This window comes from Crotalus tigris, unplaced genomic scaffold, assembly GCF_016545835.1.
Source record: "Crotalus tigris isolate CLP2741 ecotype Arizona unplaced genomic scaffold, ASM1654583v1 scf7180000017740.2609645, whole genome shotgun sequence".
NCBI lineage: Eukaryota > Metazoa > Chordata > Lepidosauria > Squamata > Viperidae > Crotalus > Crotalus tigris.
This window is the reverse complement of record NW_024096606.1, coordinates 1,091,380-1,163,468: the sequence shown is the minus strand read 5'-3', so window position 1 is coordinate 1,163,468 and position 72,089 is coordinate 1,091,380. Positions and strand designations below refer to the sequence as shown.

General features: G+C 42.0%; 2 long non-coding RNA genes across 3 annotated transcripts; one reads left to right on the top strand and one right to left on the bottom strand.

The window, feature by feature from the left end:
- Nucleotides 1-36,578: 36,578 nt before the first annotated feature.
- Nucleotides 36,579-50,612, bottom strand: LOC120306500. 2 transcript variants are annotated; one of them, XR_005556325.1, is made up of 4 exons: nt 50,474-50,612; nt 50,011-50,121; nt 43,641-43,887; nt 36,579-36,967 (listed from the first exon to the last, which is right to left on the bottom strand). It is a non-coding gene; the product is annotated as an uncharacterized LOC120306500 (long non-coding RNA). The 2 variants fall into 2 exon arrangements; XR_005556324.1 differs by having other exon boundaries at nt 50,111-50,121; nt 50,474-50,605.
- A 214-nt stretch (nt 50,613-50,826) lies between these two features.
- On the top strand, nt 50,827-51,427 carry LOC120306501. The gene is made up of 2 exons (XR_005556326.1): nt 50,827-50,887; nt 51,163-51,427. It is a non-coding gene; the product is annotated as an uncharacterized LOC120306501 (long non-coding RNA).
- The last annotated feature ends 20,662 nt before the right edge of the window (nt 51,428-72,089 follow it).

Sequence of the window (72,089 nt, the reverse complement as noted above, 5' to 3'; positions counted from 1 at the left end):
TTCTCTTGAAAAAATTTGAAGGTCAGGTCTATTCCACCAAAAGAAATCAGAGGTTGCAATATTAGGTTTTCACCACTAGATGTCCTCAATAGATTAAAAAAAATATTTTCCAGACAACATGTTTTCCTCTTTTTTCCAATCTTTTAACATATAATGTGAAAAAAAAAATCTTCCAGCATAAAGTGATAGTACTGCTCTTAAAAAAGAGTTTTTTCTGTACCCCAAAAACAGATGAAATAAAATATAGTCTCTAAAATTTTATTTTATTCTTTTGTTCCACGCCTTTCTTCCCAAACATATAGAAGCTGCTTTTCCAAGACAGGGAAATAATTCTGACAAAACTCTTACAGGCAAAAAAAAAAAAAATAGCAAAGTAAAGTAAAGAGAGGATCCAAAGAAAAGTGTCATCCGGATTCACCACGGTGGTTCTCAATGCTTAGATGTTCTTTGACTTGCAGTTTGAAGCAGTTGGGTGATCAGCCATTTTACTGGCCAATCTTCTTTCTCCGTTGGCCCCCAGAGAAAGCTCGGACAGCTGGAGGAGCCACTGCTCCTCTGCAGCCGAGCAAAGCCCTGTCGACAGAAGTCGCACCCTCCAGGGCGACTTTCAACCCGCATAAAGGTCTACCGGCGGAGGGAAAACTAGCTGACGAGGAGAGAAGTCTCCCCGTGCAACTAGGGATGTCATGAATCGGAACCAGAAGTCAATCCACCGCTAATGTTCCCCAGCTGCCTGTTGTTCTTTCTTCCCAGCCACCATTAAGGACCACCTTCTTCCCCTGTTCAATTTCTCTGAGGCTTTCCTGTTGTCCGCACTCTCAACTGCCGCTGCGAGCTGCATTGCAGGGCGCCTCTTTCTTCCGGCTCCCCTCCAAGGAATCTGGGACTCCAAAGAATCCACCGATCGGGTGGAAAAAGCTATGTATTCGACTCTCGTAAATGGAGAGCCATTCCACACAGCCTTCCCTCTTGACAGTGACCCCGCCCCCACTACCTATTATTGCATTGAAGTTTCCCATTATACAAAAATTTCAATAATCCAATTCTAATATTCTATTAAGACAGCGGTTCTCAACCTGTGGGTCGTGACCCATTTGGGGGTCAAATGACCCTTTCATAGGGGTCGCCTAAGACCATTGGAAAACACATATTTCCAATGGTCTTAGGAACTGAGACACCACTCCGCATCCATCTCTGCATGGTCTCCTCCGCCATTTGCAGAGAGAGAGACAGAGAGGCACTTTCACTTCCCTTCTCTCTCTCAGGCAGACTTACCTCCTGCAGGGCTCCTGATTGGCCCTGCGCCCGGTTGCCCCACCCCCTGGGAGAAAGTCAGCCAGGGCCTTGTGGCTGGGGAGATGCCTGGGGAAGCCCCGGGATCCCTGCTGGGAGTGGTCCACTGGAGGGTCTGCTGATTGGGCCAGCACTCCCGCAAGCTGCAGCCAAAGGGAGACCAGTCCCTGTGATCCCCAGCCAGCCTGACCATTGGACCCGCTGGCTGGGAAGGCACGCCAGAGTCCAGGCCACTGGGAAGGAAAAAGGAGATGCAACAACAGTAGGAGAGGAGAGCCATCTCCTGGGGCCCAGCGCTGGTGGCAGCTTCCTTGCCCTCCTCTTCCTCCTCCCCTTCTTCCTCTTGCTGCCCCCAAGGCAGTTTGGGCAGGTGCTGGGGCAAGAGGGGTGCCTGGGGGGGAGAAGCGGATGGGCGGAAGGCAAGGCCGGGCAGTGCGGAGTCCTGGCTGGGGCGGCGGCGGTTTTATCACCCTTCTCCTCTCCTTCTTCCTCTTGCTGCCCCCAAGGTGGCTCAGGCGGGCACTGGGACAAGAGAGTTGCCTGGGGGGGAGCAGAGGAGCTGGCAGGGGAGGAGCTGTGCGACACCAGCCCCCACCATGGCTCCATCAGATGGGCGAAGGGCGAGGCCGGGCAGCATGGAGTCCTGGCTGGGGCAGCGGCAGTTTTCTTGCCCTTCTTCCTCCTGCTGCCCCCAAGATGGCTCGGGCAGGTACCAGGGCAAAAGGTACCTGGGAGGGAGCAGCCAGGCTGGCGGAGGGGCTGGCAGGGGCCACACGGCACCAGCCCCCACCGCCGCTCCATCGGATGGACGGAGGGCGAGGCTAGGCAGCGTGGAGTCCCGGCTGCGGTGATGGCGGTTTTCTCACCCTTCTCCTCTCCTTATTCCTCCTGCTGCCTCCAAGGTGGCTCGGGTGGGTCAGAAGGAAGAGGGGTGACTGGGGGGAGCAGCTGGGCTGGCAGAGGAGCTGGTGGGCCACGTGACACCAGCCCCCACCACGGCTCCATCGATGGATGGAGTATGAGGCCAGGAAGCGCGAAGTCCTGGTGAGGGCGGCGGCCAGGCCAGGGGCAGCAGGGACCCCTGACAATGCAGCAGTGTCTGCCGCTGCTGCCACAGCCACTGCTCCCCCTCCCCGTCTGTTCGGCTGAGGACATGGCAGAGGCTGGGCTGTGGGCAGCGGGGACCCCCGACGATGCTGCCGTAAGAGAGAGAGAGAAAGAGAGGAAAGAGAGAGAAACAAAGGAAAAGAGAGAGGAAAGAGAGAGGGAAAGAAAAAGAGAGGGGAAAGTTAGAGAAAGAGAAAGGGAGGAAACAGAGAGAGGGAGAGAGAGAGAGAGGAAAGAGAAAAATGGGGAGAGGAAAGAGAAAAAGAGGAAAGAGGGAAAGAGAGAGGAAAGAGAGAGAAGAGAGAGAGGAAAGAGAAAGAGAAGAGAGAGAGGAAAGAGAAAGAGAATAGAAAGAAGAAATAGAAACAGAAAGAGAGGAAAGAGAGGAAAGAGAAAGATGAAAGAGAAACAGGAAAAGAGGAAAAAGAGAAAGAGGGAGGAAAGAGAGAGAAAGAGAAAGAGGAAAGAGAGAGAGGAAAGAGAAAGTGGAAAAAAAGAGAGAGAAAAGAGAGAAAAGAGAGAAAGAGAGAGGAAAGAAAGAGAGAAAGAGGGAGAGGAATGGCGCTTCTCCAACCAGGCTGGGCAGAACCGGTGGAGCGGCCTTCCTGCCCTCCCTCCCCGGCCAGCTGGATGGGGGGTTGGGGGTCACCACAACATGAGGAACTGTATTAAAGTGTCGCGGCATTAGGAAGGTTGAGAACCACTGTATTAAGACAAACTCAGGATCCAAAAAGATCCAACTTGACCAATGGGCCCTATCCAACAAAATGAGATTTAATGTAGAGAAAAGCTGTCAGGACCCACTTCAACTAATCACCCAAGAAAGCAGAACTCTTGAAACAGGCATTGTCTCAAAAGGAATTTTTATTAGGTACTAGTGATAGCAGGCAGTGTAAGGTGAGATCTGAAGAAAAGCCCGTGTGAATGATATAATTAAAGCAAGCAATATGCCCCTTCCCACCAAAGTCATAACGTTTGAACTCCAGCCAATCCACAGGTGGCTTGATAGCTGGCTGACTGGTATGGTAGGCACACATCTCAAGGTCTTCTCCAGCTTTTATTTCCTTGCAACTGTCTCCTAGATAAGGAGATGCATTCCAGGCCAGACAAAGAAAGAGGAAAGTGAAAGTTACCAACATAATTCCCCATGCATTCCCTCCCCCAACAGAATGGCAAGCCCCAAAAGGATAGAAGGCAAAAGGAAATAGGGAGGGGTTTTGAGGTCTGTCAAAAGCAAAGTTTTACATTTAGGCAGGAAAAATCAAAGATATAAGTACAGATTAGGTGAGACCTGGCTCAAAAACAGTAACTGTGAGATGGACCTTGCACTTGTAGTGGACGATCACTTGACTATGAGCCAGCAATGTGAAACAGCAGCCAAAAAAGCTAATAAAATCCTGGGTTGTATAAACAGAGGCATATAATCAAGATCATGCAAAGTACAAAAAAGATGTTGAGACTTAGGAAAAAGTTCAAAGAAGAGCAAATAAGATGATCAAAGGCTTGGAGACTAAAACATATAAAAAAACGGCTGCTGGACTTGGGTTTGGCTAGTATAAAGAAAAGAAGAAATAGGGGTGACATGATAGCAATATTCCAGTATTTTTTTATAACAAGTTTTATTAATTTTTCAATTTTATATCCAAGTATTTAGGAAGCAGCGTGGTGATAGGGTAATTAATAGTCCAATAATAAAATTTCTCAGGTTGGGTCATTAGACGTTCCCTCTCTATTTTCCTTAATTATTATATCACATTCAAGTTAATACATTTCTAGTTATAGCTCAGACAGTCAATACATTTGTCAATATAATTTTACTTATACATATCCAAGTCCTGTTTTTAAGTTTTACTTAATTCCAATTACTGTGTTCCAATTTAGCCTTTAATAACCATAATATTTAAACTTCGGGTAACCCAAATTTCCCTAATTTCATTACAAAATAATTATTGTATCTAAAATACACATATTATTCGGAAAGTTACATTCTTACTTTGTTTCACAAGTATATTCTATTTTTCGTCCTAGTAGCTTCTCATTTACTAATAAAATATCTTTCATTGTCACAAACCCACTTCCATGTTACAATTCAAAACTATAATCTAATAGCTAATTTGCACTTCCTTTATAGGTCTAAGTCCTAAATAGTAAATCAATCAACATCTCTAAAAATCTCCTTAACCCATTAAGTAAGCTTTTCAGCAAAAAAGAGAAAAAAGTGCAAGAAAATCTCCTTTTAAATCTAACTCTAGCTTTCTTTTTGTGCCAAGCAGGCTTCCCTACCAGTGCCTTTAAATCCTCAGATGAGTCTCCCTTCATTCCTACACATGTTGTTTGAATCAAGAGAGAACATCAAGTTATCAATTTTTCTAAGGAACTGGCCCCTTTGTAGTTATTAGATTGTTGCCCTAATAGTTCAAATCTCCATGTTTGATTTAGGATATTTGTTATCAATCTGGTCTTTTTCTTCCAGTTTCATCTGGCTAGAATAAAAGGTCATGTCCGGTGTTGTAGTTGTTTGATTGTCTAGATTATCTAAGTTCTCAATATATTGTGTTTGTAGACCAGTTTCTGTTGCTTTTTGAGTTACAGGTACTTTAGTTAAAATCAGATTTTGATTATCAAAGTTCTCAGTAAATTGTGTAGAATCCTTTTTGATGTTAATTTGTTCCTCTTCTGTTGTTTTTTGGCTTGTAAGTTCATCAGTTGGAATCTGGGCTTCAATTTGTAATTTTAAGGTGACATCTTTATCTTTCACTCTGGAGTTCATTAGCTCAGTGGCTTCAAGGATTTTTTTTTTGAGTATAAGTTTGTATTTTAGTTGTGGGTAGGATTCCTCCATTTCTATGGTGATTAGAGATAGTCTTTTGGTGGAGGCTATGTTTAGTAAAAGTCAGCAAATGTCCACCTCCACCATTCCTAGAAGTTGTCTTCACCACCCAGCTGTTTCAGGTTATCTTTTTTAGATAGTTTGAAGGACAAATCTAGGGAGTTATTTAGTTGTTTAGATTAGTTATTTTTTTTTCAAAGCTTAGTTTCCCAAAGTAAGTAGATGCCGCTGTTTTAAAAGTGGGGAAGAAATTTCAGAAGGCTTTCACAGGAAGGTAGTTGGGGCAAAAGAAAAGTAAGGAAAGGTCTCACCCAAATCCTCCATGGTGCTTTCGTTGTGCTGGCACGGCTTAGTGATCGGCCATGTTGATGGCCAATCTTTTCTCCAATGGTCCAAAGGAGCTGCCTCAGATCAAACAGAAGGGCTACTGCCCTTCCACAATCTGTCGAGGGTCCTTCTCACGGTTGTTGCCCCTCCAAGGTGACTTACGACCCGTTTCAGTGTCACCCGACAAAGAGAAACCTGGCGGCGGAATGAGCACTCTCCCTGCGCATCCACCGATGCTGCGATCCTGCAGAATTCCAGTATTTGAGCAGCTGCCACAAAGAAGAGGGGGTCAAATTATTCTCCAAAGTACCAGAAGGCAGGAGAAGAAACAATGGTTGGAAACTGATTAAAGAGAGAAGCAACCTGGAATTAAGGAGAAACTTCCTAACAGTGAAGACAATTAAACAGTGGAATAGCTTGCCTTCAGAAATTGTGGCTGCTCCATCACTGGAGGTTTTTAAGAAGAGACTAGACAGTCAATTGTCTGGGATGGTATAGGTTCGCCTGCTTGAGTGGGGGGGCTGTACTAGAAGACATCTAAGATCCCTTCCAGCTTTATTCTATTCTAAGATCTGCAGGATATTGTTATGAAATAGTCAAAATGTTGACCATCATAGGTGCAACTCATACAACAAAGAAGCAGAGTGTCAGAACCCCTGTGCATTTTGCCTTTCTTTCCTATCCTTTCATTTCATTTTTCTGCCATTCTAATGGGGGGGAGGGTATTTGGCAGTGTATTTCCTTTCCTTTGTTCTATTATCTTTGAAGTATCGTTCTTTGAAGTATTGTTCTTGATGTGAAAATGGAATGTGCCTCCGGCCATTTACCTTATCTCAAGGTGGAGGGAAGAAGTCAAAGAGAAACCTGACAGTCTTGAGATTGGTACCTTATAGGTTCTTTCTCACAACAATTTGACACCTATGGATTGGCTCTGTTTGAACCAGCTGGATGGACAATTGGGGTGGGGTTTGAAAGGTTTCTTTTCATCTACCATTTCACACAGGATATCCTGTCCTACTATCTGACTATCAATACTTTCCAATAAAAGTTCCTGTTGAAACAATGCAAGTTTCAAGAGTTCTGTTTCTTGGGAGGCTTAATTAAGGTAGGCCCTTACATTAGGCAGGATCTGGAAAATTGTCAACCCGGAGGGAAGAAAACCCCTACCGTGGGGACTGTGTAAGTAATCATGGCAACAAGAAGGGAGAGAGCAAGCACTGGGTGGAGCCCCCCCTGAAGGTTTGCCTGAGTGACAGCAGCTCCAGCTCCTCCAGTTCTGCTGATGAGGTGGAGAGTGGGGAGAATCTCACAAAGTCGAGATGGTCGAAGATGGGGGAAGAAAGAAGACTGGGAAGGAAGATCCTAGAAAGTGACCCTCCATCATGGCAGTTACCAGCCAGGTTGGAAACATGAGATGGAATGGTTGCTCAACATCAGTGAGGAAGAAGATAAGAGACCGACCTGGTCCGACTGCTTACTTAAGCAAGCCATAAATTTGATGGTGGAAGCTTTCAAAAACCTCAAAAAGGAAGAAGCGGATTCCTGTTGGGGTTTGGTAGAAAAACAGCTGAAGGAGGAAGAGGAAAGGAGGGGAGAGTGAACCTGCCAACCCTGGCACCTCTGCCAGCACCACAGAAACTGCACAGGGTGTGATTGTAGCAGCGACCCCAGCTTGAGCCACCCTGGCTGGGGCCAATGTACATAGAACCAGAAGGAGGGGGAACCACCATTCCGATCAAAAAAACTCCCCCTTTGGGTGTGAAATACGATGGGGATCCCCAACAATTGGGCTTCTTCTTGGCTCAAATCCTGAGTTACATGCATGATTATGGCCAGGAGATCCCCAGCAAAAGCAGACCAGTCAGAATCGTAACCATGGCCCTGGAAGGTGCAGCGGCTCACTGGGTAATAACCCTACAAAATGCTGATGCTCCCAAACTTTGAAACTTCAACCAATTCATGGCTGCACTGAGGTGGAGATATGAGAATCCCTTAGCCATTTGGAAAGCTAGGGACCACATCAAACCTGTGAGGCAGGGCTGGTGCCCAGTGGGCAAATACACCAAGGAATTCCTAGACTTGGCTTGCCATTTCAACTGGCCAGAAGACATTTTGGTGAGTTGTTTCAAAGATGGGCTGAATGACAATCTCTACCATGCCTGCATCACCTGAGGAGCTCCTGCCTGCCTCCATGACTGGTGCATCCTTGCCAAGGAAGTAGAGATTGACCAAGCCCAAAATCAACACTGTTTTGGTCAGGCATGGAGATGCTCTCCATCGGAGAAGAAAAGAGGTGATGAAAACCCCTGCAGCAATGCCATGCTCAACTGACTGCTTTAAGTGTGGTAAAAAGGGCCATCGAGCTGTGGAATGTTGTTCAAAGACTCTGGAGAGATAAGGGGACTGCCCCGGGGGGGGGGGAACCAGGAAAAAATCCCAGTGCCCCAGGGAGATGGCAATGAAAAGTACCAAGGTCCTTGAGTTCCAATCCTCCCAAAAATTGGGAGGGGGAACTCCGACCAGAGAAGGGACCGGAGACATCCAACAGCAATTCCAATGATGAACCCTTGGTCAGTGAACCCATCACACCCCTCACCAGGCCCATAGAACTGCTGAGCCCAGGGATGGAGGAAAAGATAGCCCTGGAGACTTTATTGAATTCAGGCTGCACAAGATGTTTGATAAGCTAAACCCTAGTGGGAAATTTGGGAATCCCTGTGAGGAGACTGAAGAAGCCCATTTTGTTTGGCCAGCGAGATGGGTCCATTGCAGGGGGCCTCCCAGTCACTCTTGCCACGCAGCCAGTAGAACTTACCTTGGGGGGACTTCCGGTTTGCTGCGCGGCCACTATGGACACCTGGGAGATGAGTCTCATCTCCCCTGTCCAGTTTCACATTGCTGGGGGATCCTGAAAAAGGTCAAAAGTTGCCCCGTAGAGGCGACCAGCAAGGAGGGGCTTTCGCTGGATCGCGGGAGAGCAGTAGCTCTCCCACTGGAGCTGGCAATCCCTCCAAGCTGGTGGACCAAAGACTGGCCATAGAAATATGGCTCGTCACTAGGCTGCAGACAGCTGAAGTCACACTCACCATCTGGCAACTTCAAAGCAGTGTAAAAAGGACTGGGTGAGATCTACCTCTCTTAAATCCTAATTGCTTTCTGTACCTACACAAGCTGCTAAAGTACTTTTCCCCCTGTGGAGAGGGAAGGGAGATCTCAGCTCTTCCTCCAGACATAGCGGCGGCTGACTACCCAGGAGAGTTTAAAACATTGAAAAAAATAACTGATCCTAATTGTGAATCTATTTTTTAGAATTCGTGGATTAAAAGACTCTCTATTTTTTTATTTTATATTTCTCTTCAATTTTTATTCCCTATTTTTATGTAGATCTGGATTTTTTCTTTTAAGATAAGGGAAAAAACTGAAAAGATCAAAAAAGCTTTGGAGAGACATCTTGTAGCTAAACTCAATATTGCAATCTGTTATTCTGAAAAAGAGACTTGGCTGACAGCCCAGAAAGTAAATAAGATACATGTAACCTTGGAAAGCTCAACTGTGCTATTTATTGAGTGGACTTCTTGAATGTGAAGTCTTTTAGTTTAAAAATACTATTATGGAGGAAGATCAGGAATGGATATCCGTTATGGAAGAAGAGCAGAATAAAACTCTTTGTCTGTTAAGAGAGATTCTTCAAACCTTAATTACAATGTGATGAAATAAGAAGCTACAGCAAAAAAACAAGAAGACAGCCTGGACATGCAAAAACAAATTATGACTATAACTAAAGAATTATGTACGCAGGATGCTATAGAAAAAAATGGAACAATTGAATATCATGACAGAAGACTCAACTCCTCAACAAATGCAGACAATGGAAAATACAGAAAAGAAATTGACAAAAGGAAAAGAGGTAAAGATTTCTTATTTAAAGCAGAAGGAGCCTGAGGATCTAAAAGGAAAACAGATGGAAGAGAAGATAGCCCTCTTTTAAAAAAATGGCAACTGGATGGTTATTTCAATGTCAAATAATAGATATAACAACCCAAAGAGATCTGCTTGATGACCCCAAAGCAAGGAAATGGAAGATGATTTGGCAAAGAAAGAAAGAAAGCTAGAATAAGACTAAAAAAGAATGGGGTTTTGATTGATAGATGAGATTTAAAATAGAATACACTTAAATAAATAAGATTTTTAAGCAGATAAGATGGGTACTTTGAATATAAGATATTGTGATGAGTTGAGATAAAGAAATCTTTGATCAAAATTTAGAAATATGAAATACTAACAATTAAATTTGAATATTGATTTGTGTATAAAGGTCTTGTAAAGGTGATTAAGACATATACAAGCTAAAACTTCATTGATTAATGGAATAAAGATGCCTGTATGTTTTAAAATAGAATATACTCAAATGGATAAGACGTGTATTTTGAATATAAGATGTTGTTATGAGTTGAGATAAAGAAAATTTTGGTTATGTAAAACTCTGAAGTTAAAATATTAATAGGTTAATTGGAATATTGACTTTTGCATAAAGATTCTGTAAAGATGATTAAGATATATATAAGTTAAAACCTTATTGATGATAGTAACAAATATGTCTTTATGTAGCAGTAAGGGGAAAAACTTATTAGTTCTAAATATGAGGTAGTAGATATAAAGAGGAAGAGAGAGGAAGTATTAAATGTGGAAATAAGAGAAATTTTGGTTAATAAATTTAAGATTTTAAAGTACTTGAGAATTATCAGAAAATAAGAACAATATTATTGCATTATTAACTTGTTGATGTAGATGGTGAGAATCTGTATAGATAAGATGTATATTCTGAATATTAGACTTTGGGAGGAATGGTGATAAAGGAATTGGGGGTCATTTAAAGTGTGGAAATGATAATTATTAAATGTTAAATTTAAATACTAATGGAAAATTAAAAATGAGAAAAATTGATTAGGTCATTGATTGTCTAAAGACTGAAAGTTAAAACAACTAAGATATATGTTAACTAAAAATATTGATAAATGTTGGAAAGTTACTTTGTATTTGATTAACAGAACAAGAATTGTATTAGTTAAAATATGAGACAGTAGATATTAAGGGAGAAAGAGAGGGAATGGGGATTGTAACAGTTTGAGATCTGTACTAATGATATCTATGTGTAATAGAATTATTGTACCCAGCCGCCATGTTTGCTTTCAAATATTTAAATGTAATATTAGAAAATCAATAAAAATTTACAAAAAAAAAAACTTACCATGGGGGACCACACTGAGACTTTGACTTTTATAGTGGCTCCTGGCATGGAATGGCCTCTAATCTTAGAAATGACGTGGTTAAAAAGGTGGAACCCACGGGTGAATTGGAGGGCAGGAGAACTGAGGTTCCCAAAAGGGATACCCTATGTGCAAAATAGTCACCGCAGTGCTGGAGTGAAACGCAAATTTAAAGTGGTGGCAGCTGTTAGTGATCGGGGATAGGAAAATATACCTAGAGAGTACCAGGACTTAGCTGAAGTTTTTAGTGAAAAGCAGTTCGATGAATTGCCACTCCACCAACCCACAGACTGTGCCATCAAGATCATCCCAGGAACTAAGCTGTCCAAGCCCAAGCTCTACTTAATAACCCCCAAGAGTTAGAGGAATTGCGCAAGATTATAGATAAAAATTTAGCACAAGGTTTCATTCAACTGGCAAGACCAAAAATGGCTCTAGAGAAGGATGACTGGTTCCTTAGCCACAAAAATCTCTGTTCGATGAACAATGGACTGCCATGAGTAGGGAGAAAATTATGGGTCCCCACAACCCAGAGATTAAAATTCATGCAACTCTGCCATGACTCAAAGCTAGCTGGACACTTTGGGTTCATGAAAACCCTCCACCTAGTAAAGAAACAATTCTGGTGGCCATCCGTAAAGAAGGACATTGAAACCTATGTGGCCAGTTGCCACATTTGTCCAGCAGCTAAATGGAGACAAGGAAAAATGCCTGGCCTTTTACAGGCAGTGGACAGCCCTTCAGCACCCTGGAGAAAGATTTCTATGGATTTTATCCAGAGAGTGCTGGAAATACTGTCATTTGGATAGTGTCAGATTTATTATCTAAACAAGTCCACTTTGCCAAAAAATCCCAACTGCTAAAGCCTTGCTAAGATGTTTATGCAGCACACCTATTGACTGCATGGAGTCTCATAGCACATAATATCAGATATGGTGGTCCAGTTCGCCTCAGAGTTCTGGAGAACCTTTTTGGACCTGCTGGGTACAGATCAAGGTTGTCATCTGGGCATCATCCACAAATGAATGGGAGGACAGAACAAATGAACTCAGTACTAGAACTATACATGAGATGCTTTATGAACTACCAACAAGATAATTGGACTGACCTGTTACCTTTCATTGAGGCAGCCTATAACAATGCAGTGCATTGCAGTACTGGCTACACACCATTCCAGGTGGCTACAGGACAAAGTTTCAACCTGATGCCTGAATTGTCAGTCAACAAACCCACCATCCCTTCCCTGAAGGAGTGGATCACGCAATTGCAAAATATTTGGGCAGTAGTTAAAAAAGCCTTAGATGAGGCTAGAGAAGCTTATAAAGTGTAGGCAGAAAAGAAACAGGTGGAGCCAAAGCCTTTCAGGGTGGGGGACAGAGTATATCTCTCCACCAGATTTCTGAAGTCTCTACAACCTTCAAAGAAGTTAGGGCCAAAATTTGTAGGACACTTCCTATCAAAAGCATCATTAAACCAGACACAGTAGATCTTGAACTCTCCAAAACAATCAGACAAGTTCATCTGATGTTTCGTTGAAGTCTATTAAAGCCAAAAATGAGCTTGCCCTTAAGGCCAGCTGCATCTCCTCCACAACAGCCCATTATGGTGGAAGAGGAACAACATTTTGAAATTAAAGAAATTTTAGACTCCAGAAAACACCATGGGTCTACCCAATACCTGGTAGCATGGAAGGACCTCCCAACCTTTCAGAATGAGTGGGTACATAAAAAGCATGTGAGATCCCCTAGGTTGCTTAAACGGTTCCATGTCACTACCCCAAAAAACCTGACTAACCATTATGTTTCATTTTATCTCCGTTATTATTTTGTCTTTCTCCAAGTGGATTTTTCATTTTTAAGGGGGTCAGCATGTCGGAACCCCTATGCATTTTGCCTTTCTTTCCTATCCTTTCATTTCATTTTTCTGCCATTCTAATGGGGGGAGGGGGACATATGGGTATTCAGCAGTGTATTTCCTTTGCTTTGTTCTATTCTCTTTGAAGTATCATTTTGTAGGACATGGGAGAATGAAATGTGCCTCCAACCAAGAAGTCGCTGAGAGAACAGTCTTGAGACCGGCACCTTATAGGTTCTTTCTCACAACAATTTGACACTTATGGATTGGCTCTGTTTGAACCAGCGGGATGGACAGTTGGGGTGGGATTTGAAAGGTTTCTTTTAATCTACCATTTCATGCAGGAAATCCTCAGATCCTGCCTTACTATCCTGCTGTCAATACTTTCTAATAAAAGTTCCGGTTGAAACAATGCAAGTTTCAAGGCTTAATTGAGCAGGCCCTTCAATCACTAGTATGACTACTATCTTCACTTTTTTTTAAACTCCAGCCTGTGTACATCCTTGCACATGTGCATACAGGAAACTGCAGATTTTCATTTCTAAATCCAGTAATACTTTTTCTCATTGGAACATTTTATAACATGCCAGATGTATTGGCAAAAAAAAGGTAACTGTTGAACTTTCATGCAGTTTAACAGAGGCAAATCAATGACAGTTGAATATAGGCTATATTCATTTTGCTGCCTGAGTTGGAAAAGCAAACATCCTAACAACTACTCTTCCCTCCACAGTACAAAAAACCAAAATGTCACAACCATTATTACTTCTCTGAAACCATTATTACTTCTCTGAAACCATTATTATTTCTCTAAAAATAAATAACAATCAAATAAATACCTGTTTAGTGTTCTCATTTTCCTGCTATTTTATCATTATCGCCAGCCTTATGGGAATAACTGTAGTCTTTTTACAATAAATGGAAAACTAGTGCTTAATATTTGATTCAGAGGTAGATTAGCATGCAGTGATGATGGTGACAGTAACTTCAGGTGGAGAACTTGGTGCCATCCAAATGATATGGATCCATTCTCAAGATCTCCAGTCAGAAGAAATGGACATGTAAGTTTAAAACTTCTTTTTTTAACAAATATTTTATTGAGTTTTTTAAGGGTAACAAGGGAATAGGGTCAACAGAGGTAAAACAAAGGGAGATATACAAAAGGGTTAAACCAAAGGAAGGGGGTAAACACAAAAGTGGGATCAATCCCAAAAAATAACATCACTTCAGCAAATAAACCCATACATATTAAATCTTAATGATTACTCTAGTATTAAACAGCTTTCAATATAGTCATGTAAATAACAAGTTAATCAATATATCTCATTCATTTTACTAATTAACAATGCTTAATACTAATTAGTTGTAATAACTTTAAAATAATAATATATTACTTATTGGTTATAATTTACTATATATCACAAATATGAAAAAAAGAAAAAAACAGAAAAAGACAAGTTCATACAAATAATCATGAAATATAAGTACAAATTATCAAATATCTCTTTAAGTTTCATAATATTTTCTCATTCTATCATATTGCTAACCATTGGAAAAAAATTTCCCATGTTTTAAAATAAATTGTATCTTCTTTCTTTTTCATTTCTAAAGTTAATCTATCCATTTCTGCACATTCAAGTATTTTTGTTGTTATAATCTGATCAGATGGTAAATTTTCATTTTTCCAAAATTGGGCAAATGTTATTCTTGCAGCTGTTAACACATGTAATATTAAATACTCATTCTCTTTTCCATAATTCAAGCTTAATATTCCTAGCAAACAGAGTTCTGGTTTAAATTCTATCTGTATTTTAATCACATTTTCTAGCCACATATGAATCTTAAACCAAAATTTCTTAGCATTAGGGCATATCCACCAGAGATAGTAGTAAGTGCCTGGTTGTTTATATTTCCAACACATATTTGATACATTTTTAAACATCTTCTATAATCTAACTGGTGTCATGTGCCATCTATAAAACATTTTATATAAATTTTCCTTATATGCAGCTGCTTTAGTAAGTTTAATATTTCGGTCCCATAGTTTTTGCCAATCTTCTAAATCTATAGAATAACCAAAATTCTTTGCCCACACTATCATTGTTTCTTTCACTTGTTCTTCTTCCATCTTCCAGTTTAACAAAAATTTATAGAGTTTCTTAATCAAATTTTCATCTGTTTTCAAGAGTATTTTATCTAATGGTGTCTGTTTTTTGTAAAATCCCATTACTTTTACATCTTTTTCATATCTTGTTTCAATTTGCAAATATGACCACCATGTTAAATCAATACCATTTTGTTGAAGATCTTGTCTATCTTTAAGTTTTCCTTCTTTATCTAAATATCTTTATAGACCATAAGTTTATCATAGTTAATTAAGTTCGGATAGGCAAATGCTTCAATTGTTGAAAGCCACTCAGGTATTTTCATATAAATTTTATTTTTAATTCTCTCCCACTCTGAAAGTAATACATTCCTTATAGTGTGAGTTTGAAAGTATTTATGTACTTTATTTTTCTCATACCATAGGAAAGCATGCCAACCCAGTTGCAAATCATGTTCCTCTAAATAAAGAAGTTCTTTATTTCTCAATGTGATCCATTCTTTAAGCCACAACAAAATAGTGGCTTGGTAGTAGAGTCTCCAGTCTGGGAGCCCAAAGCCCAGTCTGTCTTTTGATTCTTGTAACAGTTTAATTTTAATTCTTGCTTTTTTCTCTTGCCGTATAAATCTCATTATTGTTGCATTTAAATCTCTGATCTTTTATCTCCAGCCCTTTGATCTCCACATCTTTTCTAATATTCCTGGCCAATACTTCCAATGTAAGAATAAATAACAAGGGAGACAATGGGCATCCCTGTCTTGTGCCTTTTTAAATATTGAAGTTATCTGTATAGTCTCCATTTAAGAGTATCTTTGCTGATTTGTTTATTGTAAATTGCTTGAATTGCATTTATAAAATTTTCACCAAAATCCATCACTTGCAGCTGATGAAACAGAAATTGCTAGTTAAGATTATCAAAGGCTTTTTGTGCATCCAAAAATATCAGTGCCATTTGTTTCCCCGGATGTTTTTCATAATATTCTAACACATTTAAAATAATTCTTAAATTATTCTTTTTTAGGCAGAAAACCATTTTGATCTGAATGGATAAATTTATTCAAAAATTTCTTCATTCTTTCCGCTATTATTGCTGTAAATATTTTATAGTCCACATTTAATAGTGATATTGGCCTATAGTTTTTAATTTGTGTGAGATCAGTATCATCTTTAGGTATAAGGGAAATATTGGCTTCTATCCAGGATTTTGGTATTTTCATCACCGAAAAAGTTTCATTACAAATATCTTTCAATATCGGGCTTATTATATCTTGTAATGCTACATAGAATTCCGCTGGGAGACCATCGAATCCTGGAGTTTTATCTTTCTTTTGTCTTTTTATAGCCTCTGTAATTTCCATCATTGTTATTTTCTCGTTCAACATATGTTGCATGTTCTCTGGTATCTTTGGGAGATTTGCTTTTCTTAGATATTCCTGTATTGCCTCCTTAGAAACCACCTCTGCTTTGTAAAGTGTCTCATAATAAGTTTTAACAATTTTTTTCAATGCGTCATTATGAAAATGTATTTCGCCTTTTGAATCTTATAATTTACCTATCAGGTTTTTTTCCTCTTTCTTTTTTCAGTCTGTATACAAGCCATCTTCTTGGTTTGTTGGCATTTTCAAAGATATTGTCAAAATCCAATTATATTTCATTTCTAGTTATCGACTATGGAAAACCCCATTTCTGCCCTCTCTGGATTCTGTCATACTACGAAGGGGAAGGGGGATGAGCAAAGGGGTCTTATGGCTCTCACTTCCTTCATTAAAACTTTAAAAGGACTGAATGTGGATCTCACCAAGAGGACTGACCATAACAATATAGCCATCATCTTTCATCTATTACTCTCTGAAGTCTCCCTTCTGCCAGCCATGAGGAAAAGAGGATAGAAATGTAATGCCTGGGATTTTCGCTGGAAGGACAGTGGGGTGACAGCTGCTTGGGAACACTTAAAACCTTGAATGGTAGGGGCTGGCCCCTCAGATCCTGTCTAGAATGCCTGCAACCATCTTCTCTTAATAAACATGCCTGTTGGAAGAGATATTCCAAGAGTTCTGTCTTCTTAAGATGTAAAGTGGGGTGGGTCCTTACATTAGACAGGATCTGCAGAATTAGTCCACCCAAAAGGGAGAACCTTGCCGGAGGACTTTGCAAAAATTACCATGTCAGACGACAGATCAGGGAAGGGAGAAATCTCCCCAGAAAGGGAGCCACTGCCCTAACTGAAATCCTGCCACATGTCAGGATCTGAGAGGTCAGATTCCTCAGGAGAAGAGGTGGTGGAGACACATGACCACAAATTTTGGTGGTCAATGGGCATATGAAAGAAAGGCGAGTGGGAAAAGAAATCAAGAAAGGTGACCCTGAGATGGGGGGCCAAGCAACCAGAATGGAAGCAGGAGATGGGGAAATCCCTGCACGCAAGTGAAGAGGAAGGGAGCTGGACACCGTACTCAGGCTGGATCCTAGAAAAAGCTATCGACCTGATGAAGAGAACCCTCAGCTCCCTAGGAGAGAATTCTGAGCCCTACGGCTGCACCAGCTCCTGGAGCCGCAACTGGAGAGACACTGAGGGGGAAGTGGAACCTGCAGCCCTGGGGACATCTGCTGATCCAGTAGTCCCCACTCCCTGCTGACCCGCAGATGGCGATCTGGATGGAAGATACTACCACCGACAATGAAGGCACCAATCCATTCAAAGACTCCTGCCTCTGGATGTGAGATTCAAGGGGGAGCCGACATGCTTGGGGTTTTTCCTAACCCAAGTTCTCAGCTACATGGAGGAATATGGGCGGCACATCCCCAGTGAAAAAGCCTGTGTCCGGATCCTGCAATCTGCTCTGGACGGGCCGGCCGCAGATTGGGTGGTGAACTTGCACAACTCTAATGCCCCAGAGCTCAACGACTTCAACCATTTCATGTCCTCTTTGAGAAGGCGATTTGAGGACTCCCTGGCTGATCGCAAAGCCCGCGAAAGGATAAAAACGATGAGGCAAGGCAAACGCGCGGTAGCCGAATATACGCAAGAATTCTGGACCATTGCCAGCAAACTGAACTGGCTGGAAGACATCCTCCTTAGCCATTTCAAAGACAGGCTGAACTATGACCTATATGATGCTTGGCTGCCCTGAGGGGACCCACACCAACTTGATGAATGGTACATCCTGGCAGAAGAAGCAGAGATCGACCTACTGAAGAGGCACTGCCAAGGAAAACAATGGAGCCGCTCACCGCCTGAGTTGACACGTGAACCAGTGAAACCATCGGCTATGGCCAAGAAGCAAATGAGGTGTTTCAAGTGCAGGAGAGAGGATCATCAGGCTGTAGAATGCCACTCAAAAGCCCCCCACCACAACCCAGACAGATCACCAGCCAGCAGATCCGGGAAGTCTCCAGCCACGCCAAAAGAACCTGCCATGAGAGAGATGGAGGCTGTGGAATCCCCTACCTCTGTCCATCATGGGGAAAGCACTCCAGCCTACACTGCTGGGCCAGTGGATGCCTCAGATGACAGCTCGGAGGGCGAACCCCTGGTAAGTGGACCCATTGCACCTATCCTCAAGACAGTGATTATATTAATTCCCCCCCCCCATGCCCGAAGCTGTGAAGGTGAAAGCCTTAATAGACTCTGGCTGCACCCGCTGCCTCATTAGCCCAACGCTAGTGGGGAATCTGGGCATTCCGTCAAGGAGACTGGAAAAACCAATCTCATTTGGCCAGTTTTGGACTACAGGGGGCCCCAGCTGTATTTATGCAGTTGATTAATGAGGTTCTACATGATCACTTGTACAAAGGGTTTTGGTGTATCTTGATGATACAGCACGAATATACAGCACGAATATGACTGATCACATAAAGTTGGTGAGAGAAGTGTTAAAGAAACTATTGAATGACAAGCTTTATACCAAATTGTCGAAATGTGAATTTTACCAAACTTGATTAGACTATCTTGGCTACAGAATTTCCAATGAGGGTATTGAAATGGATCCAGCCAAGGTGAAAGCTATAATCGAATGGCAGTCCCCAAAAACTCGCAAAAAGCTCCAGAGCTTTCTGGGTTTTGCCAACTTTTATCGTCTATTCATTCCCTCTTTTCCCATGATTGCCCTACCCCTTAAGAACTACTCAAAACAGGCAAAGGAGGAAGGAAGCCACGACCGGGCCAACCACTAGCATGGACAATGGGCTGTCAAACAGCTTTTGAGAATTTAAAGAGACTATTTGCTGCTGAACCGGTCCTAAAGCACCCCTGCCCAGGGGAACCCTTTGTGATTCAAGCCAATGCCAGTGATGTGGCAGTTGGAGCTGTGTTACTGCAAAAGAACAAAAGTGGGATCCTGCAACCCTGCACCTACACCTCTAAGAAATTTACTGACAGCGAGCAGAGATAGGCAATCTTGGAGAAAGAGGCCTTTGTGATTAGATGGGTGCTATTAAACTGGCGACACTATCTAGAAGGGAGCAAGGTGCCATTTGATGTATGATCAGATCACAAAAATCTAGAAGCACTGAAAACTCCTCGCAAATTGTCTCCAAAGCAAGTACGGTGGGCACAGTACTTTAACCGCTTCAACTTCACTCTAAAGTACATACCAGGAGGAAAGAACTTCCTAGCTGATGCACTATCCTGCTTACCCCAATACAAAAGTGAAAAGGAGGAGGTTAATGAGGTAATTATCCCCAATCCACAAACTGCCGCTCAACTTACACCTCGCAGGGTCCCCAATCCTGATGACCCTGGAGTAAAGAAAATAAAATGAGAGCCGAAGTGGCGCAGCAGTTAGAGTGCAGTACTGCAGGCCACTTTAGCTGACTGTGTTCAGCAGGTCAGCGGTTCAAATCTCACCGGCTCAAGGTTGACTCAGCCTTCCATCCTTCCGGGGTAGGTAAAATGAGGACCCAGATTGTTGGGGGCAATGTAAATGTATATATATACATTGCTTACTGGTGTACACTGCTTAGAGAGTGCTGGCACTTAAAGCGGTATATAAGTCTCATAAATAAATAAATAAATAAATAAATAAACTTCTCACCGACCAATGGTTCAAAGATAATCAAACCTCCCTAACGTGCCGGGATGGCTTGGCTTACAAAGGGGGGAAACTATATTTGCCCAAAGCCCTCCATCTTAATGCTCTCAAATACAATCATGATGTAAAACAGGCTAGACACTTTGGATATTTGAAAACCCTACACCTCACCCGCTGACAATTTTGGTGGCCAGGGCTCAAAAGGGATGTGAAAAACTATGTAAAAAGTTGTACCACATATGTGCCACAATGAAAAGAATCCCAGGGAAAACCCCTGGGTTACTGCAACCCATGGCAGACCCTTCTCAACCATGGGAAGAAATAGCTATGGACTTTATAGTAGACCTACCTGAAAGTAGTGGAAATACTGTCATCTGGACTGTAAGACCTGTTCTTGAAGCAGGCTCATTTCATCACCTGCAAAGGACTCCCATCTGCCCAACGACTGACCAAATTTTTCCTGAAACATATCTACTGGCTGCATGGCACCCCTAAGTGAATAATTTTGGTCAGGGGGGTGCAGTTCACAGCGAAGTTTTGGAGAAGTTTCCTTACATTAATTGGATCATCTCAAGGGTTATCCTCTGCTTTTTATCCAGCCACCAATGAGGCCGCAGAAGCCGCTAACAAAATGGTGGAGCAATATCTTAGATGCTACGTTTCTTACCAACAGACAAACTGGACTGATCTCCTCCCTTTTGCGGAGGTGGCGTATAATAATTCTGTGCACAGCAGCACTGGCTACACGCCTTTCAGAGTGGCCACAGGAAAAGTGTTCAGCCCAATACCTGAATATCCTCGGTTGCCCTCCGCTTCTCAGACACTTGACCAATGGGTGAGAGGGTGGGAAGAAGTTTGGAGAAACACAAAAACTGCTTTAAAAAAGACTTTTGAAACTTATAAAAAGCAGGCTGATAGAAAGAGGGCTCCCCAAAGAACATTCCAAGTTGGGGAAAAGGTCGACTAAATATTTACGCCTCAAATTGCCCAGCAAGAAATTGGGACCAAAATTCTTGGGGTCTTTCCCCATAGTAAGGATCATCAATCCAGTCACTGTAGAACTAAAACTCCCTAGACTTTTAGGGAGAGTTCACCCAGTCTTCCACTGCATCTTGTTGAAACCTTATTGGGGCTCCACTTTAAGACCTCCCCCAAAGAAGGCACCTGGGCCCCTCGTAGTTGTGGGACAGACCCACTATGAAGTGAAATGTATTCTTGACTCTAGAATCTTTAAAGGGAAATTGCAGTACCTAGTACAATGGAAGGGATACCTGTTGTCTGAAGCCACCTGGGTGAAATCCAGTGAAGTGAAAGCTGACAGATTGGTCAAAAGGTTTCATGTGAAACATCCCAACAAACTGAAAACTAGTCATTAACATATGCTTTTGTTTACATTACAGGATCTATTCTTATTGTAAGGGAGACCAGATGTCAATGCTGCAAATACTGTGTATTCTTGCTTTGACAATATGCAGAACTGTCTGATATTTTTAGAGTTAATACAGAGCAGAAGAGGGAGGAGGGAAAAGCCCATGAAGGGAACCTTTGACCTTCACACTAATTAGATAATGTGATATATGACAGCTAATTTAGGGAGGGAACATGCTCAGGGGAAGAGAATTTAGATCTTAGCATACCTTCGTTATGCCATGCCGACATTTTGTAACATAATAAATAACTTTTAAGAAAATCAATGCCTGGAAGTTCTTTGAAGTATTTCATTAGCCGGAACCATAACAAGTATATTTGTAAATCTGTAAATAATTCTTTTATAATTATTTTTAAATGTCCGAGCCTTCTTTCTATTTGGAGGGAATATTTTATGCACCATACTAAAAAGGAAACATATTTGGATGTCTGTGTTTGCACATTGGTTAAACACATTCCATCCACCTATTTGCAAGAATATAGAATATATTTCTTGCTTGATGCATATTCTGTCAAATATGGTACTGTGTATGTCATGCTTCTAAAACAGTGATTGTAAACTGACAACTTCCATGCCAAATCTGCCATCTGTCTGGCTGCTCAGATGCTTAATTCTAGATTTCTAAAAACAACTCAAGCAATGGGAAAGGAAAACAGAGAGAAAATACTTGCTCATTTTAGCCACTTGATCTCTCTTCGTGCTTATTTTTCCAAATTATTTAGCTAACTCAAATGAAGCTGTCACTCCCAATAGAGAAATTGGCTAGCTTGACTGTTAAATTTTACTTTGGAGATGTGGGAAAGACAACATCCATTCCTGCATTTGAAGGAAGCAAGCTAGATTTAGAGGATATCGTTGTTCAAATCAGGAGGAGTGCTGTTTTGAAGGGGAACTGTCAAATAATGCTCATCTATTATGTAGGTAGAAGAGGGCTTTTTCTTGGGTAGATTCCAGGTTGTAGAATGAAGTATCTTGGTAGCTGTATTTGGCACATGCCCTCCTATCAACTAGGAAGTTGCTAGAAGTTGCTTAAAATCAAACATATCTTCCACCAGGCTTTTAATGGTTTGTTTTGATTGTTAATTTATTTCATATTAATAGATTGCTTTTATTTCTATTTTGATTTTACTGTATGTTTGGTCTAAACACTTATCTTCAGCCTAAGATGGCAGCAGCAGAGGAAGCAGCATCAGATCAAGAGGAGAAAAGTTACTAAATTAAGTAGGAAGATATAAGGAGAGGGGGAGAAAGGGAGAAAAAGGAGCAGAAAGTTAGATAAGGAAGTTAGAAAGGAAAAAGGAAAAGAAGAAATTGAGGGTAAGAAGGAAAACACCAGCAAAACAGCAGCGCAGTGAACAACGACTGCACACTGAGTTGGAGATAGCTGGCAACAGAGAACAATAGATCCAGCTCAGGAGCCCAACTAAGCAGCCCAATGATGGGAAAAAAGGCAACTGAGAGCAGAGAACTGGTGGCTGAATGGCAGACAAAAAGGGAGGTTGTTGGAGGCAGTAAACTGTATGTAGGCTTTTTTCCCTCTAATTTGAATCTTTGGATGGACATTCAATTCCTTTCTGTTAGACACTGGTACCACCTATATCAGGAGTGTCAAACTGCCAGCCGCAGGCCAGATGTGTCATGCCAAAACCACGCTCACCCCATTGCCAGCAATGGAGAAAAAGTCACGATATGTTGTGACATGTCACATAACATTACAAGTTTGACACCCCTGATCTAAAATATCCTTTGAATTTGCTGGGGCAGGACCTACTGGAAAAAGTGGGAGCAACCATCGAATGTTCCCCTGATGGAATAAATTAAAAAGGGAGGCCTGCCTTGGCCTCAAACCCCAAATTGATGTGTTTCTTAAAAATTTGGCCATCCAGAAAATTAAGTGGGCTTCTAAGTTTGGGCTTAAAGTAGTGGGAAAAGTAAGCAATGGTTCAAGGCCCCCAATGACATTTTTTTGATTGGAATCGCTTCTTGAGTTTTCCCATTTCTTGGAGAACAAACCACAGGTCTGGAAAGTTATCTTAATGGTATCTCTGTCTGTGTTGTTTTGTGTCATTTCCAAGACTTGGGAGAGGGATCGTCTAATAAAAACAAACAAAAAAAGAGATTTGGAAAATGAAGCTCATTGGCTTGTAAAAAGTTCCCTGAAATAATAATAAAATGATTGGTTTGCCTGGAGAAAGCATGAAATGAAATAACTGTATGTGAAATTGTTTATGCAAGCAGTTTGAATGGAGGGTGAATGTGTGGGTATGCTGATGTGCAAATGCCTGTGTGTGTTTGTCCCACCCCCACCCCAGGCTGTGAAAGAAACATTAAATTGCAGATGTTTGTTGTTGTGGAATAAGTAGAAGGTGTTTGCAGGATGATGTGGGAGAGAAAAAATGCATGTGAAGAGAAAAAACTATTTTGTTGAAAAATTGCTGAGTACAGAAAGGGGGCTGAGATCCTAAAGCGTTTTTAAAACCTAAAGCATTTTTTTAAAATGGCAAAAGAACTTTGTATCCAAGTTATATGGAGAGAGAAAAATCCAAAGAAATTACAATCTACATTTTACTCAAATAGACATAGATCATGGTCTAGAATGGATATGATATGGACATCTTTGGAACTTAGTACGATGATAAAAGAAATTGAGATAGAAACTAATGTTTGGGCAGATCATAATCCAGTAAAGATGACTTGGAGGGGAACTAAGAAAAAATTAAGATGGTCCTTGAATAAATCTATACTGAAAGAAAAAGAATTTAAACAACTAGGGAAATTGATTTTTTCTTCAAAATAAACAAGAAAGAAGAAACATCACTTCAAAATGTGTGGGATACAGCTAAAGCATATTTCAGAAGGTTGACTATAACCTATACCACTAAAAAGAATAAAGAAAAGAAACAATAACAGTTAAAGTTGAAGGAAGAATTCAGAAAGTTAGAATCAGAATTACAAATAAACCCACAAAAGAAAATACTTAAGAAACAAATGGAGATAATAAAACATAAATTAAATCTAGCCGAGATGGAAATGATGGCTCATCAACAAATTAAAAGGGCTAAACAGAACTTCTTTGAAAATGCCAACAAGCCGGGGAGATGCTTAGACTGAAAAAAGAAAAAGAGAAAAAACTGATAAACAAGCTGCAAGATCCAAAAGGTGAATTACAGTTTCAAAATGATACACTTAAAAAAAAATATCAAAGATTATTATGAGATACTTTACAACGCAGAGGAAATTCCAAAATAAAAAATACAGCAGTATTTTAAAAAGCAGACTTACCAAAAAATTCAGAGAATATTCGAAATATACTAAATGGAAAAATATCAATGATGGAGATTATAGAGGCTATAAAAATGGAAAAAAATGATAAGACTCCAGGTCCAGATGGATTACCTGCAGAGCTTTATAAATTGTTACAAGATGTATTAAGTCCTACTTTGAAAGAACTGTGTAATGAAATACTCCTGGAGGCTAAAATACCAAATACATGAACTGAAGCCAACATTACTTTAATACCCAAAGAAGACTCTGACCTAACGCAAATAAAAAACTATAGACCAATATTGCTATTAAATGTAGACTATAAAATTTTTGCCTCAATAATAGCAGAAAGACTAAAGAAATTTTTGATCAAATTTATACATACAGACCTGTTATGTTTGCAGGTTGGAGGCATTAAGAGGAGATGCATAGTGTAACAACAAGCCTTTCTTTATTGTTCTCATCCACAACCAACAATAACCAAAATGGCGCGTAGGCCTTTTATAGTGTTCAAGACCCGGACAACGTCAACCAATAATTGCAGAGGCTGTTTCCCACCTTGCGCATGCACGCAAGGCTGGAGACAGCCAATCTGGTCCTAGGCAGCTTTTGGTCTGCCCGGGACCCTTTGCAACATTTCTGAGCCTGCTGAAAGCTTCAACAGGCTCAGGACATAACAGACCAAAATGGTTTTCTACCTAAAAGACAGATAAAAAATAATTTAAGAATGATTCTTGATGTATTAGAGTACTATGAAATTCATCCAGGGAAACAGATGGCTTTAATATTTTTTGATGCACAGAAAGCATTGACAATGTAAACTGGCAACTCATGTTTCAGAAACTTGCAGAAATGGACTTTGGAGAAAACTTTATAAATGTAATTAAAACAATTTATCGTAAATAAACAGCCAAAATAATTGTAAATGGAGATTTTACAGAAAACTTTAACATTAAAAAAGGCACAAGACAGGGATGCCCACTATCTTCATTACTATTTATACTAACACTGGAAGTATTGAATAGAAACATCTGACAAGATATAGAAATTAAAGGACTGGAGATAAAAGATGAAAAATATAAACTACAAGCATTTGCAGATGATTTGGTTTTTATATTGGAAGATCCATTGGAAACAAGCACTAAACTTATGGAGAAAATAGAAAAATTTGGAGAAGTGGCAGAGCTGAAAATAAACAGAGAAAAGACTAAAGTACTAACAAAAAGTCTAACAAAAACAAAAAAACCAACTAGCAAAAAAAAATCTTCAAATAGTTAAAAAATTTAAATACCTGGGAATTTATCTAAGAGCAAGATCCGTAACAATAAAAAAAGATAATTACGTAAGATTGCTAAAACAAATAAAATTGGATCTGAAAAAATGGAAAAACTTACAACTTTCAATGCTGGGGAGAATAGCAACAGTGAAAATGAATATCTTACCAAAAATACTCTTTCTATTTCAAACGGTTCCTGTAAGACTGGGAAAAGCCTTTTTTGATGAACTGAATACAACAATACTGAAATTTATCTGGCAAGGAAAAAAAGGTAGAATTAAACTGAAAATGTTACAAAATGCGAAAGAAAGTGGAGGATTTGGATTGCTGGACTGGACGTTATACTACCAAGAAATTATTTTAACATGGCTTAAAGCATGCATAATGCTTAGAGACAAAAGACTATTATACCTAGAGGGGCATGACCTACAAATTGATTGGCATGCCTTTCTATGATATGGGAAAAATAAAACACATAGATACTTTCAAAATCACTTTATAAGAAATGCACTTCTTTCAGAAAATAAAAGCAAAAATTTATATTAAGATACCTGGATGGCTTTCAACAATGGAAGCTTTTGCTTACCCAAATTTAATTAATTACGACAAAGTTGTGACTTATAAAGATATTTTGCACAATGAAGGAAAATTGAAAGACAGACAAAGTTTACAAGAACAAGGTATTGATTTATCATGGTGGCCACATCTGCAAATCCAAACGAGATATGAAAAAGATGTTAAAACAATGGGATTCTACAAGGAACAGAGCGAAATTGATCAGATACTGTTAAAAACAGATGAAAAGTTGATTAAGAAACTCTATAAATTTCTGTTAAACTTAAAGATGGAGGAAGAACAAGTTAAAGAAACTATGATAATATGGAAAAAGAACTTTGGATATAATGTAAAATTAGAAGACTGGCAAAAGTTATGGGAAAGAAATGTTAAATTAACTTAACCAGTAGCATACAAAGAAAATTTATATAAAATGTTTTACAGATGGCATATGACACCAGTGACATTAGCAAAAATGTTTAAAAATACTTCAAACAAGTGTTGGAAATGCAAACAAAGACCAGGTACTTACTATCATATCTAGTGAACATCCCCAAAAGCAAAAAGATTTTGGGTAAAAATGCATTTATGGTTGGAAAAAATAACTAAAAAACAAATAAACTTTAAGCCAGAATTATTTTTGTTAGGAATAATAGGAGCAAATTATGAGAAAGATTGTATATATTTAATATATAAGTACTAACTGCAGCAAGAATTGTATTTGCCCAATATTGGAAAAATGAAAAATTACCAACTGAAGAAGTATTAATTAAGAAAATTTTAGAGTGCAGAAATGGACAGATTGACTTTAAAGATAAAAGTGAAAAAAGATTCAGTGTATTTCAGAGCATGGGATAATTTCTGTCAATGGCTAGAAATATGAGTTAGAGAGAGAAAGGAATGTGATATGTAACTTTGAATATATATTAATAAGAAGAAGACTGTCGAACAATTAATTAACATATTGTTTAGGATAATTAACTATTTTCTATTATTTCTTGTTAAATACATGAACCCAGACATTATGCTGTTTGCTAAATATTGAGAATGTTATTTGGAAAAATCCTAACCCCAACCCTAATTCTAACCCTAACCCAAATCCCAACCCCAATCCCGATCCCACCTCATTCCCAACCCTACAAAAACTAATACAATTTAAACAAAAAAAGGGGGGCTGAGATTTCTGTGCAGTTTTTTTTAAAAAAAATTCTTTCAGTCTTCTCCATTGCTGGCTGTTGCTTTTTTTTTTTTTTTTTTTTGCTTTCTGCCTTGGAGGAGCGAGAGGGGATGGGGAGGGGCATGGTTTCTTTCTGACCCTTTAACCATTTTTTTTATGCTTACTTTCTGCTGAGCTCTGGCCTGAGAGAGAAAGGTAAGGTGTGAAATCTAATACCTACTCTTGCAATTTCAGCTTGCAGTTTTTATTTCAACGGGGGAGGCAGTAGAGATAATTGTGCTGCTAAACAAAGGAAATCTTATTTGGGCAAGAAATAATGTTACTTGTAACCAAATGAGACATGAGAAAAACCTAATATTGGAACACACTGGAAATCTTTGAGGTTTAAAATGTTTAGTTAACCCTATATATATCCGTCAACCAAAAGAAATGATTTTGAATTGTTTTGCTTACATTTGTAAATGTTTTCAAAAGTTTGATGCATAGTTTCAACCTTTGCAATAGCCTAGTGGCTTACTTACATGAGCACATATATTTTTAGTGCATTAACTCAGAATACCTTATCAAGTTTATTTCTTTGTGAAGTAGCTTTTTTTTTTTTTTTGTCTTTATGTTTGTGTACAGGACACACTGATTTATTGATTAATGGAAGAAATAGACAATAATATCTAAGAGAATTGAAGGAATTGTAACTCAATCCTTGCCTAAAACAAAGAAAGAGTTGAGGAAATTTTGGGGATTATAGATAACTATGCTGTTTTGACTAAAGAGAGCCTAATGTTAGGCATGGACAGAGGAAGAAAACTGATTTGTTCATAGATGGATCTAGCAAAGTAGTAAGGAAAGAGACATAATGTATATGTGATAGTAAATGGAGAAGAGAAAATGTTAATGGCAGCTGGAAGGCTTCCCCTCCATTGGTCAGCTCAAACCTGTGAACTTTACGGCAGGTTCTGAGGTTGTTGATAGGAGAGAAGGGAAACATATGTTTAATAATAAAGGGAAAGAGTTGACTCATGTAAAATTGATAGAAGAGCAGCAGGCACATGGGAAGCTGAGGGAAATATGCTGGCAGCTGCAAAAAGGAAGTGAATGTTTGAGAAGGAGGAGTTAGAGAAGGTGTTTTGGTTTTGGAAGCTTATGGATATTGAACACAGCGACTAAACAAGTTGTGACAAATGACATCTAGTGCTGAGGCCATTTCAATGCATACAGGCCTCAGCTAACTCTTAAAACTCAGGTTGAACTCACATTCATGCTTTGCCCTCTGGAAAACTTGCTTTGTTCTATTTTGAAATGATGTATGGGAGACTGTTGCATAAAGGTTGAAGAATGTAGATGAAGAAGAGAAGAATGTTATTCAGCATTTGCATAATCTGGTACAGGTTTTGTCTTCTATCTAAGTACAGGCCCTACCACCTGTCTCTGACTAATCGTTGTTCCTGGAGAGTGGGTTCAAGTGAAAAAACTGTCACCTATAAGTACCAGCCCCATCAAGTCTCCTGAGCACCTCAACTGTGGTGAAAGTGGAAGGAATCAAGGCATTGATCCATGAAAAGTTCCATCCTCCTCTCTCCAGTGGCAAGCCCAACCACTGGATGGCCTGAAAGTGAAACTTCAACCTGCCTCATCTGTTGAACTGTTTCCATCTAACTAGGAGAAAGCTTCGATGGACTACAGACTACCCCAGAAGTTGGGTTTGTGGTATCTGGACTGTGTATTGCTATATTTTTACATTGATTTATCACTCCTTCTATGAGTGTAAAGGAACAAAAGGGAGTTGTGCTTATAATGAGACTACATATTCCACTTGCAAAGTGGGGGATAGAGTTACTTGTTAAAGCTCTACTAACAATTTCAAATCTGGGCATTTGGAGAGACTCACAGACAATACTTCTTGGGAAAGACTGACATGGGACTTATGGGTAGTGCCAGGGTCTGCTTTGATGCATGTAAACTATTGACTACAATCAAGTTAAATGGACTAAGTATGGAACACTGGGGTGGAGACAGACCTACTTGTTTAATGCCAAATATGTTTGTACATCCTACCTTGGCTACAGTCTTACACCATGTCTGTGCTGGAGCACTGTAAAGTGGTATACAGGAATAACCCAATCTGGCACAATTGAAGGAAAGTTCAATGTAATTAAAGGACTAAGTACTTCCCAGTGCGATGCTGATTCCTGCAACCCAGTGTGCTTCAAGATAACTAGACCAGCAGACTTCTCAGCATCATTTGACTAGCTATCAATGGAACCGGAGCAGTCCCCTGGATGTAAATATGGGTTCAAGTTGACACTATTATACCACCATCCCACTTTCGAGTTTTTCACTCTTGTTATGATGACTTGGAAACCATAATTGAGATCCCCTCAGTAGCAAAGAATCTTTTTATTGATCTGGCTGAAAGAATTACTTCATGGCTAAATGTTAAATACTTTTGTTTCAGTAAAGATAAGAATGTCGTCCAAGTAAACAAGGACCCCCTTAAACAGGTGCTCCCTTAGAATGTCATTGATTAATTGCATAAAAACTGCAGGGCCCCCTTGTAATCCAAATGGCAAGACTTTGAACTGATAGCACCCCATGGGGCAGTTAAATGCAGTCTTCCATTCGTCCCCTTCCTTAATTCTCACGTGATAGTAAGCTTCCCTTAGGTCTAGTTTAGAAAAAAATTTCCCTTTCGATAGGTGTGACAGCATGTCTTTCATGAGGGGCAGAGGGTATAGGTTGCTTTCACTGATTGTATTCAGGGCCCTATAATCCACGCATAAACGTAAAGAGCCATCCTTCTTCTCTCTAAAAAGGACCGGGGCAGCCACTTTAGGCTTGGCTGGCTCAATGAAACCTCTCTCTAGGTTTTTTTTAATAAATCTTTCCATTTCCTCCTTCTCCTTTGGGCTCATGGAGTATAATCTGGGCTTCGGGAGTTTTGCCCCAGGCTTGAATTCAATGGTACAGTCTGTGGGTCGGTGGGGGGGAAGCTCATTCGCCCTCTCCTCACTGAAGACTTCAGCAAGGTCCCTATATTCCTCTGGTATTTCTGTTAATCTTTTTTCCTCTCCTATGGATGCTTTTTCTATTCTTGATTCTGGTAGCCTCCCTTGGGGTTTTAAGTCCATAGGGTCCCCCTTCGGGAATTTGATTTCTGTCATCCTCCAATTTACCCAGGGGTTCCATTTTTTCAACCATTCCATCCCTAGAATCATTGGGCATTCCATACCTGGGGTCACCACAAACGTTATGTCCTCTTCATGTTTGCCCAGGGAGAGGTGTATTGGTAGAGTGGCTAGGGTAGCTGGCACCCCCCCTGCTATGGATCCATCTAACTGGCCAAATGAGATTGGTTGTTCCAGTCTCCTGGATGGGATGCCCAGATTCCCCACTAGTGTTGAGCTAATGAGGCAGCGGGTGCAGCCAGAGTCTATTAAGGCTTTCACCTTCACAGCTTCGGGCATGGGGGGGATTAATATAGTCACTGTTTTGAAGATGGGTGTGATGCATCCACTTACCAGGGGTTCGCCCTCCGAGCTGTCATCTGAGGCATCCATCGGCCCTGTGGTGTAGGCTGGAGTTCCTTCCCCTTGGTGAGCAGAAGTGGGGGGTTCTGCAATTTCCATCATTCTCATGGCCGTTTCTTTTGGCTTAGCTGAAGACTTTCCGGATTTGTTGATTGGGGATCTGTCTGGGTTGTGCTGGGGGGCTTTGGAGCGGCATTCTACAGCTCGATGCCCTTCTCTTCCGCACTTGAAACACCCCATTTGCTTCTTGGCTGTAGCCGATGATTTCACCGGTTCGTGTGTCAGCTCAGGCGGCGGGCGGCTCCATTGTTTTCCTCAGCGGTGCCTCTTCAATATGTCGATCTCTGCTTCCTCTGCCAAGACGTACCATTCCTCAAGTCAGTGTGGGTCCCCTCGGGGCAGGCAAGCGTCATATAGATCATAATTTAGTCCGTCTTTGAAATGGCTAAGGAGGATGTCTTCTGGCCAATTCAGTTTGCTGGCAATGGCCCGGAATTCTTGTGTATATTCAGCCACCGGGCGTTTGCCTTGCCTCATCGTTTTTATCCTTTCATGGGCTTTGCGATCAGCCAGGGGGTCTTCAAATCGTCTTCTCAGAGAGGACATGAAACGGTTGAAGTTACTGAGTTCTGGGGCATTGGAGTCATGCAAGTTCACCACCCAATCTGCAGCTGCCCATATTCCTCCATGTAGCTGAGGACTTGGGTTAGGAAAAACCCCAAGCGTGTTGGCTCCCCTTTGAATTTCACCTCCAACGGTGGACGTCTTGGAATGGATTGGTGCCTCCGTTGTTGGTGGTAGTGTCTTCCGTCCAGATTGCCATCTGTGGTCCGGTAGGGGGTGGGGACTACTGGATCAGTAGATGTCCCCGGGGTTGCAGGTTCCACGTCCCCCTCGGTGTCTCTCCCTTTGCGGCTCCAGGAGCTGGGGCGGCCGTAGGGCTCAGGATTCTCCTCTCTTAGGGAGCTGAGAGCTCTCTTCATCAGGTCAATAGCTTTCTCTAGGATCCAGTCTGAGTACGGTGCCCAGCTTTCTCCCTCTTCACCTGCGTGCAGGGATTTCTCCATCTCCTGCTTCCATTCTGGTTGCTTGGGCCCCCGTCTCAGGGTCACCTTTCTTGATTCCTTTCCCCACTCACTTTTCTTTCCAACTCACATTGACCAGCGAGGCTTGTGGTCCCGTGTCTCCACCACTTCTTCTTCTGAGGAATCTGACCTCTCGGATCCCAACATCTGACAAGGTTCCAATTTGGTCAGCGGCTCTCTTTCCAGGGAGTTTTCCCCCTCTCTTGCTCCATTGTCTGACATGGTAAATTTTTGCAAAATCCCCTGGCAAGGGTCTCCCTTCCAGGTGGATTAATTTTGCAAGTCCTGTCTAATGTAAGGACCCACCCCACTTTGCATCTTAAGAAGACAGAACTCTTGGAATAATTCTTCCAACAGGAATCCTTTATTAAGAAGAAGTGGTTGCAGGCGTGCTAGACAGGACTTGGGGTCCAAGCTCTCCCATTCAAGGTTTTAAGGGGTTCCCCAGCAGTCCCACCCAATCACCCCCCCTTCCAGTGATAGTTTCAGGCATCACAATTCCACCCCTTTGTTCCTTTCTTCCGTCTGGATGGAGACTTCAGATAAACTACATGAAAGGTAAATAGCCCCCTTTGTTATGGTAAGGTTCTTTGGTGCTAACTACATTCAAACTCTTTGAGGTTGCAATAAACACATTCAATTCCTTAGAAGTATACTGAAGGAAGTGAGGGCCATAAAGCCCCTTTGTTCTTCCCCTTCTCTCCCTCTTATGGCAGAATCCAGAGAAGGCAGAATTGGGGTTTTCTATATTTGATGATTAAAGATGAAATATAATTGGATTCTGACACTAATTGTTATGTGTGTGGGGACTAACATGGGTGAACAATGACCTTGGAAAGCATGTGAAATAAGTCTTACTGCCCTGGCTAGTCAAAATCTCACTTGGAAAGCCATCAATAGACCCAATATGTGGACTCTGACCACTTCCATAGTGGGAAACTTCTGTTTTAAAAGGGAAGGTTTTGGTAAAGCCCTTGGGGAGCTTAAGTGTGAGCAGTTTTTGCAGGGAAACACTTCAGTGTCCTTTTGGTGGAGTATTACCAACTTGGCCCAACTCCCAAATCCCCTGGCAAACATTCCTCAACTGTCTACTTTATGGACTAATCTTACAGATGCCACTCTCACCTGTACCGCCCCAGATGGACTGTATTGGGTTTGTGGAAAGTTTGCTTATGTTGTCCTCTTAGCCAGGTGGGAGGGATCTTGCATATTAGGTACTATAAAACCCAGTTTCTTTTTACTCCCTATCAAACAAGTGGAAAGGCTAGGTGTACCCTTTTTTGATGAGACTGGATTTAGACAAAAACGAGGTCTGGCATTGACAAATCATAACACATTCCAATATCTGTGGGGGAATTTGCACGCGCAGCAAACTGCCTTGCATCCCCCCCCCACAAACCTCATAACCTTTTGATACCCCCTTTTGACTTAATATCTTACCTACCTAAATAAATAATATGCTTTAAGTTCCCCCTTATCTCTTCCTGTCTTTATCTCTTCTTGTCTTTATCAGTTCTTTTTCCTTTTCTAATTAACCTGTATTTGTTTTTACCTGCTCTCAGCAGGTAATATGTTACTAGAAAATAATTGCTTATATGAAGGAATTTTTCAATTACTTTATGTCAACAGCTAAAGATTAAACTTCTACATGTAAAATGTCAGCAGTTGATGGTAAAGCCTATGTATGTAAAAAGTATATAAGAAACAATAAACTCAGAGTTTGTCAAGCTGTGTTCTGCAGCTTCAAACCTCTGCTCAAGACATGCCTGAGTCTTTTTCTTAGCATCGTTACAAATATCAAGTCAAAAGACATGGAAGAAAGAAGAATGGTACCCAGAAAGTATTATATAGATGTACGGACTTGTTACTTGGGCAGAAGATGGAATGTATGGGTATAGAGCTCTTGTTTATATGCTTAATAGTATTATTAGACTGCAAGCTGTATTAGAAATAATTACAAATGAGACAGCCTTGGCTTTAAATTTGCTCACTAAAAGCAACACCCAGTTATGTACAGCAGTGTATCAAAACCGCCTGGCTTTGGATTATTTATTAGCAAAAGAAGGAGGTGTTTGTGGAAAGTTCAGTCTGACAAACTGTTGCCTCCAGATTGAAGACCAGGGAAAAGTAATCGAGGAAATCACTGATCGTATGAGGAAAAGAGCCCGTGTCCTGGTTCAAATCTGGACAGGTGTCATGGACACAAGCTGGTTTGGAGAGATCTTTAGTGATTGGCAAAGGATAGTTTTTCTGATTGCATTAGCTTTTGGAGATCTTCTGGTTTTGCCATGTTTGATTCCTGTTATCCAAAGAACAGTTACCTCTACCATCTTGGGGATGACGGTCATAGCATCCTCTGTAAGGAATGACAAACCCCATAAGCCAGCCAAAGTCCTGACTCTCACTGCAATACTGAAGGAATATACATCATTGGTTACTAAGTAACAGAAAGCATTTTGTTGCAAAATTAAAAAGGGAGGAATGTGGGGTTTTGTAACTGGAACTAGAAAAAGAAACAAATTGTGTAGCCTTTCCTAACTATTGCTATCTTGCTTCTGTAATCAGCATTTGTGTCAGGGACCAATTTCATGCAAGCATGGGAAGCAAGTACATGGATGTAATGTACTGAGGAGGGAATAAGGACGTGTACAGGAATGATTGATGTCTTCTTTATATGATAATAACTCTATTGTCTGATGTTGATTGGCTAACAAAGTTTATAAAGTGATGCCATTAACTTTCTAAGGTGTGGCACTTCTGAATGCAACTGCTGCCAGTGTTCAGATTGTGTTCCCACCCAGGACTTAATTTGATCGAATAAAAAGTACTGTCTCTTTAAGAAGCCTGTGCTTGAGTCTTCCATGATATTAAACCTGTGATATCTCAGGTTTAATCAAGGGCCAGTGACCTTAGAGAGAGAAGTAAGCAGTGAGGTAGAACAGGGTTTTGTCTTAGGCCCAGTACTCTTCAATATCTTCATAAATGACCTAGATGAGGGGATAGAAATTTGCAGATGACACTAAACTGGCAGGAATAGCCAACACCCCAGAAGACAAGCTCCGGATCCAAAATGATATTGACAAACTTGAACCCTATCCAACAAAATGGGCCCTATCCAACAAAATGGGCCCTATCCAACAAAATGAATTTTAATGTGGAGAAAAGCAAATTATTACATTTAGGCAGGAAAAATCAAAGGTATAAGTACAGATTAGGCAAGACCTGGCTCAAAAACAGTAACTGTGAGAGGGACCTTGGAGTCCTAGTAAATGATCGCTTGACTATGAGCCAGCAGTGTGTAGCAGCAGCCAAAAAAGCTAATACAATCCTGGGTTGTATAAACACAGACATAAAATCAAGATCACACAAAGTATTAGTACTGCTTTATAAAACCTTAGTAAGACCACATCTGGAATACTGCAACCAATTTTGGTCACTATACTACAAACGATCAAAGGCCTGAAGACTAAAACATATGAAGAACAGCTGCAGGAACTAGGTTTGGCTAGTCCACAGGTAGCAACCTATGGCTCTGGAGCCGCATGCGGCTCTTTCATCCTTCTACTGTGGCTCCCAGTCCTCCTCTGCCATTTGCAGTGCCACAAAAGAAAGAAGTGGGACTAAAAAAGTTCAATCAATCAACTTCGCGAGATCTTTTTTTCCCTGTGAGAAGTTGGAATTGATTGGTTGAACTTTTTTAGTCCCACTTCTTTTATTTTTGGGACTGGCCACAAACTTCTCTTCTTTTTGGGACTGCACGTGGTGGTGGAGGAAGAGACAGAGGACTACGGAGGTGGACCTGGAAAGAAGGTGCCACGTGGGTTTGATCGGGGATACGGGGGGGGGGGTTCTGCCAAGCTTATACGGAACTGGGGAAATGGGCTGGGTGGGGGGACCTGCCAATGCCACTGCCATGAGGCTTTGCAGAGCCCCCCGAGTGGCCATGATCTCCCCTCCCCAGCCAGCCAGCCACCATTGCCGATCTTCTCCTCACCTGGCCAGCTGGCCTCATGCTCTTCTCCTCCACCTCCTCATCCTCTGCACTCAGTCGTCTGCTAGCGTTTTGGGTGGCTCTGCTCCATCCGAGTTGAAGAAAGCTGCTTTCTGCTATGTCTCTGCTTTCTTCAACTTGGATGGAGCAGAGCCACCCAAGCCGCTAGCAGCCGATTGAGTGCAGAGGAGGAGGAGGAGGAAGAGAAGAATGTGAGGATGGCTGGCCAGGTGAGAAGATTGACGATGGTGGCTGGCTGGCTGGAGAGGGGGGATCATGGTGTGTATGTGAGAGAGAGAGAGAGAAAGAGAGAGAGAAAATTTGAATATATGTTTGATTTTTTTAAATTAAGAGATGAGGTATGGTGATAATTATGCTGTATTTAAAGATGGTAGATAAGCTACTAAAATTGTTTTTATCTGTTGGGATGAAGGAGAAAGTTTTTTTTCCCCTCTTTCTCCTGTCCTTTTCTCTCTCCCCCCCACAATTTGTTTCTTTTCTATTTTTCTATTTGTAGTTTTTATAGTTTGCACCGGCTTTTTATTTCATAAATACAAGGAGGACTCAAATAGACATTGAGTATTTTATTTGAAAGTAACCTTTGATCCAGCGTCTTTTTTTGGGGGGAGTTCAAAATGTTTTTGTTGCACGCAGAAATAAAAATTTGTTTTTCTTGTAGCAGTTCATTGATTTCATAAATGCAACACACTACAGTTTTTTTATACATAGCATAAAGGTAAAAAATGATATCTGCAGTGTTATCATCATTTTACATGTCAAAAGGGTTTTGTGGCTCCCAGTGTTTTCTTTTCTGTGGTAAACTGGTCCAAATGGTTGCCGACCCCTGGGCTAGTCTAAAGAAAAGAAGAAACAGGGGTGACATGATATCAGTATTCCAGTATTTGAGGGGCTGCCATAAAGAAGAGGGCATCAAACTATTTTCCAAAGGGCATGAAAAGAAACAACCGTTGGAAACTATACAAAAAGAGAAGAAACCTGGAATTAAGGAGAAACTTCCTAACAGTGAGGACAATTAACCAATGGAATAGCTTCAGAAATCATGGGTGCTCCATCACAGGAGGTTTTTAAGAATAGTCTAGACCCATGGTGACCCATGGTGCAGAACCGTCCCTGTGGGCACATGTGCCATCACCCCAGAGGGATGCGGGGCTAGGCTTCTCCCCTCCCCCTCTTCACATGTGCCAGCGCTCTTGCTCTCTTTCTCTGCACCGGGAGTCAGGGAGCAGCTGCAAGAGCTGGGCAGGGAGAGGGGAGAAGCCAGAAGCGGCACAGAGAAAGAGGTGTCGAGACGAGCTCAAGGGCCAGGGAGGGAATGGGGAAAAAGATCGTTCTTGCTACGATCTCCCTTCTGCTCGCCACTGGGAAGCCTGGTGGCACAGCTTGGCATGGCTACACAGGGAAACTCCAGTGCCCTGGACTTGAAAGTGAGTTTCAGCGCTCCCCAGGTTTTAGTGCAGCAATGGGACGCAATTCAGCAAAGTGCTGAGTTCTCTTCATGTGAGTTTGTGGTGCCTTCATGAGAGTGGCTGCTCCCCTCCACCTTCCCGTCTCCCCTTAGCTAAGGGGCACTTTGGCATGGGCAGTTGGGGAAGGGGAGGGCTGGCTTCTCTCAGGGGGCACATTGGACGCACATTGGAAGGGAACCTCTGAGTTGGGGGCAGCCAAAGTTAGCCCTCCACTTGGGAGAGGAGCTCTTTCCTTTCTGCACAGAGTAACTTCTGCAACAAAACTCTGCAGGGGTGAGAATTGCAGAGTTTAAGTGATAAGTAAAATGTGCAAGATGATCGAAAGCCCTTCTTAAGATTTTAGGGGGGGCAATGGAGGGGGAGAAGGTGGTGCGGAAAGTTTGGTGGATGTTGTTAAGAAGTGAATGAACGACTTCAATTCCAGAATCTCCAGAATCACATGAAAACATGTGCAATATCTGGAGTGTGGGTTGGAAAAGGGTGGGCTATTCTTTTATTCTTTTGTGAGTGGAGGAAATTGGGGAAAAAGGCGGCGGGAGAAGTTTAACCAGGGTAAAGGAATAATCTATATGTTGAGGAATTCGACTTTGGAAATGGTATTGAAATACACACCCTTGGATAGCAGAAAGCATTTCTGTCTCTCCTCCCCCCCCCAAACTGGGATAAAAATAATTGATAAAAGCAAATTTTGGCATTATTTTACTCCAGTGGCCAATCAGATGCAGAGGGAAACTAAAACTGGACAAGAAACCAACAATAACTCTCCATTCTGTGTATAGAAGGTGTAGTTTTGTATAAGGAGAAGAAAGATAAAATTAATAATACATGCTGGATAAACCAGTACTGTAAACTCCAACTGTACTTGCAGTGTGACAGTAGTTAAATCAGTGGTGCCACATTTCAAAGTTACAGTTAGAGTACTCCGATTGCAGCTGCTTTCTTGCAGGTATGTGGAATGGTGTGGGACCCACAGGTTTTGCAAAGTGAAGAGAGGAAGTTGTTACAGCTTATTAGGAAAGATAAAATAGTCAACCAAGAATGCTTTATTAACCATTCTTCATCCAGATTTTATATCAGTTGCATCTGCTAATACAGGTGTTCTGAGACACTCTTCTGTTTTAACTTGTTTTCCTTGTTGCTTCTTAGAATTTTCATCCTGCTTTTGTGACAGGGTAGCATTTGGGAGGGAGTGTAGCTGCCCCCTTCCCCTCCAAGCCATCAGCTAAGCAAGATGCCCACCTGTCCACACTCTTTCCCCTGCCCGAGGCTTTCGTTGTCATGAGTGTTGTGTCCTGAGCCTGCAAAGGCAGGGTCGGGACATTGCAATGGTCCCGGGCAGTTGCAAGCTGCCCGGGACCAGACTGGGTGGCGCCGGCTTCGCGCGCATGCGCAAGGTGCAGAAGTGCGCCTAAATGTTACCTTTTTGCCCAGGGATGCTATTAAAGAAGTCAGAGAGGCCTGCGAGACTCAGAGCTGTGACGGAGAGAGAACTACTTTAAATAAAGGGCTGTTGGAATTACAGAATGTGCTGTATTCATTCGCCGTTGACTCAAGGACTCAACACTGCCAATGAACGTGGGCTGGCTTACAAAAACAAAAAAGAAGAATTGTAAGCTTACCCAAGAGTCCTGGAGAGAGGAAGACGGCATTAAACTCAGCACCTGGCCTGCCAGTAAAACGTCGCTGGAGGTAAGCTGGCTGATAGACCCCTTCCTAACAAAGAAGCAAGAATGGCGAAGATAGGGAGACTGTCTGAATTCGATGTCACGCTCCCAGAATGATGGGAGTCTTATGTTGCCAGAGTAAAAAATTACTTTAGAGTAAATCAAGTAAGAGAAGATGGCTTGAAGGCCACTACTTTGCTGTGTGTCTGTGGTCAAGATGCATTTGAAATTGCTGAAAATTTGGCAGCCCCTGCTCCTCTTGAATCTGTCACTTATACAGATTTAAAAAAATTATTGAAGGAACATTTTCAGCCCAAATTGTTTGTTATTGCGTGGAGACACACTTTTGAACAGAGGGATTTTTGCTGCACATGGGCTCCCAGATGTCCTGGTGTCTGACAATGGTCCTCAATTCACTTCTTTCAAGGTTCAGGCTTTCTTGCAGGCCAACATGATTTGTCATGCCACCTCCGCACCATTCCACCCTTCCACCAATGGTATGGCTGAACGGATGGTCTGCATCACCAAGGATGCTTTAAAGAAACTGACCTACAGGGACTGGCACCACAGGTTGGCAGACTTTCTTCTTGCTTACCGCACCACACCTTCAACTTCCACTGGGAAGAGCCCAGCTGAAATCCGTTGGGGGCACAAACTGATCACCAAACTTGACAGGTTGCACCCGGACAGACTGCCTCCTAAGGTCACCCAACCCCGGGCACCGCAGTGTCTGCAAGTGGGTGCCCCAGTATGGACCTGGAACTACGGGCCCGGTGGGTTGTGGGTTTCTGCTGTAGTATGCAAGGTTACTGGTTCATTGTCATATGAGGTCTCCTTGGACGACGGTCGTGTCCTTCGGCGGCATATCGATCAGCTGCATACGAGACTGGACTTACCCTCTGCAACTCCTGGGCTTTCTCCAGGGGGGGAGGGGCACCACTATGGGCAAAGGGAAGGGTGTTGGCAGCAGCCCGGGCCAAACGGAGATGCCGCAAATGGCCTGTTCCAAGGTTCCGCAAATGTTCCAAACAGGAATTCAAGGGAACAAGAAATCATACAGGCACCAGTGCCTACTCCAGCCAGGGAGTCACCCAGGGGGCATACTCATCATTCACAACTACCATTCAGTACTCCAGTCAGGGAGAATAACTGGCAGCATCCTAATAACGCAAACATTGCAAGAGAACTGGCACACAAACAGTCAAGTTGGCCCAGTACTGCTACTGCTTCCAAAAGGAAGTATACACACAGGGAGGTGGTCAGAGAGGAAAATCCCAATTCTGGCATCTCTGGCATAGATGGGGGGGGCAACTGAGTATTGGGGCACTGCAGAAACCCCAGACAATCTCGTTATGGGGCATGGGAGTGAAGGGATGCGTTCCCTTGATAGGTCCATTGTGGACTTGGAGGGCTCTACAGAAATGCCAAACAGTGGCAGGCATACAGAGGGGCCCGAGAGCCTACAATTAGGCAGGTCAACCAGGTTCATGGGGGAGCAAAGTCCTGGTCTGACGAGCTCGGTGGGCAAGCAAGCAGACCAGGCAACGGGACACAGTTCACAGGGACCACCAGGGTTTGAAAGAGGGGGCAACTCCACTTCATCCTCTGCACAAGAGGAAGTAGGGGGTTCTCCGAACCTGAGGAGGTCACAGAGAGTAAAAAGGTCTCCCAAGTATCTTGAGGACTTTGTAACTCTGCTGTTAAAGCAAGGAAAGTGAGAGGGTGCCTGCTGTTGTTGGAAAATGGGAGTGTGAGCATTGAGTAGTTAATTCCAAAACAATAGCCCAGTACCATTTGTGGTGTGGCTATTGCACAGCTGCAATAGATGTGCAGGTTTGGGGTTGGCACACCATGCTCGTGTTGAGGTCACGTATAACTACCTATATAGTTAATAAGTCTCATCCGGGGGGGAAGGGGTGTTGTGTCCTGAGCCTGCAAAGGCAGGCTCGGGATGTTGCAATGGTTCCGGGCAGTTGCAAGCTGCCCGGGACCAGACTGGGTGGTGACGGCTTCGCGCTCATGCGCGAGGCGCGGAAGCACACCTAAATGTTACCTTTTTGCCCGGGGATGCTATTAAAGGAGTCAGAGAGGCCTGCGAGCCTCAGAGCTGTGACAGAGAGAGAACTACTTTAAATAAAGGGCTGTTGGAATTACAGAATGTGCTGTATTCATTCGCCGTTGACTCAAGGACTTAACACTGAGCATTTCTGTTGAGGATGGGGGGGGCTGTTTGGTTTTTATTCCCCTCCCATCTGCTGGGAGGTTGCAGCAGGTTTTGGTCTCTTCTGTTGTGCTGTGAGGTTACCCACAAAGCATGTTTGTTTTGGGGGGGATCCCCACTCCAGTTGCTAAGCTTGCTGAAACCCTCTTCCTCCTCCTCCTCACCGGAGCCCCCCTTTGTCTGCAACCAGCCCTGCCCTGCCCTGCCTTGCCTTGCCTTACCTCGCCTTGCCCTATGGCAATGGCAACCCCACCCTTCCCCCTCCCTCGCCTCGCCTCACCCTGCAGGACAAGCCTCCTGCCCACCATCCCACTGCCTGGATCTCCCCCAACCCTGCCCGGCCCCCCACAGGCATCCCTCCCCAGGAGCAACACCGAGGTGGCCATGCCCACCCTGGTCTTGCCCACCCAGTCAGCCATGACTACTATAGCCATGCCCACTCTGTGGGCCACGCCCACCCCATGGGCCATACTCACCCAGCACCTGTTGATACATAAGTGGGTTTTGGGTTGCAGTTTGGGCACTCGGTCTCTAAAAGGTTCACCATCACTGCATTAGTTCATTCAGCCACACGATTGGTACATGGATGAAAACTGGAACTGAGACCTTGTAATGATGCTATTGATTGGATGGACTCTCTCCAAAATCTTGCAGTGAATTGTAACCCTCGGTCTGATATGATTGGTTAGGCACTCCATGCAGCCTGTAAGTATGCTGCACAAACATCTTGGCTAACTTCCTAGCTGAGAGAAGCTTTGGACAAGCTACGAAGTGTGCTTGTTTGGAAAATAAATCAATGTCCACATTACAGTATTTTTGCCACTCTCCAGTAATTCCACTATTAAATCCATTGCTATTTCTTCCCAGGGTCTTCTAGGGTCAGCCACTGGTTGTAATAAACATAGGGGTTTCTCAGGTAATTGCTTCATGGATGCACAAACCGAGCAACTAGCCATATAGTCTTTTATATTCTTTTTCATTTTTGGCCACCAAAATTGTCTTTTCACGAGATGAAAAGTTTTTACAAACCCAAAATGCCCAGCAGATTTTGCATTATGTGCTCAGTTTAACAACACTGTCCTTTGGCTTGCTCACATCCCTGAGGGGGTCTCTCCTGGTCCCAGTAACACTCTTACTTCCTCAACTGGCTGGCCATTTTTCACCTGCAGAATGAGGTTGAAGAACTCTACCAGTATGCTGTCAGTAATCCATTAAATCTAACTCTACCTCAGTAGTTAATTGGTACCAGTCAACAGAGGAGATGGGACACCCCTCTGGGTAGACAGTTGTAATACAGTTCCTTGTTTAACCCATCTCAAAATTGGTAGATAACATGTGCTCTGGCCAACCTCTAACATGAGCGACCAAGCTACAAAATTTCCAAATATATTCAGCCACTGGTCTCTTCCCTTGCTTGATTGTCCGGACTCTTGCATTGGCCTTTCTTGCTTTGGTGGGATCTTCAAACAGGTTCTGTAGCTTTTGCATAAAGGCATCAACAACATGGAGCCCTTGGGCTGCCTCATAATAAAGTGACACCAACTACTCTGCTACTTCCCCTTCCAGATTCGCTTAAATAACATTCCTTCCCATTCCATCATTGGGGTATCTGTCTCCATACCTTTCTAAATAGTTTTACACCTGGGTCAGGAAATAAGCCAGGTTTTCTGATTTTCTGTCAAACATGACTTTAAAAAGCTTGGGATCTTCCCTCACCATTACATAGCCAGGTGGTAGACCTGCTCCTAGTAACACTGCCTAAGCCCCTCTCTGATCAATTGGCCAAGGGTCAGGTGGTGCCCCAACTTTTGTTGGGAAGTAGTAGCTGGAATACAGTCCCTCTGGTCCCCCCCACTCTGGGCAATTCTTGCCATCCTGGACCACAGGGAAGCTACTGGCTGTAGCAAAGATGGAATGGAATAATAGGGTAGTGAGCAGAACCCACTACTGACCACTTCAGTGAGGCAGCTCCTCAAACCTTCAATCTCCTGAACATCTCTCTCAATTGTTCCACAGAAAGGCTGTGAGCTGGCATAGGAAGTCTCCAATCCACTGGCTCTCCCTATTCTGCAGCCTTCTTGGACACCTTCATTGGCCAAGTCTCAGATAGAGCCAAAGGAAACTCAGCTTCTGTTGCCTCCCTGAGGCCACTCACCTATGTAGTTCATGGTGCCAGACAAGGAACTTCTGTATCTCTTCCTCCTTCAGTAGTTCGAATTGGCTCTAATGATCTAGCGTTCTGCTTCGGGTGAGCCCGCCCTGACAAGTCAGTCTCTCCTGTCTGGATTATAGGCACTGTCCTCAGGAGAGGAGCTTCTCCATGTGGCGACCCTCCATAGTTCTTCTTGTCCATTGTAGAATTCACAATATACCAGCACTCCTGGGAGATAAACCTAGGTAGGCTGCAAAGCATATGAGAGTTAGTTTAATATCAACCTCCAGCTCAGTTATCCAAATAAAAGTCCAGGGTTATTTTCATTTCTGAAAAGCTTACTGTTTATTGAATACATGGCCTGGTAAAGGTGAGGTAAAACTAATTCTAAAATCCCAAGGCATCAGAACATAGAATATAATAATGACTTTCCCAGACATCCCTCCCCCAGATGTCCATGTAGCTCATGTAAACCATTTCTCTTTGTTATACTATCTTCTTCACACCTGCTAGAATGTCTTTGAAAAAATTTCATACTGCCGACTCTGATCAAGCTTCCATAGAACTGGAGAGTTTTTGTTTCTTTATCTAACCCATTTGAAAGCAACACCTCCCCTCTCTTACTCTAATGGCAAGATGAAAACAGAGAGGCATGTAGCTGCCAATTTTTCACCCTTGACAAATAAGCTATAGTCCATACTGAGCAATGACACTGCACTTTTGTAGGCACTGTAGTCCCCTATTTGCATACTGACAACCATCCAACCTGAAGTATATTCTCATAGAGAACAAGAAACAACAGGACAATTATACTATGAGGGCAATTCAGAAATAAACCTCCATTTGAGCATGTGCAAGAAATAGGTGGGGATAGCGATGCCCGTCCTATGATGTCCTGCACAGTTGTTCAGTACGTAGTGAGGAGTGGAAGGAGAAGGTTGTGTTGCAGTTGACTTGTCTGCTAGATCAATTGAAAATGAACCCTGCCATAGAAAATCCTGCCAGATGTGAAGATGCCAAAGGAGTACTGCTAGTGAAGTTTATGGAGCGTGGTTCGACCATCAATTCAGAAGTCTACTGTGAAATGTTACAAAAGCCATCCATAACAAGCATCAGGGCATGCTGACTTCCAGTGTGGTTGTAAGGACCCACCCCACTTTGCATCTTAAGAAGACAGAACTCTTGGAATAATTCTTCCAACAGGAATCCTTTATTAAGAAGAAGTGGTTGCAGGCGTGCTAGACAGGACTTGGGGTCCAAGCTCTCCCATTCAAGGTTTTAAGGGGTTCCCCAGCAGTTCCACCCAATCACCCCCCCTTCCAGTGATAGTTTCAGGCATCACAATTCCACCCCTTTGTTCCTTTCTTCCGTCTGGATGGAGATTTCAGATAAACTACATGAAAGGTAAATAGCCCCCTTTGTTATGGTAAGGTTCTTTGGTGCTATTTACATTCAAACTCTTTGAGGTTGCAATAAACACATTCAATTCCTTAGAAGTATACTGAAGGAAGTGAGGGCCATAAAGCCCCTTTGTTCTCCCCCTTCTCTCCCTCTTATGGCAGAATCCAGAGAAGGCAGAATTGGGGTTTTCTATATTTGATGATTAAAGATGAAATATAATTGGATTCTGACAGTGGTGTTGATTCACAATAATGCTCTCCCATACATTGCTAGATGTACCCAAGAATTTTTGAAGCAGTTTCTTTGGGATGTTTTTGATCAATCCCTTATAGCCCAGATTTTGCACTGAGCGACTACTACTAAGGAATTTCAAACCTTGTAAGATGTTATGACAAATGTCTCAGTTTGAATGATGATTATGTTGATAAGTAATGTAATGTTGTAGTTTTCTAATGTGTATAATTAAAATTCAGTATCTGTGAGTGTCTGTCATTGATAACCAAACAGAGGTTTATTTCTGAATTACCCTCATATATAGATAGCCTGCAACAACAGAAACTGCAACAAACCCTGGGGTCTACTTTGCTCCTATATTTGCAAAAATAACACCATTACTGGCCCTTACAGCTTTTCACACAAGATTAGAGACAATTCATATGTCCCTCTGGATTCTATGTAAGACAAACAGGGCAAACTTTGTGTAAAATAACTAATGGACAGAAATTGATATAAGGATTCAAAACAAAGGCTACCTAACCTCAGAACATTTCAGTTTCCCAGGATCCTCCATGACAGATCTTAAAGTAAGCATTACTAACACAATTCAGTGACAGATTAATCAAAATACCTATATGTAAGATCTTTCAACACAAGTGTTTTCTAAGAAGCACATACTTAAAACACACAATCTAGATCACAGTGTTTCCTGGAGTTAGATTTCAGCAGTTTTGAGGCTGTATTGTAGCTATAAGACTGAAGAACTGTTTATGGAGGAGGTAACCATGGAGACAAATATTTCAAAGGAGGGGAGCTGTCAGGAAAAACTATTCAATAAACAAAATTATACATAATATGCTTACGCTATTATAAGTGTCAGTGATGGGAAGAAGAGGACACCAATGATTGCATGTATTTAAAAGGAAGAAATCTGGAAGCAAAGAGGGGACTGGCTTAGTAGAAAATTATTCTGCACCAAATGTCAGATTGGGGAATTAATCATCTTTATTCTGCTTGCTTTTTTAATCTTAGAAGCATATCTGCACTAGCACATTTACATTAGCACATCTGGACTAGTTAGGCAACCAGTTAGGAAACTGGTATAGCCTAGGCTTCATATCACATTCTTTTCTGATTGCCAGAAGTGGTATTATATCTGGTTCCTTTTTCTGAAAGTTTACAGCAATGAAAAGGGTGAATTGCTTGGGTTCAACAGACCATCTCACACTTCCCCATCTCAATTACCATTAGTCTATCCCTTCATTATGGAAATATTTTCTATTTCTTAATATTTTCTTAATACTTTATTAACAGAAGCCTTCTCTGTAGTCTAGATTGTGTTAGCTGTTTGCTTTCCCAAAGCCTTCCACTATTCTAAAATTTTAACGCCAAGTAAAATGCAATGAAAAGGCCAAACAAAAAAGAAGGAAACAGACTATAGATAACTGTTAAATTTGTTCCACTGTTTTTCTTTTGAAAGTAAATTAAATCCAACACAATGTCAAGTTCTCTCTTACTCCCTTTCCTCTGCTTTTTGCTTTAATGGCACCCAAATTACTTGGTGTGCATATGCACACACAGTTGTTTCTACACAGTGCCTAAATTCTTTATTTATGTATTTTTGAGTCAATAATGAGATGTATGCTAAAATTTATAGAGGAAAACTAGAAGTTTATTTTTATCCTGGCCACAAACCACAGCAGAAATGCCAAAAATAAATATATGTTTAAAATACACTAACAAATAAAATAAATGAAATAAAATAAGCTGAAGTATGACAAAAGGAAGAATATGTGAACAGATAAATGTACATCTGTGAGCTACTCATCCTGCAACATTATTTCATTTTATGCGTCCACTTTTCTTAATTCTCTCCAAGGATTTAGATCAGGAAAATATCCCTGGGAATTGGTCCTTGGGGTGTCTTAATATAATGATTACATTTTATTAAAATATGAAACCAAAATAATGTACCTTTATGAATATTAGAGGGCTATGATTTTTCAATATTAAAATATATATTAGTAGATGTATGTGAGATGGTTGTATTACATATGAGATTTTGGCACATTCTGTGGTGATCTCATTCATGTTTTATCAATTGTTTTAATTGTTTTATTCTATATTGCTTAAAAATGTATATAAATTTGATTGATTCATTAGTGAAAAGTCCTGGTAAGGCTGAATAATACTGATTGCATATCAGCATGCAATTAAGAAAAGTTCGCTGTAGAAAACTAAGTTTGTTTTTCCCAAAAGAAGAGTCCAAGAGAGAAGGAAATATATGAGAAATATGAGGGTAGTAAGGATTATTGGATAACCACTGCTGGTATCAAATCCTTGCCTGGATTGAACATTTCATTTCATCTATTTGCAATCATAACTTCCCTCATTCATGAAGTAAGTAGCCTTTGACAAATTCTTCTCTATTTTCTTCTGTCCTCCTGGAACAATATTGATCTGCTTTAAAAGGTCAATAGTCCCGCAGTACTATAATGCAATCAAAATAGATTGGTGGTACAGACTTCCTCGATGAAATTTCTGCAGTCCATGGAAACCTGAACCCTATTCTTTTTCTCAGCTTGATAATTAGTTCTTGGATGTCATGATGGCCTTACAGAAATTCTTACAGAATAACAGAGTTGGAAGGGATCTTATAGGTCATCTAGTCCAACCCCCTGCTCAAGCAGGAGACCCTATTCCATTTCTGACAAGTGGCTGTTCAGTCTCTTCTTGAAAGCCTCCAGTGATGGAGCACCCACAACATCTAAGTGATGTGCTTAAACTGATGCTTGCTAACTCTCATTTTTAGCAGTCTAACTGTGTCACATGTATATCCTACTTCAGACTTGATGAGTTACACATTGCATGACCTATTTGAATAAAGACCTGAGGAGCAATGATTGTCCCAGTCCCTTATTTTCAATTACTATTAAGGATGAAATCTTGATATTTTCTATACCAGGCGATGTGAAAGCTTCATTCCATAAAAAGTATAAAACTGTGTCTTATCTCAGATTTAAATTGGAAATGTATTTGCTACTGAGTGGGCATAGCAAGCCACAAGGGTTTACTTATTTGTGAAATCTGCACTGAAAGCAGATTTCTCAGGCACTACTTAATTTTATGTTGTTGTAAGTCATTAATAAACTTCCCACCAGGTAATTGTCATCAACCAATGGCCTAGAACAAAATGATCAAATTTTGACTCCCTTCTTGAGCTGAAATACAACATTACTATCAGTGATAGACAGGTTTTTGTCCATGCTGGGAATCTATTTTGGATTCTTTTGGATCATGCCAAGAAATGAGTATGCAAAACATCATATCTCCTCTTTTCTTAGAAACAGACTTCCTTTGAAAAACTGCTGGAGTTAAAATAAAATAAAATAATAAAATAACTGGCAATAGAAAAGGGAAGTATATTGCTAAGAAAAGCCCTAATATTTTTTTATAGCAGACTTCCTCAATATGGTATGTATCAGATGTGTTGGAGTACAACCTATGCTGGGACTGTGGGGTAAGGATTGGGCAACTTTTAAGCACCATATCTGAGAAAACAGATTGGGCTCGATCAATTTTTCTTTTTTGCTTTTTATATTACCAGAGCACCAGATAGATACACAATACAACTTCAGCATGAACAGTCTTATCCAGGGGCTATCATTTTTTTTTTTAAGCTTACAAGGAAAAAAAAGGTATGTATATATTTATACAGCTTAAAGGCTGGCCATCTCCTAAAGATGCTGGATAGTTTCAGAAGGTAAGAACAATATATAAAAACATAAAAGAAACCACAAGCAAACATAAAGATATAAACCATACAGATGTAAACATCACCCTGCCCCACAGCCTGGGGAAACAGCCAAGTCTTTATTAGTTTTCTGAAGGTCACCAAGACTTAATTCTCACAAACAGAGAAGAAGCATAGAGGGCGTTGAAACTGCAGGAACCTTGGGTGAGAGTGACCATATCATACTGGAATTCAATATAATGGAAACACAAGCAATAGAACATAATGATATTAGAGTCTTAGATTTTAAAAGAGTTGATTTTAACGAACTCAGAGAGAGCTTGGGAAAGATTCCTTGGATGAAAATCCTAAATGGGAAAACAACTCAAGAAGCTTGGGAAACTCTGAAATATATGATCATAAAAGCCCATTCCAGCACAATACCACTGAAAAAGAAACAAGAAATCTAAGAAAAATTCAGCATGGTTGCACGAAGATCTCTCTGATAAACTGAAAGACAAAGAAAACAAGTACAAAAAATGGAAAGAGGGACACATAACTAAGGCTGATTATTAGCAGACAGCAAGAACATGCAAAGATGAAGTCAGGAAAGGCTCAGAATGAATGAAGACTTGCAACAAAAGTCAAAAATAATTAAAAAAGCTTCTTTCAACATATAAATAACACGAAAAAAATCAAGGAAATGCTCTACTAAAGAGAGAAGACAGCAAGGAAGTAAAAGGCAGCAGAGAGAAAGCAGAGCTGCTTAATGCATTCTTTGTATCAGTTTTCATGCCAAAGAAATTATAGCCCAGCCTACAAAAACATAACTGTAAAAGATAGACTAGAAATAAAAGTTAAAATAAGCAAAAAAAATGGTAAGAGGACACCTGTCTGATCTTCATGAATATAAATCACTTGGACCTGATAGATTACATCCCAGAGTTCTAAAGGAGCTTGCAGATGCCATTTCAGAACCATTGTACCATATCTTTCAAAAATCATGGAGCACTGAGGAAGTACCAGATGACTGGAAAGAGGCTGATATGGTTCCCATCTTCAAAAAAAGGAGGGGGAAAGACAGACCCAGGAAACTACAGACCAATCAGTTTAACTTCAATACCTGGGGAAATCCTGGAAAAGATTAAAAAAAAAAAAACAGATCAGCAAATAACTAGAAGCAAACAAAGTTATAACTGGTAGCCAGCATGGGTTTCTTAAAAACAGATCATGCCAAAACAATCTTATGTTGCCTCGTCTTGACACACAATTAACTGAATCAAACTCACCACGTCAGGAACGAAGAACTTTCAAATTTTATTTAGTAAAGTAATGAATTAAAGTCAGCACTGACAACCATTACACTCATGGCCCTTTTATACAGTTAACACAAGACCCCGCCTAACCCACACCCATTCTACCACCCATGCGCCACCACCCACATCCAGACCACCCAACACCCCTATATGGCAATACATCCGATTACCATGACCTGCAGCAGCTGCCCCCTAACGCATCCCGGCGCCGCGGCCGCTTCCCGACGCTTCGGCCGCTTCCCGATGCTTCTACAGCCTACCAGCCCCCATTAGTAAACGCAGCTTCCATTTAATGTCCTCACAGTCAGGGTTACCGACTGCGCATGCGACATGCCGTCCAGGGTATTCCTTACGCATGCGCGGCTCCGGCATCTCCATCTGAGCGTCGGAATGGCTTCCGCGCATGCGCGCCGGCCAGCTGGTTGTCGGGCCGGTCTGGGCGTCAGAATGGCTTCTGCGCATGTGCGCCGGCCAGCTGGTTGTCGGGCCGGTCTGGGCGTCAGAATGGCTTCTGCGCATGCGCGCCGATCAGCCGGATGTCGGGCCGGTCGGATGCCGTTCCATGCGGTAGAGGCTTCGCTGGGGTAAGTAAGCCGGACGGCCTCTCCTATGGCCCGACATACTGCCCCCCTTTCACCAGGGCTCCCCCTAGGAAAAAGAGAAGACATGTTATATCGTTTCCTTCGCCCCCCTTCCAACCTCCCCTGCCCTACTTGGCTTCGGTTTCTCAGGATTGTGGGCATGGAAGTGTTTAACCAATCGAGGGGCCCTTACGTCATCTACCCGTACCCACGTAGCGTCAGATAAAGGGTAACCCTTCCACCTAACCAAATAATACAATTTATTTCTCTTAATACAGGAGTCAAGTATTTCCTGTACCTCATAATCACCATTACCAACAGGGCCTGGTTCAGTTTCTTTTTGATACATATAAACTGGCTTTATCAAGCTGCAATGAAACACCGGATGTACTTTCCCCAACATCCGGGGTAGCTGTAACCGTACAGTGACTGGATTAACGATCTTAACAATCTTAAATGGGCCAATGTATTTAGGTCCTAATTTTCTGCATGGAACTTTCAGCTTCAGATATTTGGTGGACAAATAAACGAATTGACCCACAATGAATGGTTTGCAGGGCTGCCGTTTTTTGTCTGCCTGCTCTTTCATTTTCCGCCCATATTCTACCAGCGCTGTTTTTACAGCCGTCCATGCTCCGGAAACCCTTTGGACCCATTCTTGTGGAATATATCGCTGCGTCTCCATATTTCCTATATCAGAACGGGTGCTTACCCTACCTACTCCCTGTGTATATGGTAGTAATATAGCCTGTACCAGCTCCTCCCTTTGGCTCTCGTACTGGGGCAATCTAGATAAAGCGTCCGCCAAGAAATTACGACCCCCAGGAACGTATTTAAGCTGGAATGTAAATCGTTTAAAATATTGCGCCCATCTCACATGTTTCGGGGCTAAACGTCGGGGCGATTGCAGTACCGCTAAATTTTTATGGTCCGTCCATATTTCTATCTCCCGTTTAGCCCCTTCCAAAAGATGTCGCCACGTTACCAAGGCCCATTTGATAGCAAAGGCCTCCTTCTCCCATATCGCCCATCTCCTCTCCTCTCTGACTTACTGTTGCCTCGTCTTGACGCACAATTAACTGAATCAAACTCACCACGTCAGGAATGAAGAACTTTCAAATTTTATTTAGTAAAGTAATGAATTAAAGTCAGCACTGACAACCATTACACTCATGGCCCTTTTATACAGTTAACACAAGACTCCGCCTAACTCACACCCATTCTACCACCCATGCGCCACCACCCACATCCGGACCACCCAACGCCCCTATATGGCAATACATCCGATTACCATGACCTGCAGCAGCTGCCCCCTAACGCATCCCGGCGCCGCGGCCGCTTCCCGACACTTTGGCCGCTTCCCGATGCTTCTACAGCCTACCAGCCCCCATTAGGAAACGCAGCTTCCGTTTAATGTCCTCACAGTCAGGGTTACCGACTGCGCATGCGGCATGCCGTCCAGGGTATTCCTTACGCATGCGCGGCTCCGGCATCTCCATCTGAGCGTCGGAATGGCTTCTGCGCATGCGCGCCGGCCAGCTGGTTGTCGGGCCGGTCTGGGCGTCAGAATGGCTTCTGCGCATGCGCGCCGATCAGCCGGATGTCGGGCCGGTCGGACGCCGTTCCATGCGGTAGAGGCTTCACTGGGGTAAGTAAGCCGGACGGCCTCTCCTACGGCCCGACATCTTATTTCATTCTTTGACAAAGTAAATTAGTAGACCAGCAAAATGCTGTGGACATAGTTGTTGTGTCCTGAGCCTGCAAAGGCAGGCTCGGGATGTTGCAACAGTCCCGGGCAGTTGCAAGCTGCCCGGGACCAGACTGGCTGGCGCCGGCTTCGCGCACATGCGCGAGGCGCGGAGCGCGCCAAATGTTGCTATTTGGTCCGGGGAAGCGTTCTTAAGAGAGGCAGAGAGGCCTGCGTGCCTCAGAGCTGTAACGGAGCAGAAGAGATAACAATAAAGGCTTCTTGACACTACGAGATGCTCTGTGCTTATTCGCCATTAAGCCGAGGACTCAACACTGGCGACGAAGGTGGGATGCCTTACAATTAATTAAGAAGAATTGTAAGCTTACCCAGGAGTCCTGAGAGCAGCTAGGAAGACGGCATTAAATTCAGCACCTGCCTGCCAGTACAGCGTCGCTGGAGGTAAGCTGGCTGATAGACCCTTTCCTTACACAGGAGAAAATGGTGAAAATAGGGAGACTCTTTGAATTTGATGTCATGCACCCAGAAAGATGGGAGTCATATGTGGCCAGAGTAGAAAACTACTTGAAAGTAAACCAAGTAAGAGAAGATGGCTTAAAGGCCGCTACTTTGCTCTGTGTTTGTGGTCAAGATGCATTTGAAATTGCTGAAAATTTAGCAGCCCCTGCGCCTCTTGAATCTGTAACCTACACAGATTTAAAAAAATTACTAAAAGAATATTTTCAGCTCAAGTTGTCTGTTATTGCATGGAGGCATACTTTTGAACAGAGGGATCAACGAGCTGGTGAATCAGCTAAAGAATACATTGCAACTTTGAGAAGAGCAGCTAAGCCTTGTGAGTTTAAAGACTTAGAAGAAAGGTTGAGAGACAGATTTGTATGTGGGCTTAGAAACAGAGACTTTCAGCAGAGACTTTTTGCTAAGGAAGACATATTGTTCTAAGATGCCTTGAGAGAGGTTACTGCAGAAGAGGCAGCAGGTGGGGCAATCAAGAATATGAGGCCTATCAGAAGCACTCCAGAAGCTGTTTCCAGGCACCATGAGGGAGTCCAGGAGAGTTCAGAAGAGGATCCTGAAGAAGAGCTGGATCATCTCTACCCAGCCAAAGAAAGGAAGCAGAAGGAAGGCAAAGAAAAGTCTTCAGCTGTACCCAAGTGCTTCGGGTGTGGAGGTCGCCACAAGAGGACCGACTGCAGGTTCCGTTCTGCAATCTGTAGAGTATGTGGAAAGCAAGGCCACATAGCAGCTGTGTGTCTGGGCCGTCAGAAGGTACAACCCCGAGAAGAATTGCACCTGAAAGGTACCAGGGTCCCCAGCCAAAACAGGGTGGGTTTCTGTGCTTCACGAAGAAGCATTTATAGGACAGGCACACACAGGCCACTCAAAAAGAAACTGTCACTTAAACTGAAGTTGCAAGGAGTTCTATTGGTTATGGAACTAGACACTGGGTCTGCACTTTCAATTATTTCCATTCACACATTCAGAAAGATTTGCTCTAGCAGTGGGTTCCAGGCCAAGCTTAGGCCATCCAATATAGTTCTAACAGACTTTCAAAACTACAAAGTGTGTGTTAAGGGGGAGGCCACTCTTAACGTACAACATAAGGATTTTGAAGGTCCATTAGATGTATTGATAGTTGGGGGTGAGCGCACGAGTCTCATAGGACTCGATTGGTTTGAAGCCTTGAGAATACAAGTTACAGGACTTAATAGCTTGCAAACAGTAGGTCTACAAGAAGTCTGCAAAGAATTTGCAGATGTCTTCAGCCCATAGCTGGGTACATACAAAGGGCCCCCAGTTTCCTTAAAATTGGACCCCACTGTCACTCCTATCAGAGTAAAAGCAAGGAGAGTACCTTGTGCTTTAAAAGGAAAAATTGATGCTGAATTGGACAAATTGATTCAGCAAGGAGTCTTAGAACCTGTTGACTCCAGTCCTTGGGAAACTCCCATAGTCACGCCTCTTAAGGCTAATGGGGACATTCGCATCTGTGCAGATTACAAATGCACCCTAAATGAGGCATTGCAACAACATGCCTATCCTGTACATGTAGTCAGCCATATTCTGGCTTCCCTCAAGGGGGGGGGGGCGTATTTTTGCAAAGCTAGATTTAGCACAGGCTTATCAACAGTTACCTGTTGATGAAGTTGCTGCTGTAGCACAAACCATTGTAAAACACAGGGGGGCATTCAAAGTCAAAAGACTACAATTTGGAGTAAATGTGGCTCCTGGTATTTTCCAAAGCGTAATGGAAAATACCTTGAGGGGTATACCAGGGGTTTGCCCCTATTTTGATGATGTCTTAATAGCTGGAGACTCTACTCAAAATTTAGCTGAGAGATTGAGGGCTGTCCTGCTGCGGTTCCGGAAAACAGGCCTCAAGCTAAAAAAAGACAAGTATAAAATTGGGGTACCTTCTACAGATTTCCTGGGATTCAAAATAGATGCCAATGGGATTCATCCTGCTGAGTCCAAATTAAAAGCTATCATGCAAGCTCCTAGGCCTAAGTCCAAAGCTGAACTACAAGCTTTTCTGGGCCTCTTGAATTTCTATAATGCATTCATTCCTAACAAAGCTAATGTAGCTGAACCACTTCATAGGCTTCTGGACAAACAGGCAGTGTGGCAGTGGTCACAAGCACATGAAGCAAGCTTCAATGAGGTTAAGGCCTTACTCACATCCAATAATGTGCTTGCACATTTTAATGAAACTCTCCCTATGTGCATCGCTTGTGATGCTTCCCCTTATGGGGTGGGAGCAGTACTTAGCCATCTACAACCTGATGGAACTCGGGTTCCTGTTGCATATTACTCCAGAACCTTGTCTTCTGCTGAGCGAAACTACTCTCAGATAGACAGGGAAGCCTTGGCTGTTGTTGCAGGCATTAAAAAATTCCATGATTTTTTATATGGCAGACATTTCACGGTCTACACTGACCACAAGCCTTTGTTGGGTTTGTTTACTACAAACAAACAAACCCCCCCATATCATCTCCCCCAGGAGCCTATGATTTTTCTTTAATTCACAAACCTGGCAAAGAAATGGGCCATGCTGATGGCCTCAGTAGATTACCCTTACAAGTAGTGGAGGCTGATCCTGCCCCTGCCATCAACATCCTTTCCATTCAGGCGCTGCCTGAGTCACCTTTAAATGCCAGGGATGTGGCTGCTGAATCAGCCACAGATCTTACACTCTCTCGTGTCTTATCCTGGGTTATGTCTGGATGGCCAGAGAGTTGTCCAGGTACTGAGTTTCAGAGTTTCTGGCTTAAGAAACATGAGTTATCCACTTTTCAGGGTTGCCTGCTGTGGGGCAGCAGAGTTGTTATTCCTACCTCAATGAGGTCTAGGGTCTTAGGTTCCCTTCATGAGGGCCATCCTGGCATTGTAAGAATGAAGGCGCTTGTGCGCAGCCATTTGTGGTGGCCTGGGTTAGACAAGGAAATTGAGGCTTGCCACCTTTGTCAGCGCTCATGCATAGGCTCATGTGCATAGATGGGAGGACACACAGTCACCTTGGTCTAGGGTGCACATCGATCACGCTGGGCTCTTTCAGGGTCAATTCTTCTTGGTCCTAGTTGATAGCTATTCAAAGTGGCTTGAGGTTGTACCTGTCTCTTCAACCACCACTGCCAACACCATTGAAGTACTGACGGGGATTTTTGCTGCACATGGGCTTCCGGATGTGTTGGTGTCTGACAATGGCCCTCAATTCACCTCTTCCGAATTCCAAGCTTTCTTACAGGCCAACATGATTCATCATGCCACCTCTGCACCATTCCACCCTTCCACCAACGGTATGGCTGAACGGATGGTCCGCATCACCAAGGATGCTTTAAAGAAACTGACCTATGGAGACTGGCACCACAGGTTGGCAGACTTTCTTCTTGCGTACCGCACCACACCTTCAACTTCTACTGGGAAAAGCCCAGCTGAACTTCGCTGGGGGCGCAAACTGACTACTAAACTTGACCGGTTACACCCGGACAGACTGCCTCCTAAGGCTACATAACCCAGGGCACCGAGGTATCTGCAAGTGGGTGCCCCGGTATGGACCCGTAATTATGGGCCAAGCCACTTGTGGGTTCCTGCTGTAGTATGCAAGGTTACTGGTCCCTTGTCATACGATATGCCGTCTCGTTGGATGACGGTCGTGTCCTTCGGTGGCATATTGACCAGCTGCGTACAAGACTGGACTTACACTCAGAAACTCCTGGGCCTTTTCCAGGGGGGGAGGGGGACCTCCATGGGCAAAAGGATGGGTGTTGGCAGCAGCCAGGCCCCAACAGAGAGGCCACAGATGGCCTATTCCAAGATTCCGCAAGTGTTCCAAACAGGAATCCATGGGAACTAGGAAGCACACAGGCACCAGTGCCTACTCCAGCCAGGGAGTCAACCAGGGGGCATACTCATCATTCACCAATACCATTCAGCACTTCAGTCAGGGAGAATAACTAGGAGCATCCTAATAACTCAAACATTGCAAGAGAGCTGGCACAAAACCAGTCTAGTTGGCCCAGTACTGCTACTGTTTCCAGAAGGAGGTATTCACACAGGGAGGTGGCCGGAGAGGCACATCCCAATTCTGACACCTCCGGCACAGATGGGGGGGCAACTGAGTTTTGGGGAAATACTGAAACCCCAGATAGTCTCATTACGGGACTGGGGAGCGAAGGAATGCAGCCCCTTGATAGGTCCAGTGTGGGCCTGGGAGGCAGTACAGAGTTGCCTAACAGTGGCAGTTTTATAGAGGGGCCAGAGAGACTGCAACTAGGCAGGTCAACCAGGTTATTGGGAGAACAAAGTCTTGATCTGATGAGCCTGGTGGGCAAGCAAGCAGACCAGGCAACGGGGCACGGTCCATGGAGACCACCAGGGTCTGAAAGAGGGGGCAAATTCATGTCATCCTCTGGGCAAAATGGAATTGGGGATTCTCAGGGTCTAAGGAGGTCACAGAGAGTCAAGAGATCTCCTAAGTACCTTGAGGACTTTGTAACTCTGCTGGCAAAGCAGAAACAGTGAGAGGGTGTCTGCTGTTGGGAGCAATGGAAATATGGGCATTGGGTATTAATGCCCAGAACAATAGCCCAGTACCATTTGGAGCATGGGTTGGCACACCACGCTCGTGTTGAGGTCGCGTGTAACTATTCATATAGTTTATTAGTCTTAGCTGGGGGGGAAGGGGTGTTGTGTCCTGAGCCTGCAAAGGCAGGCTCGGGACGTTGCAATGGTCCCGGGCAGTTGCAAGCTGCCTGGGACCAGACTGGCTGGCACCGGCTTCGCACGCATGCGCAAGGCGCGGAGCGCGCCAAATGTTGCTATTCGGTCCGGGGAAGCGTTCTTAAGAGGGGCAGAGAGGCCTGCATGCCTCAGAGCTGTAACGAAGCAGAAGAGACAACAATAAAGGCTTCTTGACACTACGAGATGCTTTGTGCTTATTCACCATTAAGCCGAGGACTCAACAATAGTATACTTAGACTTCAGCAAAGCATTTGACAAAGTAGATCACAACCTACTTCTTGGTAAGCTAGAAAAAAATGGGATAGATAGCATCACTATCAGATGAATTTGTAACTGGCTGACAAACCGTACTCAACAAATAGTCCTTAATGGCACTATGTCTACATGGAGAGAAATAAGCAGTGGGGTACCACAAGGTTCTGTCCTAGGCCCAGTACTCTTCAATATCTTCAGAAATGACTTAGATGAGGGAAGAGAAGGAGAACTTATCAGATGTGCAGATGATACTAAGCTGACAGGAATAGCCAATAGATGATAGGCTCAAGATGCAGATGGATCTTGACAGACTTGAACACTGGGCCCTATCTAACAAAATGAAATTCAATGTAGAGAAAAGTAAAGTCTTACACTTAGGCAAAAAAAACAAAAACTACACATATAGATTGGGTGAAACCAGGCCTAATAGCAGTAACTGTAAGAGGGATCTTGGAGTCTTTGTGGACAATCAATTAAGTATTAACCAACAATGTATGGTGGCAATCAAAAAAGCCAATGCAATCCTAAGTAGCATTAACAGAGGGATTCAATCAAGATCATGTGAGGTACTAATACCACTCTATGAAGCCTTAGTAAGACCACACCTAGAATATTGCAACCAGTTTTGGTCACCACACCATAAAAAAGATGTTGAGACTGTTATAAAATGAATGAGTTAAACTCACTCAAGATAGTTGACTAATACATGTTAATTGTTACTTGTTATCTTATATAGTTTGTTACAATAGCTTAGTTACCCAACTAGGTTAAGCAACATTACTTTTTGCCTGACCGGGCTAAACAAAGAATCAATAAGCAACTGCCCAACTAGGTTACCCAAGTTGCTGTCAAAGATTGTGCCCAGCTAGGCTAATCAATAACTGTGCCCAACAAGGCTAATCCAATAACTGTGCCCAACAAGGCTACTCAAGTTGCTGTAAGTTGTTGTTGTTAGTTGCAAAGTCTTGTCCAACCCATCGCGAGCCCATGGACAATGTTCCTCCAGGGCTTCCTGTCCTCTAATATCTTCTGGAGTCTATTTAAGCTCACACCTATTGCTTCAGTGACTCTATCCAGCCACCTCATTCTCTCTTGTCCCCTTCTTCTATTGCCCTCAATCTTTCCAAGCATTAGGCTCTTCTCCAGTGAGTCCTTCCTTCTCATTAGGTGGCCAAAGTACTTGAATTTCAACTTCAGGATATGGCCTTCTAAAGAGAAGTCAGGGATGATCTCCTCTAGGGCTGACCAGTTTGATCACCTTGCAGTCCAGGGGACTTGCAGGAGTCTTCTCCAGCACCATAGTTCAAAGGCCTCAATTCTTTTGCGCTCAGCCTTTCTTATGGTCCAACTTTCACAGCCATACATTGCAACAGGGAAAACCATGGCCTTGACTATACGTACTTTTGTTGGCAGGGTGATGTCTTTGCTTTTTAGTATGCTGTCTAGATTTGCCATAGCTTTCCTCCCCAGGAGCAAGCATCTTTTAATTTCTTGGCTGCAATCCCCATCTGTGGTGATCTTGGAGCCCAGAAAGATAGAGGACAGTCCATGGGGTCGCGATGGGTCAGACACGACTTCGCAATTAACAACAACAATTTTTGTATATTAGAAACTATATTCTACATAGATATATAGACAGAGATAGATGATATTTGGATAGATAGATAGAATTTATTGCATATTCCTTCTCTTGAACTATTGTGAACTACAATGAGTAATAGTTCATTATTTAAGATCTTGATCATCAACTTAGTAAATTTGAACTATGAACAGGCATTTAAACAATATGGAAAACACTGGCTACAACAAAAAAATACAAAAATGGAAAATACAATGAAAACAATCCCAACAAATACAGATTTTAACCATCCAAAAGGGATCCAACTTATCATTGTGTCCCAAATAGTCATGAATAGGTTGTGTATCTTCTCCCAAGAGTGTCTGACGTCAGCTGTAAGACTTGCAATATTGTACATTTTATGGACATCTTCCTCAATTATTCCAGAATTATTAACATACATGCAGAAGGAATGATTCAGCACAATGCAGACTCCCCCTTGTTTGGCCAACATGCTATCAAGTACAGTTCAATTGTCCATAACAATTCATGCTAAAGCTTCAATTTCTTCTGCAGATCAATAATAGCTTTTCCAGTAGTATTCAGACCTGCTTCTAAAAGCATAGACCGGTTATGAACAAAATACTCAAAATGAGTATTAATTTGCTGTGCATATTGATAGCCTGGCAGAACCATATGGGCTATGAAATTACCCACATCAGACCAAGATCATTTATACCTCAAAGAGAGAGAAACAAATTTAGAATGTACAGTTTTCAACAATAATAAAATTAACCATCCATGCTATACGGTCAATCTATGCTATGGAGCAAAAAAAAATATTGTGTAGAAAGAAAATGTAAATACAAGGCCAATTAACCCCACAAGTTACTACCCTCACAATCTCTTCCACCCGATCTTCTGCAAGTATTTCCTGGAGGTTCGCTTGATGGGTTTTTTTTAAAAGTGTAATTAGCCTGTAAATACATTTCAAATACATGGAACATAAACAGGAAATATGCATAATAAATGAAAGCATACAAATAATTACATACATACAAACCAATACCCAAATGTTCACCATCCCAGTGTTCCATTAAGCTAATATAGCATCAATCCTAGGCCAAAGTCAATCAGTTATATGGTAACGCAGTAATGCCAATTGTTGAAATGGTGATCAGTCTGTTCAGCATCTGTAATGCTTAGCAGGAAAAGTGTAACCAAGTCCATTGTTGTACAGATTTCAGTAGTGTGGACAACTCTTCCCAAAGTGGCTGTAGTTTCTCCACACACATTTCTAATAAAATCTACTGAATCAAAACACAATCATTAGTCATTAGTTCCAGAAAGCCAGGGTTCTATTAGCACTCACCACCCACCTATTGGTATTTCAACTCAGATCCCATATTGATGTTACCAGGTATTTTCTGTTTTGTTGCTATAACTCTCAGTTGTGTCCACCAGCAGGAAAATCGGCTCTTCCTTCCACACATATGATATGCAAACCCTCTCCCCTGGGGGTTTCTCTTGCATAGACTTGGTGAGATGTTGACTTCCCTTGCTTGATTGACCCGTGGTCAGACAGGAAACAAATCAACTCTTTTTAAAAAGTTACAAAAAATTATAAATGCCATAACTGTGTTGGGCTGCTTCCAGCCTCAGAATCTGATAAGACACCTAGACATCAGCCTATTGCCACAGGTGCCAGAGAAGTCACAGGTACAGTGAGTGCAAGCCACAATTCACCAGAACCTGAACTATCCGCCTTCTTTTTGTCATGATTTCACATATTTCTTGTACCTTGTTGGTAAAATACCTATAAATGGTTTAATATCATTTTGTATTAATACCTTTTGTCTCAGGCAGATGATATACCAATTACTTTGGGGGGCAGTCCAAACAAATTAATTCACAATGTTAGGGATGGAAAAAAAACCCAAACTTGGTTGAATTTAACTATCCATATTTGGCCCTTGAATCTTGTTAGATTTAAATACATAATCATGCAATGTAAGATAAATCTGCCTGGCAGACTTTTCCTCTCCTGTTAGGAAGATAAATCAGGAGAGATGAGCATATCAGCATAATTACAGAGCATGCTCCCATACTGTGATGGGACTATATGCAGCCACCTATAGCTAAGGCAAGACTGGGACCCACTATTACTTGAGCTGTAAAAGTATTTAATTCTTTCCAATTTCTTAATAATTCCCAGAATGAGATCCTTCAAAGCTGGGAAGCTACATGTAAATGTATTTATCATTTTCTGGATTGCTTCTTCAGGTAAAGGTGGAAGAAAAAAGAAATCATTTGTCCTGTATCAGATAGACTATTCTTGCCCATGAAGGCTCTATCAAAGATTGTCAAATTTTACTTTCTCCTCCCCTCTTTCACCCTGATTAGATGCCATGTTAAGGCATCTAATGCAATTCAATAAAATTGTTGTAAATGATACATTTAGGATTTTAAAAGATAAAGCACACAGGCTTCACTGACCAGCAATGAGCCAACATTTCTGGAATGCCTTTTGTCTCAGGCAGTTGATATACCAATTACTTTTGGGGGCAGCATAGCAAGAAAGCAAGAGGATAGCTGGGAAGATAAGATAGCCTCCTCCTTCTCAGGCAAAAGTTGTAAACAGAAAAAAATGGTTAAAAGGAACAGGGAAAAAAAACCAACCCCACAACCCCCTTTCCTATTTAGATACAATTTCAAAGGCAGAATGAGATTTGCATTACCTTAGATATTCTGCCAAACAGTTAATCTTAACTATATCCCTTGGGCTTTTTTGCTGAAAGAAAGAAATCACACTCAGACGTTATCAAGGTGTAGGAAAAAAATCTCCAAAACAATCACCTGCAAACATAATGCAGATGTTTCTTAATTTAAGAAAGGGAGAATAGAAAATTTCTTCAAAAAAGTACTCAAATATTATATAACCAGTGAGTTAGCAAAATAATAACAATAATAATAAAATTACAGACAGACACACACAAAAAATTCAAAATAAATTTTTGCACTAACAGGTTTATTACATTCACTTTCATTCCTACTCTTCCTATCATATATTCTGGTCAGAAAGGTTTGGGGGCAAGGAATGCATTTTTTTTTCTTCCTGGTAATGTTTAAAAGAGGACTTCCCTCTCTTGTCACCCTCCAAACTATAGGAACCTAAAGAAATACATAGCTTTCTATGAGTTTCTATAGATCAACTATCAACTTAACTTATTAAAATTTTCATACAAAATAATAATTTCTCCCCTTTCATCCTGACCATGCATAAAACCCCATACTTTGTCTTTCAATCACTCTCTCTTGTATTACACTTGCATCCACACCAGACATAAATAATTTCCAAATACTTCATCCAACATTTTCTCCAGGCAAAACAATCATTATTATTTTAGGGAGCTTTTTCACAAGCCAATAAGCTCCATTTTCCAGTTTTATTTATTATTATTTTGAATAAGGCGTTGTTTTGTATATTATTATTATTAAAGGGTCTGTCCCCCCCTCAGGTCTTAGAAATGACCTAACAAAAACATACACACAGAGACCATTTAAAATTCTTTCCAGACCTGTAAAGGTTTTGTTCCTTTAAATTTCTACCCTTTTTCCCCCCTCTGGGGCAACTTGTGACTTGTTCTCCAGTGGGGGAAAATGCAAGGCATGGTTCCGATAAAAATGTGATCGGGAGCCCTGACCACTACCCACCTCTTCTCTGCTGCATTAAACCAAGCTGAGAAGCCCAATTTTTAATTTGTTGGCTGGCCAGACATGTCAACATTTTTTTCTTTTCTTTCATTTTTGTTTTGTTTTGAGCTGCAGCTGCCCAATTGGGATTATTCATGGGTAAAGATTTTTTTTAATGTAAACATATTCTAAGGTACCTTCAGATGACCATACATGCATACACAATTAAAACGAGCTCTATCTCCTTTTCTATTCAATTCAATTTAATTCAATTCCAATCCTGCTAGCTTCAAAAAAAAATATTATACAGACACATCAACACAACAGGTCGCATCCAAATTATCTGCGTATTTGATATTCTAACTTCCCATTCAGACAAGCTAAAATTACCTGCTGAATCCCAGGTGGGAAGAACAACAACATTTTTCTTTCTTTATGGCTTTCCATGCCAAGTGGGTCAAATTGTTTTATGATCCAGGAGATTTCCATCTCTCCTGGATCAACTAATGAACTTTCTTCATTCATTAGAATATCATTGGACTCAGAAGATTTACCTCTCTCTCTAATACCTCTGTTGCCTCCAGGGTTCCAGTTTAACCCTATTGAGCACTACGCAACATATTGATGAAAGTTAGCCCAGAGAAGAAATGCAGATGTAAAACCATCAGAAAGTTGAAGCCAGAGCAATCAAGAAGACAAAAGAGAAGATCTGCATACCCCACCCAAACTCTAGGAGTCAGCCCCATCACCTGGGAAGCAGGATATGATAATAGAATTAAACCACAGATATCAAGGCCTAGACAAACACTCAGAAACAGCCTCAAGGTTCATGCCACAGGAACAGGAAACTATTCCAAACAAGGCTAGAGGGTATAAAAGCCTACTGCCCCATGTGCTCTCCTTCTCTCTCCTCTGCACTTTCCTGAAGAACCATCTTTCTGCAATAAACTGTAACCTTCTTCCCAAAGCAGTCACCATGTTTGCTTATTTATTCCCGGCTTGGATGAACCAGGATGAAGACTTTACTTCTATCAATTTGGCACCCCAGATGGGACTCCAAGCTAACATCTCCAATGGACTGAGACTGGTAAGCCCCATCTTGCCGGCAGCAGACCCCCTTGTGTCTGTGGATGGGTCTCCCAGGCCTTGCCCATGTGGAGCTAGGGTAGTAAAGGGAGTTTTGAGAGTTTGAGCTCAAGGGCTGCTTTGGAAAGAAGGTGAAGGTGAGTACCTCTAAATTTTAAGTTTAAAGCCCAGGGGAACAAAGAAAATGTGTGTATTTCTGTTTGTGTGAGTGAGAAGACCTTTTTTTTTCCCAATCACAATTGGATTTTGCTCCTTCTGGTCTTTCCTAGCCGCAGAAAGGATCTATTTAATTGGCAGAACCTGGACAGCATGGGGGTTGGCCAGAGCACAGAACCTTTTGTTAGGGAAAAGGGAGAGACTGTGTGAAAATGAAATGGAATGAGTGAATGAAAGAATTGGATTTGGGCAACTAGCTGGTAAGGCCCTGTAAGCAAAGCAAAGTTTGGAAAGAAGTCTCACAAGGATACTTCGACTGTTAGGAAAGAAGTCTCACAAGGAGACTTCGACTGTTTGGAAAGAAGTCTCACAAAGAGACTTTGACTGTTAGGAAAGAAGTCTCACAAGGAGACTTCGACTGTGTTAGGAAAGAAGTCTCACAAGGAGACTTCGACTGTGTAGTGTATGAAAGAAAAATAGACTTTGCTTAGGGCTTTGCTGGGAAACCAATTTGGCTAAATAAAGGTAGTTAAAAGGGAAAATAAAAAATAGTGATTCTCTCTCTCTCTGTCTCTCTCTCTCTCTTCTCTATGCAACCACATGGTATGTTTAAAATGTGTGCCTTCCCTAACTTAAGTTATCTGAAATTTATGGTGGGAATGACTAGGATGTGTAAAACTAAGACCTCTGTTGCTTGTCTTTGTGTATATATGTTTGTCAAAGTCTGTGTGAGAGAGGTAAATATGACTGTTAACTGTTTCAAATCCAAAGGAAAAAGAATTTTAAATTCTGCTAGAAATTCTGCTTAAAATAAGCCACAAAAAGGAAATACCTCACTCTGTTTGTCTGGCCAACAAACAGAGTGAAGAAAAAAAATGTGTTTGTTTGTTTGTTTTCCTCTTTCTCTCTGTGTACGCTCAAGAACAGCCTTAAGTTACCAGGAGGGATTGCTTTAAGTTTATCTTTTGGAAAAGTTTCACTTGCATTTACTGTATGTGTTTTATCTATCCTTTTCCTGAAAAATGTGTGTCTATCTACAAGAGCCTTTTGAAGCTCAAGTCTGCTTGTGTGGGGAAATAATTTTCCTAAGTTACTTTTCATATCCTAAAACTTACTGGTGAAACTACTATGAAACTTTTCTGAAACAAATAAGCTTTTTCTAATCTCTAAAATAATGTGGTCTATTTTAGAATAAATGTTCTCCTACCCTTGGCAAGTTGCACATCTTAAAATATTAGGCTTTTAAAATTATTTGGAGTTTTCAGCATTCTCAAACTGTCTGCAAGCTACCCCCCTTCCAATTGTTTTTCCTGCCCTTTGTTCTCCATACCTTTTGTCTTCCTCTCCTGGGAGAGCCATCCAGAAAGGGGGGAGACCTTGTTCTTGTATTTTTCAGCCCTGAAACCCTCTCCCAAGCCTTTGGAAGCAGAACACACAGACCCAGATGCTGCCTCCATCCATTTGAGCCATGGAATTGAGTTTTGAATCCAGCCATCCACTAAAAAGCCACCATGCAATCTAAGTTGAACATCTTCCCAAGTCCTACCATTTCCCCAGATGCCTGTGAGAGCTGCAGAAGAAAAGATTCCTGGTGCCATGTGAAGCCTCAGAAGAGAAAATTAGACTGGGGGGGGAGGGTGGAAACTCATTGTAAACTTTTCTTTCTTGCCTCATTTGTATTGTAACAAGCCAGTTGAATGTATTAATGGAGAGATGGCACTTGGGAATAGGTGGCAGAACAAGTACTGAACACCTTGGACTTCTATATGGTGGGAGGGAAAATTGATCCAGAATGTTTGTATTGACTATTTTGTAAAAGTAGCTGCACATACATGCACACACACCATTCAGAATTACACTTGAGTCTATCCCTTCCACCTACCTTTAGTAAAGTTCCTCAGGCTGATTTTTGCTCTATTGCACCAAAGCTTTGTGGGACCAACTTCCAACAGATTCCAAGGGGGAGGGAACCAAGCCCCCTCAGGTGATTTGCAATTCATATGCCCTGACTAAGGAAGCAACAGGAAAAAATCCCAAACTTCAGCCCTGAATATCTTGCACTGTTGGGCTCAGATTGGGATTCCTAGAGCTCATTATGTGCAATTTAAAGAAAAATTTAATAGCCTGGCATACTGGCTAACCTCAATTGGGCATTACAAACCTGGATGCACTGAATTAAGAGCTAAGGCAGGAAACAACCCTTGAAATTGGGCAGCCAGTGGTCATGTACTAAGGAAAACCATGGCTGTGAAGAATTTTGGGAGGTATGCAAACCTGACTGGAAGCTAAAGGTGATATCCAACATTTGAAAATGATTGGCACAGAATATTGGATACTATAAATTTCTTTTCCACCTAACAAAATTTTGCCCTGACTTTTAGAACTTTATGAGTGCAAGCTCCCCTTTTGGGAGCCACTAAAGGGATCTTTTTCTGCTGCCTCCATTAATGTCTTATTATTATTATTATTATTATTATTATTATTATTATTATTATTATTATTATTATTATTTTGCTTAACAGTTTAAAAGCTTGCCTACCAAGTCTCCCTGACCAGATCAATTTTAATGTGCCAATAAGTGTGTCATAAATTCACACTTAAGGCACAAAGTGGGGATTGATGAAAGTTAGCCCAGAGAAGAAATATTAAAAAGGGCAGAAAAATATATTTTTCCTCAAAAGGACTTTTTAAAACCAAACCTGGCCCCAAATCTATCTCTCTGCCCCAAGCAAGACTTTAGCCCTATACAAATGCAGATGTAAAACCATCAGAAAGTTGAAGCCAGAGCAATCAAGAAGACAAAAGAGAAGATCTGCATACCCCACCCAAACTCTAGGAGTTAGCCCCATCACCTGGGAAGCAGGATATGATAATAGAATTAAACCACAGATATCAAGGCGTAGACAAACACTCAGAAACAGCCTCAAGGTTCATGCCACAGGAACAGGAAACTATTCCAAACAAGGCTAGAGGGTATAAAAGCCTACTGCCCCATCTGCGCTCTCCTTCTCTCTCCTCTGTACTTTCCTGAAGACCATCTTTCTGCAATAAACTGTAACCTTCTTCCCAAAGCAGTCACCATGTTTGCTTATTTATTCCCGGCTTGGATGAACCAGGATGAAGACTTTACTTCTATCAATACCATTGTAACAACCAGTTTGTCCCTCATCATCAGAAGGTAAGACACAAATAATCTGTCTCCTCTTTTTCCTTCGCTTTTCTTTGTCCTTCTTTTTCCCCAACAAAAATCCACTTGCCATTTTACAAAAGACACTGTAAAATATCAGAGATCCCCCTTATTATACAATGAGAATTTTCTAACTGTCCCTTTTCCTGGTTGTCAAACCAAAGGACAACACTATCAGGCCAAATATGTACAGTACTCCACCAACAGAAATAATCACAACAATTATAACAACTACAATAGCAGCCACAAAACAGTTAAAGCCTTTACACATTCATAGACAAACACTCTCTCCCTCCCTTCCTGGCAGGGCACAAGAATCCGAATGGCCGGGGGAGGAGTGGGGAGGGGGAAAGGAAAGTACCCACCCTCTTTCAACCAAGCTTATTCCCACATATAGTAAATTTAACACACAATCTCAAGCTTTCAGATATTACAGACAGATTTTCTAATGCTGCACCGTGGGGCACGCATGCCTTCACTGTCCCACTGGCTTTCCACTGTCCTTGGTTAATGGCCAAAGTCTAGCAAGGGATTGGGGGCATCTTGAATAGTGTCAAGTGCACAGCCCTGATCACGGCCAGATATAATAAGACAGGGGTTCACACATTCAATATTATTCACTCTCACCTTTCACATCTTTCACAACCCAGCTTTCAATATTATTCAATTCAATTCAATTCAATATTCAATTCAATTCAGTGTTACTCAGTTCAATATTATTCTCTTTTACCTTTATGTCCCCAGCCTGTGTTCCTGCTCCCCATAAAGCCAAGACTCTGGTCTAAAGACCAGTGCACACAGTCTTGCTTGTTAGGGTAACAGGGGACACAGATCAGGAGAATCATTCCTACCTATTTTAGCTTGCCATTGTATTTTGCCCAAATACAAACCAAGAATCCTGTTCATGATGCCAAATATGTTATAAAATGAATGAGTCAAATTCACTCAAGATAAGGTTTAATAATAGTTCTTTTATTCTTGTGTTATTTGGACAGAAAACAAGGCAAGTGCTCAATCATAGTTGACTAATACATATTACTTGTTACTTGTTATCTTATACAGTTTGTTACCATAGCTTAGTTACCCAACTAGGTTAAGCAACATTACTTTTTGCCCAACTAAGCTAAACAAAGAATCAATAAGCACCTGCCCAACTAGGCTACTCAAGTTGCTGTAAGTATTGCTGCCCAACTAGGTTACTCTTTCACACAATATTTACAAACACTGAACAGTTGGCCAGACTGTGTCAGAGTGAGTTGGGAATTAGACTTCAGGGCATCCCCCACTCCACATGGAGGTCTCACGCTTCTGAAGTCCATTGCATTTTATTTCTCCTTTTATATCTAACTTGTTTATTCCAAGTCTAAATTCACAACACATCAGAAAAGTTACAGATGATTCGTGTACATCAGAGATCTTCAAACCTGGCCCTTTTATGACTTGTGGACTTCAACTCCCAGAATTCCTCAGCCAGCGTGCTGAAGGCACACGAAGGCACACACACACACACACACACACACACACACACACATACATACACACACACACATACACACAAAGCCATAAGTGGCTTTATAGGTGATAAGTAGTATCTTGAATGGCATTCAGAAACCAACCAGTAGCAACTGCAGCTCATGGAGCAGTGGATCCAGGCATGATCATTACTGCATGTATCACTGCATTCTGTACCAATTGTAGCTTCTGGGCAACTTTCAAGGGCAATAATAATAATCATAATAATAACTTATTATTATTATGATAGGTGAATCAGCCAAGGAATTCATTGCAGCCTTGAGAAGAGCAGCCAAACCTTGCAAATTTAAAGATTTAGAAGAGATGCTGAGAGACCGTTTTGTATGCAGTTTAAGGAACAGAGATTTACAACAGAGGCTCTTTGCAAAAGAAGATATCTCATTCCAAGATGCTTTGAGAGAGGTAACGGCTGAGGAGGCAGCAGGTGGGGCAGTCAAGAACATGCGGCCCATCAGGAACAACCCAGAAGCAGTCTCCGTGCACCACAAGGGAGTCCAAGAAGACTCGGAGGAAGATCCTGAAGAAGAGGTGGATCGGCTTTACCAGTCCACAGAAAGGAAACAGAAGGAAAGCAAAGAAAAAGCTCCAGCTGTGTCGGGTGTGGAGGTCGCCATAAGAAAGCCGACTGCAGGTTCCGTTCTGCCATCTGCAGAGTGTGTGGAAGGCAAGACCACATAGCATCCATCTGTCTGGGTCGTCAGAAGGCACAACCTCGAGAAGAATTGCGTCTGAAAGGTACCAGGGCCCCCAGCCAAAACAGGGTGGGTTTCTGCGCGTCGCGCAGAAGCATTTGCAGAACAGGCACACACAAACTGCTTAAAAAGAAGCTGTCACTTAAAGTGAGGTTGCAAGGAGTTTCTTTGGCCATGGAGCTCTTTCAATCATTTTCATTCATACATTTAGGAAGATTTGCAACAGCAGTGGGTTCCAGGCCAAACTTAGGCCATCCAACATAATCTTAACAGATTTTCAAAATTCCAAGGTGTGTGTAAAGGAGGAGGCCACCCTTACAGTGCAGTACAAGGATTTTGAAGGTCCATTGGATATGTTGGTTGTTGGGGGTGAACGAACGAGTCTTATAGGACTCGATTGGTTTGAGGCCTTGGGAATCCAGATTACTGGGTGCAATATTTGCAAACGTTGGGCCTAGCAGAAGTCTGCGAGGAGTTTGCAGATGTGTTTAGTCCACAGCTTGGGTCCTACAAGGGGCCTTCAGTTTCTTTGAGGTTGACCTTACCATCACACCCTTTAGGGTTAAAGCTAGGAGAATATCTTTTGCACTAAAAGGTAAAATTGATGCTGAACTGGATAAATTGATCCAGCAAGGTATTTTAGAACCTGTAGATTCAAGTCCATGGGAAACCCCCATAGTCCTGCCTCTCAAGGCTAATGGGGACATACGCATATGTGCAGACTACAAGTGCACACTAAACAAGGCACTGCAAAAACACGCGTACCCCGTACCAGTAGTCAGCCATATTTTGGCCTCCCTCGAGGGGGGGGGGTGAGTTTTTGCAAAGCTCGATCTGGCACAGGCATATCAACAGTTACCTGTTGATGAAGCAGCTGCTGAAGCACAGACCATTGTAACTCATAGGGGTGCATTCAAGGTCAAGAGACTGCAATTTGGGGTAAATGTAGCCCCTGGAATATTCCAAAGTGTCATGGAGAGTACACTTAGGGTTATCCCTGGAGTTTGCTCCTATTTTGATGATGTCCTTATTGCTGGAGAATCTACTCAGAATTTAGCAGAGAGATTGAGGGCTGTTTTGCTTCATTTCCCAAGAGCAGGCCTAAAACTAAAAAAAGACAAGTGTAAGATAGGAGTCACTTCTACAGATTTCTTGGGATTCAGAATAGATGCCCAAGGTATTCACCCTGCTGAATCTAAATTAAAGGCTATACAGCAGGCTCCTAGCCCTAAGTCTAAAAGTGAACTGCAGGCTTTCCTAGGTCTCTTGAATTTTTACAATGCTTTCCTACCTCACAAAGCTGCTGTAGCAGAACTACTACATAGGCTTTTAGACAAGCAGGCAGTTTGGCAGTGGACCAAAGTCCACAAAAAGAACTTCAATGAGGTCAAGGCCTTGTTTACGTCCAATGATGTGCTTGCACATTTCAGTGAAAAACTACCTGTCTGCATCGTTTGTGATGCTTCTTCTTATGGGGTGGGAGCTGTACTTAGCCATTTGAGGGTTGATGGAACTCAGGTTCCTGTAGCATATTACTCCAGGACTCTATCTTCTGCTGAGTGTAATTATGCTCAAATAGACAGGGAAGCATTGGCCATAGTAGCAGGAATTAAGAAATTCCATGATTTTTTATATGGCCGACATTTCACGGTCTACACAGACCATAAGCCTCTGCTGGGGTTGTTTACAACTAACAAACAAACCCCTCATATTATTTCTCCTAGAATGCTGAGGTGGTCTATTTTTTTGTCAGCATATGATTATTCTTTAATTCACAAACCTGGTAAGGAAATGGGCCATGCTGATGGTCTAAGCAGACTACCTCTGAAGCTGGTAGAAGCAGACCCTGCTCCTGCCATCAATATTCTCTCCATTTAGGAGTTGAATCTCCCCTCAATGCCAGGGATGTGGCTGCAGAAACAGCCACAGATCTCACATTTACAGTGTGCTTTCATGGGTTTTGTCTGGATGGCCTGATAGAAATCCAGGTACTGAGTTCCAAAGCTTCTGGCTCAAGAAGCATGAGTTATTCACCTTTAAGGGTTGCCTGTTGTGGGGCAGCAGGGTAGCTATTCCTGCCTCATTGAGACCGAGAA